Source organism: Hyla sarda, chromosome 9, assembly GCF_029499605.1.
Source record: "Hyla sarda isolate aHylSar1 chromosome 9, aHylSar1.hap1, whole genome shotgun sequence".
NCBI classification, from domain to species: Eukaryota; Metazoa; Chordata; class Amphibia; order Anura; family Hylidae; genus Hyla; species Hyla sarda.
The window spans coordinates 88,155,501-88,227,589 of NC_079197.1; the positions used below are offsets into that span (position 1 = coordinate 88,155,501).

Consider the following 72,089-nt stretch of genomic DNA (forward strand, 5'->3'; position numbering starts at 1 on the left):
CGCACGCCGTCCCGTCGTCCAATAGGAATGGCGTACGCAGCGGCATAATGACGTAGCTACGTAGGCCCAGTAAGGCCTTGCGGAAGACAGTGGAGGACCGGAGAAGACAGCGGAGGACCGGAAAAGACCAGGAGAGCCCAGCAGAGGACCGGAGAAGACCAGGAGAGCCCAGAGGAGGCCCGGGGACACCGCGGTCCGGAGCGGCGGGGACAGGTGAGTACAGCTTCCTATATTTTACATTGCATGAATCCCTCAACATACGATGGATTCGACAAACGATGGCTCGTTTGGAACGAATTACCATCGTATGTTGAGGGACCACGGTATAATAGAAGGGGGTGTGGCCAATCGGAGATGCAGGGTGTGACATCACCACAACTGCTTCCCACACTGCTGACCGGTCCCCCCTCTTCTATATCCTATTATAAGCCTCATGCACAGCGGACATTAATAGACTACAGTGAGGGGAGCGACTGGGAAGTAGTTACTGAGGAGTCACAACCCCCACCCCTCCTTTTCTGACTGAGAACAGAGGAACTGGTTAAAATTGGTTAATAAATGGATTAATCTCAGTGAATCACTCCAAATGAACCTTCCTGACTCTCCATCACTAGTTCTCAGCCCCCTTAGCACCTTCCACCACACACAAGCAGACCTCTCTTCACCCTACTGTGAGCTTTTGGATAACTAAGCCCCGCCCCTTTCGCTCGGATCACGTGATCCCCACCAAAGCACTCGACTCTAGCTTCTACCATGGGACTGTGCCTGAGGAGGCGGCGGTGAGGCTCGGTGTGCCCTCCAGCCCCTATGGATGCTATGCGCCCATCCAATTCCCAGTGCAGTTCTGCATTCTCCCGGAGCTCCTTAGTGCTGCCCGGTAGCGGGACAGTGAGCCCTGCAGCATGCTGACTCAGCAGGCGTCCCAGCGCACTGACATCTCCGCTGCAGATTCCACGGGTGAGTGCAGCCTGGCACCTGCCTGCGGCGCCCCCTACGCCTTGCATGCATATTGTTGTGGTGGTGTTTGCACCCTGGAAGGTGACGTCAGCAGCACCCTTTACGTGCCGGGATGGGTGTACAGCAGTGTTTCCCAACCAGGGTGCCTCCAGCTGTGCCTAAACTGCAAGTCCCAGCCTTCGGCTGTCCGGGCATGCTGGGAGTTGTAGTTTTGCAACAGCTGGAGGCACACTGTTTGGGAAACACTGCTGTACGGTATGGACTGGGTCTTAGAATTTCTCCTTGAGGAGCCTGACTCTGCCTATCCTTTGTGCCATCTCTCATGCCTGGCATGTAAAGTCAGTGTTGATCTGGTATTGTAATGACGTCATAGCAGGGATATTACTGTATTTATATACTGCATGTGCAGAAGTCCTCTAGCTTCACAGGCTGGAAGTGCAGCTGACATTGGTGTTTACTGCTTCTTCTGATCACTATTTCCGTTTATAAAAACATGAATGGAACAATATGGTGTTGGGGATATATATATATATATATATATATTTGTCTCATAGTGTTGGCAGGGCAGATGGTTGGTTTAGCAGCATTTGTTATGGTATGTCCTAGTTGTACTGTCATCTCTGCACCACTTCTTGCACCTTATGTATCATAGGTGTTTGTCATCTTTGGAGGTGACATATGCAGCACATTAGAAGGTGTAGCTCAATCTTTTCCAAACAATGTGCCTCCAGCTGTTGCATAACTACATAACGATGTTGAGAGTCATAGTTTTGCAACAGCTGGAGACGCATTGTTTGGAAAACACTGCTGTAGCCAAACTGTAACATAGTATACCCAACACAGAGACATTTGCACAGACAACCACCAATTCCTTTTTTTATAAAAGCGGTTTAAAAGGTCAAAAGCTAAGCTATATTATCCATGTATGAGCAGCAGCTGACAAAACATGATCTTGCAGTGGTCTTTATTTATTATAGACAATCTGATTAAACCCTTAAAGGGGTACTCCAGCGCTTAGACATCTTATCCCCTATCCAAAGGATAGGGGATAAGATGCCTGATCGCAGGAGTCCCGCCGCTGGGGACCCCCGTGATCTTGCACGCAGCACCCCAGATAAAATCAGTCCCCGGAGCATGTTCGCTCCGGGTATGATTACCGGCGACCACGGGGCAGGCGGCGTGTGACGTCACGCCTCCGCCCCTTAATGCAAGCTTGTTTTTTGCGGGGCCAAGTATACTTTATAATGACACCTTATATTTTTCCATAGCTTATGCTCTGAAACGAAAAAAAATATTTGTGAGGGGAAATTGAAAAAAAACGAACGCTGCCTCTCCTTAAATTTTTTTCTGGGATATGATGTTATAAACATAAAAACGCAATTCTGTGATTTGGAATTTTTTTTTTTTATGTTAACACCATTTACCGTACAGGATATAAAATTTTATTTTTTAATAGTTCGGACAATTACACACGTGCCAATACCAAATTATGTTTATTTTTATTATGTTTACATATTTTTATATGGAAAAGGGGGTGATATGAACTTTGAAGGGGTTAATGGGTGTTTTTAAACTTTTATTAAACTTTTTTTTTTTTTTTTAAATACACTTTTTTTTAAGGAGGAATCATTTAGATTGCTCATACAGATCAATGCAGTTCTATTGGTTTCCATTGATCGGTGTTCATTTGGTTGAGCCTGGCTCAATCAAATGCAGATCCATGGGGGCATCCATGAATGCAGAGTTAAGCCCTCTGGCAACCTCCACAGGGGATTGACCCCCCCCCCCCCCCGCGCGATCGCGCTGCTACACTAGACCACCAGGGATGGTTAAAAGATCCCTTTAGACACCGCTGTCACCACCATCTAAAGAGTTAACAGCCGGCCGTGGCAATATTTAAACATGCCGGGCTATTAGCGGCGGCCCCCAGCTACTGAAATCAGTCGAGAGCTGCCAAGTATGGAGCGGGTTTGAGTCAGGAGCCCGCTCTGTACACCCTGAGTGCCGGTGTGAGGTGCAGACTTGCATCCCATGCAAGTCTGCGTCCACTCCTGCACCTCACACTGGTATTATTAAAAAATATATATATAAAAAAAAAAAAGGGGGAAGTCGGTCAGGCCCTGCTTCCCGATACAGGGCTAAAGCTATGAAAAATTCACCTGCCCGGCGGCCGGAACTACATGTCTCGGGCGTCCGGCAATAGGATTTCCACATCCCTGTATGTAGGTTTTATTTTATTTTACTACTTAAAAAAATTATAACTACATGCACCAAAATTTGTATGTTTAAAATTGTCAAATTCTGACCCCTATAATATTTTTATTTTTCCGCATACAGGGCTATTTTTGATCGCTTTTTATTAGTTCTTTTATGGTATATAAAGTGACCAAAAGTGCACAATTTTGGATTTTTACCTATACGCCATCGACATGTGGTTTAGCTAACCTTATATTTTAATAGTTCGGACATTTACCCACGCGGCAGTACCACATATGATTTTAATTTTTTTATTACATCATTTTATTTAAATAATGGTAAAAGGGGGTTATTTAAGCTTTTAAAAGGGAAGGGGTTAATTAACTTTTGTTATGCTTTTTTTTTATTTCTTTAGCTCCCATAGGGGGCTACAACATGCAATCTTCTAATTGCATATACTGATCAATGTTATGCCATAGCATAACATTGATCAGTGTTATTGGCACTCTGCTGCTCTAGCCTGCAGAGTGCCAATAACACGACGAGGATGATGAGGAGGCAGGTGAGGACCCTACCGTCGTTCACTCAGCTGATCGGGACCCCGATGATGCTGTGGATGACCCGATCAGCTCCACTGAGCTACTGGCACCGTTATATAATATATATATTTTAGATTACGCGTTTAACTTTGATCACGGCGTCTAAAGGGTTAATGCCGGGCATCGGCCTGATTGGCGGTGCCTGGCATTAGCTGTGGTTCCTGGCTGCCCGTAGCTCGTGAGAACAGTTTAAACCCTGTTAACAGGACCAGGGCGTACAGATATGCCCTTGGTTCTTAAGTTCCAGGATGCGAGGGCGTACCTGTATGTGGTACCTGGTGCGGTTAAAGGAAAACTGCCAGCTTAGAGTCTTAGTGGTTAGCACTGTTGCCTTGCAGCGCTGGGGCCCTAGGTTCAAATCCCACCAAGGACAACATCTGCAAATAGTTTGTATGTTCTTCCTTTGTTTGCATAGGTTTCCTCCAAAAACGTACTGATCGGTAAATTTAGATTGTAGCTGTTGTAGCCAAGAAGGGGCACATGTGCAGTAGGACATAAAACAAAGCAAAGAGGCAGAGGGAGGATATACATATTTATGAGCTGAGCAGTGAAGTCAATGTGCCCGTGGAAGCCTTTGGAACCCTGCCTATGTTACCTGTACTAAATGCCTGTACCAACAAGTTAGTGGAGGTGACACTGATGACAGATTTCTTTTAGACCTTCTTTACATATGTCCAATGTCTGGCATCTTTTCCTTCCAGCTCTGTAGAAAATGCGTTGGAGGAAAACTAATGCTAGAACCGATCCACATCATTCATTTGATGTCTCCTTTTGGACCGCAGATGGTTGGACTAGCCATCATATTGCTGCATTCCCCTGTCTGCCATTCAGAAACAATAATGCCCGATGCTACACAACTGAAGACAACTAATGTCAAAGTTTAGGCTGAGTTCAGACTGAGTTCACGTATGCTGGACACCAGACATATGTAATCCTAGCCTTAGGCTAGGTTCACATGTCGGAATTTCCGCTGCAGCAGAGTCCTGTTGAATATAATGGGATTCTGCTGCACTGTGCACATGGCGTGACATCATGGCGGGGGGTGATGTCACATGGGGGCAGAGTCGTGACATCACGATACTCCGGCCCCATAGTCATGACCCGGCAGACTCCGAGGCTGCAGTGTTGCGTGCAGCTCCCAGAGGTGGGTGCTGCATGTGAGATAGCAGGGTTCCCAGCAGCAGGACCCCTGTGATCAGACATCTTATCCCCTATCCTTTGGGCTGGAGTACCCCTTTAAAGAAAATCTCTTAGCAGCTTGTTCAAAGTACAACTGCTGGCAGCATGATGTAGGTGACTTAATACCCATTCTACCCATGCCATGTGTGCCTTTTTAATGTGTTTGAGATACTAAAGTTTGTTTGCTAAGTTACTGAAGGTAAATAATGTATCTTTGAGTCATGGGGGGTGTCTACCTCTTTTAAGTGAAGCCCCTTCCACTTTTTCAAAAGTAAGGGTGGAATAACCCTGCCGAAAAGTCACAGTTTTTGCGACTCTTAAGTCTGTTAATTAGTTTCCCCCATAATCCCCGACAGGCTGATGTACCTACTGTATGGACAGCAACAAGTCAATATGCTGATCGGTACCTGACAGACCCCACTGGCTTTTATGGGGTCCATGAGCATTCCAATATGGTGTCTGACACTTTACGGTTTGCTTTAGCATAATTGAAAGCTTTTTGTTTCTCCTCTGGCTAGTCTTAAAATAGATCATTTTATGGTTTTGATAAATCATATTCCTATACCACAAATGTATATAGAAAAGAACGTCCATCCAGGGGTCTGATGTTGTATTGCCATACTGATCGTTATTTAACCATTCAATATCACCCACATGGTTATTACTACTTCACTTGTGGTAAATATTCACTTGTGTATTAAAAAATTGTATTACCTGCTATTCCCTTATGTGTTCCTATTAGATAAATTGTCTCTTTACAAGCAGGAACGATTTGGTTAATATGGGAGACATGCATATACAGTATAAATTAAATTCCTCTGTTGTTCTCCCTGGCACTGTCATTGTACCTGTTTTCTGTCTGCACAGATAAAGACAGGGTTGTGTTGGCTACCACGAAAGCACTTTTGTCTCCACTGGAAGATAGGATGACATGTATTGTAGAGAGTTACTGTACAATGTATTAGTAAAGGTTAATTAAAGGGGAATGTACTCAGTTATCCACACACACTGACATATGTCAATGAGGCTGATAGATTCATACTGCTGTCCTATTAAAGCATTGGGCAGATTTTCTTGCCTGGTTCTGTTATTCCCCTCAAGGTTAGCAGTATTAAAGGACTTTCCTAACAGGCCTGTGTACCCTAACTTAATTTGCTTCTTACTGGTGGTATCATTAAAGGATATATCCAGCAGGATTTTTTTTTTATCAATTGTGCCCCGGGCTGCAAAAAAATAAAACAACAAACTGTAACTCACCTTCTGTCGCTCCCTGAGGTGCTGATATTGGTCTTCTAGCCCCGGTCTTCTTCTGCATCTTGGAGCCCAGCGCGTCACACTGCAATCAGCTTATAACCGGCAACAGCGATGTCCCTCCTTGGCCGGTCATACGCTGAGCGCAGTGTCATGTAAGGAGTCTGGGCCGGCCTTCTCCCTACTGCCTGGGCCAGTAACATGACACTGCGCTCAACGTATCACCAGCCGAGGTGGGACATCGCTGCGGCTGGCGATAAGCCGATCGCAGTGTGGAGCATCAGGCTTAAAGGGGTACTCCTGTGAAAACCTTTTTTCTTTTAAATCAACTGGTGGCAGAAAGTTGAACATATTTGTAAATTACTTCTATTAAAAAAATCTTAATCCTTCCTGTACTTATTAGCTGCTGAATACTACAGAGGAAATTATTTTCTTTTTGGAATGCTCTCTGATGACATCACGAGCACAGTTCTCTCTGCTGATTTTATTATAATAATAACGCTTTATTTATTGTTGTCCGTAGTGGGATTTGAACCCAAGTTCCCAGCACTGCAAGGCAGATGTGCTAACCAATGAGCCACCATGCTGCCCTTAGCATGCATCTGCTACGCATGGTTGCTAAAATGGATAGAGATGTCAGCAGAGAGCACTGTGCTCGTGATGTCATCAGTGTTCCAAAAAGAAAGGAATTTCCTCTGTAGCATTCAGCAGCTAATAAGTACTGGATTAAGAATTTTTAATAGAAGTAATTTACAAATATGTTTAACTTTCTGCCACCAATTGATTTAAAAGAAAAAAGGTTTTCACCGGAGTACCCCTTTAAGGAATCAGAAGAAGACTAGGGCCAGAAGACCGTTATCGGGAACGGTGGAAGGTGAGTTAAAATGTATTTAGTTTTATTGCAGCCTGGGCACAATGGATACAAATAAATATATAAATTCCACCGTGTATCTAATTTAATTTCAAAATAGACCAACAAATATTTTATTGCCACTGTGAAATTATCCCCTAAAGGACCAAGCCCATTTTCACCTTAAGGACCAGAGCGTCATTTTAAGCAATAATAACTCTGGAATGCTTTTACTTTTCATTCTGATTCCGAGAGAGTTTTTTCGTGACATATTCTACTTCATGTTAGTGGTAAATTTTCATCGATACTTGCAACATTTCTTGGTGAAAAATTCCAAAGTTTGATGAAAACATTGTAAATTTAGAATTTTTCTAACTTTGAAGCTCTCTGCTTGTAAGGAAAATAGACATTTCAAATAAATTATATATTGATTCACATATACAATATGTCTACTTTATGTTTGCATCATAAAGTTGACTTGTCTTTACTCTTGGAAGACATCAGAGGGCTTCAAAGTTCAGCAGCAATTTTCCAATTTTTCACAAAATTTTCTAAATTGGAGTTTTTCAGGAACCAGTTCAGTTTTGAAGTGGATTTGAAGGGCCTTTGTATTATAAATACACCATAAATGACCCCATTAAAGAAACTACACCCCTCAAAGTATTCACAATGACATTTATAAAGTTTGTTAACCCTTTAGGTTTTTACAGGAATAGCAGCAAAGTGAAGGAAAAAATTAAAAATCTTAATTTTTTACACTCGCATGTTCTTGTAGACCCAGTTTTTGAATTTTTACAAGGGATAATAGGAGAAAAAGCCCCCCAAAATGTGTAACCCAATTTCTCTCGAGTAAAGGAATACCTTATATGTGGATTTGAAGTGTTCGGCCGGCGCAGTAGAGAGCTCTGAAGGGAAGGAGCAACAATGGGAATTTGGAGAGTGAATTTTCCTGAAATGGTATTTGGGGGGCATGTCGCATTTAGGAAGCCCCTATGGTGCTAGAACAGCAAAAATTAACCCCACATGGCCTACTATTTTGGAAACGACACCCCTCACGGAACGTAACAAGGGGTCCAGTGAGCCTTAACACCCCACAGGTGTTTGACGAATTTCCGTTAAAGTTGGATGGTAAAATGAAAAAAACACAAAATTTTTTTTCACTAAAATGGTGGTGTTACCCTAAATTTTTCACTTTCACAAGGGAAAATTGGAAAAAATACCCTTAAAATTTGTAACTCCATTTCTTACGAGTAAGAACATACCCCAAATGTGGATGTAAAGAGCTCAACGGGCACACTACAATGCTCAGAAGAGAAGGAGCGCCATTGGGCTTCTGGAGAGAATTGAGGGCCATGTGTGTTTACAAAGCCCCCATAGTGCCAGAACAATTGACACCCCCCCCCCACCCACAAGTGACCCCATTTTGGAAACTACACCCCTCACGTAATGTAATAAGGGGTGCAGTAATAAGGGGTGTAGTTTCCAAAATGGGGTCACATGTGGGTATTTTTTTGTGTTTGTCAGAACTGCTGTAAAATCAGCCACCCCTGTGCAAATCACCAATTTAGGCCTCAAATGTACATAGTGCACTCTCACTTATGAGCTTTGTTGTGCGTCCGCAGAGCATTTTATGTCCACATACGGGGAGTGATTGTGTTACAAATTTTGTGGGTCTTTTTCTCCTTTTACCTCTTGTGAAAATGAAAAGTATGGGGCAACACCAGCATGTTAGTGTAAAAAATTATATTTTTTTTCACTAACAGGCTGGTGTAGACCCCTTTTCGTAAGGGGTAAAATGAGAAAAAGTCCCCCAAAATTTGTAATGCCATTGCTCCCGAGTACGGAAATAATCCATATGTTGCCCTAAACTGTTTCCTTGAAATATGACAGGGTTCCGACGTGAGAGAGCGCCGTGTGCATTTGAGGCCTAAATTTGGGATTTGCATAGGGGTGGACTCGGATGCAAGCGTTACAATTGCCTCCGCTACCAAAAATATTCTACGCCAGTGATTCCCAAACAGGATGCCTCCAGCTGTTGCTAAACTCCCATTATGCCTGGACAGTCTGCGGCTGTCCGGAAATGCTTGGCGTTGTTTTTTTTGCAACAGCTGGAGGCTACGTTTTGGAAATACTGCCGCACGAGGGGGGAGGGACAGTGTACGTGTGTGTATATGAAGTGTTTGTGTTAGTGCAGTGTAGTGTTTTTAGGGTACACTCACATTCACACGGGCGGGGGTTTACGGTGAGTTTCCTGCTAGGAGTTTGAGCTTCGGCGGAAAATTTGCCACAGGTCAAATTTGAAGCAGGAAACTTACTGTAAACCCAACCGTGGGATTATACCCTGTACATTCACATGGGGTGGGGGAGGGGCTGGGGGCATACCTCCAGCTGTTGCAAAGCTACAACTCCCAGCATGCACTAACAGACCGTGCATGCTGGGAGTTGTACTTTTGCAACAGCTGGAGGCACACTGGTTGGAAAACGGTGAGTTAGGTTCTGTTACCTAACTCAGTATTTTACAACCAGTGATCCTCCAGCTGTTGCACAACTACAACTCCCAGCATGTACTGATCGCCGAAGGGCATGTTGGGATCTGTAGTTATGCAACAGCTGGAGGTACCCAACTACAACTCCCAGCATGCGGAGACAGCTGTTTGCTATTCGTGCATGCTGGAAGTTGTAGTTTTGCAAGATTTAGAGGGCCACAGTTTAGAAACAACCGCACAGTGATCTCCAAACTGTGGCCCTCCAGATGTTGCAAAACAAATCCCAGCATGCCCAGACAGCAAACTGCCGTGTGGGCATGCTGGGAGTTGTAGTTTTGCAACATCTGGAGGGCTACAGTTTAGAAACCACTGTATAGTGGTCTCCAAACTGTAGCCCTCCAGATGTTGCTAGGCAACAACTCACCGGCTTCCGTTGTCAGCAGGATCGCCGCACCAGGGAGAGGATCGCCGCCGGTAAGTAACCAACGTCGCCGGTCCCAGCACAGTTCCCCGCTCTGCCCAAACTACCGTGGGTGGGCAGAGGAGGGGAACCGAACTTTAACCCCCCCCCCCCCCCCTCGCCTCCGAGCTGCTATTGGTCGGTCACTTCTGACCGACTAATAGCAGGGAGAGGAGGGGTGGCACCTCTGCCACCTCACTCCTATCCTTTCAGGGGGGTCGGTGGGGTCTTGGACAGCCCCAATCCCCCTTATTTTCCAGGTCAGCGGAGACCCGTATGACTCGGAATCGCCGTAGATGGACGGTCTGAATTGACCGGCGATTTGCGGCGATCAATGGCTGTCACAGGATGCCTGCTGAATGATTTTAGCAGGCATCCCGATCCGGTTCCTGCCCGGCAAGCTGCGGGGACTGGAATTCCCACGGGTGTACAGGTATGCCCTTGGTCCTTAAAGGGGTTCTCCGGTGCTTAGACATCTTATCCCCTATCCAAAGGATAGGGGATAAGATGCCTGATCGCGGGAGTCCCGCCACTGGGGACCCCCGGGATCTTGCACGCGTCACCCCGTTTGTAATCAGTCCCCGGAGCTCCGCCCCTCAATGCAAGCCTATGGGAGGGGGCGTGACAGCTATCACGCCACCTCCCATAGGCTTGCATTGAGGGGTGGAGCGTGACGTCACCCGGGGGCTGAAGTGTGACGTCACACGCCGCCCGTCCTGTGATCGCCCGTAATCAGACCCGGAGCGAACACACTCCGGGGACTGATTACAAGCGGGGTGCCGCGTGCAAGATCACGGGGGTCCCCATCGGTGGGACTCCCGTGGTCAGGCATCTTATCCCCTATCCTTTGGATAAGGGATAAGATGCCTAAGCACCGGAGTACCCCTTTAAGTCCTAGGGAGCCAGGGCGTACCTGTACGCCCTGTGTCCCAGACGGGTTAACATGCATGGTTAACATGCTAAACAATTCTTGTTTGTCGGCTGCACACCTATCTATGCTGTAGGGATGTGTGACCGGTAAATAATATAAGGAAAGGGCTGCACAAAACCATTCAGCAATAGCTTGGGTGGCCCTGCCTGCATGATGGTTGAATGTGAATGCAGGAGATCAATGCTTGTTCTCATGATCTGCTCAGCAGGTCTACTATAGCCTTTAGCTTTATTATCAGGTGGCAGATACCAAATAAGGGTTATTGCAGTGTCATTGTTGTCATAAATGTTTTTATTATTCAGCTGCAAAAACAGTCAGTCATCTTATCCTCATAAATAAAGTTTGTTATTAAGTGCAGAAGCCTTTGCCAATCAAGTACATTATCTGGTTGCTTCCAGGCAGCCTGATAATGATATACAATGCATCTCAAGTTATAGATCTTGACAGGACCTGTCACACAGTGTTTATTAACTATTGAACTATATTCTTTTACTCCTATCATTCATTAGTTGCCTCTCTGTATTTGTTCTATTTTAAGACGTACACACATACATATGGAACATCACGTTAGACCATGAAGCCTGTTAGATTGCTTAGTGAAGATACACAAAATCTCCGTTTCATACGTTTGTCTGCCCTACACCATTCTTATTCATGTGTATTTTAGGACAGTATGGCTAGGTTTAAGTCTGCAAATTCTGAATTCTAAAATGTCAGACAAATTTACACAGAACTATCTTGTCTGGTAAAATGCCAGGCACCATGACTGAAACTAGATGATTCCCAGTAAAGTTAATGGAGTCTGATGGAGTGGAAAAAGGTAAAAGCTTAGCTGGGGTGTGGACCTAGCCTAAAGTGCATTAAATGGAATGTAAATTTGGTGCTGTATAATACTTAATTTTCCCTGTAAAACAAGGACTCACCAGGCTTCTGTTACTAGGACCCCAACCATCCAGCCATATACAGGCGATAGGTGTTAACCAATAGCTATCTACCCATTTTTTGTAAACCTTTATAGTCTTTAACTGGGAGATGGGGGATAACCAGTTGAGAGTGGCTGAACTCCCAGTGGAACAACATATTGGGCATGGTAAAATGCAATATGCTAATCCTTGTTTTCCTTGATGAAAATGTTTTCTCCCGAACACATTACATGGCTGATGGATCTTACCTGAAATTTAAAGGGGTTATCCATCCTAGATATTGCATTGGTCTCCCATTCAAGCGAACAGGACAATGCTGTGGTATCTTGCACCATTATTACCATTAAGAGTACATTACCATAAGTAAAATCCAGCCTGAAGCCTCCTCAAACATCTAGTCAGTGGGTGTGCCAGGATTTAAACTCCTGCCATTCTTATATTGATGGTCTATCCTGTGGATAGGCCATACATTTTTAAATGCCAGATAATCCCAACTCTGGGTTTTTTGGCCATATCATGCACACTTACTATCACTAGTCCTACAGAGCAATTGGTTTTATTTCAGTGCAGCTGCATCTATAATAACTTATATGTGATCATTAGTGTGACTTTCCAAACCTTTCAGTGCTTAAAGGGGTACTTCGGGCCCTAAGACATCTTATCCCCTATCCATAGAATAGAAGATAAGATGTCTGATTGCGGGGGTCCCGCTACTGGGGACCCCCACAATCTCTCATGCAGCACCCACCTTTCTCAGCTGCACGAAGTTATGATCGATCCGTGTCTGAAGACTCACAACCATGGGACAGGAGTATTGCGACATCACAACTCCGCCCCCTTGTGACATCACAGCCACCCCTCAATGTAAGCCTATGGGAGGGTGCGTGACTAGCTGGTCTAGTTTTAGAGACTTTTCAGTGGCTTTGCACCTTTTTTTGTGCTTTTTCACAAAAAGGCGCAGTTCATAAAACCCTTCCATATCGTGAATTTTCTAAATCGGTGGATTACAACTCAAAATCAGCAGAAATGTGTAAACCAAAAGGCGGAAATAAACCCTGCTTGTGCCTTTTCTAGACCCCAAAAAACTGTCTAAAGACAATGATAAATGTCGGCCTTTGTGCTCAGTTTGGACATTTCTACTTAGGTGTGTACTCACTTTTGTGGCCAAGGTTTACACTACTGTACATTGTAGCAGAGTGGTCTCAATAAGTATTGCATATTAATAAAATGTGTGTGACAAATCCGTAATCCTTTGGCAACATTTTCTAATTTTTCCTACTAAATTTTCTAGATTAAATATATACAAAAAATCCTGTCATTTATCAATATAAATGATAAACCTTTGACAGTCTGATCCTTTAGTGCATGTCTTTATGCTGAGTCTATTTCTGTAGAGGCTTTCGTCAGTACTGATGATACTGCTGTCAGTCTTTGAATTGTAGAGATGATAATAAATGCATCAGGCATGAAATTGTAGATGAAATGCCCTGGCTCATTCAAGGGGGGCTTTAACTGCTCCATATTTATGTAATTATTACAATACAAAAAGATAAAACATTTTTACAAGACTTATATAAAGTAGAAATAGATAGTGGCAGTGGCACCTAACGGTATACTGAAAAAATGCAGCAAAGTCAATAATAGAGGTCTCACAGATATCAAACTATAGTGGTAGTCCATGTACATTCAAAATGTCCTGCGTAACAGTGGTGCCAGGACAGAAACAATGCAAACAAAATACTGCTGGTAACAAAGAAATGGGGGTCCGGCAACTCATAGTTAGACGCTAGCTGCTAATCGGCTTGAGATCCGTCCATGGGGCAAGGATAAGTACGGGAAGCTCAGGAGGCGACTAACCGGTTGATTTCATGCAAAAGCACTTCGTCCGGCCTCATGAGGCCGGACGAAGTGCTTTTGCACGAAATCAACCGGTTAATCGCCTCCTGAGCTTCCCGCACTTATCCCTGCCCCATGGACGGATCTCAAGCCGATTAGCAGCTAGCGTCTAACTATGAGTTGCCGGACCCCCATTTCTTTGTTATCAGCAGTATTTTTACAAGACTTCTTACTTAGTTGAGAGGTCATTCAGATAAAAAGCTCGCCTACCAGAAATGGCTCAAGTTAAATTGAAAAATTTATGTTATATATAAATATTTATCGTGTTTTACCTCACATACCAATAGCTTGAATATTCTTTTTAATCTAAATAGATACTTAGTGGTTGTATCACCTCATTGTGTTAGTTATGGAAGATATGGCAAGTATTCATACAGGATTTCCTCAGTTCATGTTAAAACTTATTTATGAAGCATCTTATACCTGTTTTAAACACATCTTGGTGGCATACTAATATAAAAAAGTAGTTATTGCTGTCGATCCTACATACGACTACCAGCTTTGTGCCTGTCTGTCTTGGTTTCCACCACTGGCTAGCTAAATCACTTTGTATAACATCACCCTCTGCATGTTCCAATAGTTTTTTTACATTTTATTACCAGTACCAATTGGATTGTTATACCAATTTGTTGGCTTCTATCTCTGAATGGAACGCAACAAGAATGTCCCTTATTATACAACACATGGATGTACAGTAGATGCATTTACAGTAGAGTATATTTGTGTGTGTGTGTTCTCCATTCACCTCTGAAGGGACTAAGAAAAAGACTTAAGTGTTTTTAGCTTTGGAGAATGCTTTAAAGCTGGAAGTGTCAAACAACATTGCTTGTAGGTTTCAAAATATGTAACTGACAGAATATTTCCCCAGTGCAAAGTAAAAATAAATAAAATAAAAACACTTTTTAATCATTTTGTATCGTCGGACAACCCCTTTAGTGGTATCCCAATGCCAATTGATCACCCTTAACTCTTTCAGGTCTATTTCCGGATGGGTTCAAAATATATTTTCTAGGTCCTAAAATGTGTTAATAGTGGCTGCTATGCTTTAGGTCAGTGGTTCTCAACCTGGGGTACAAGTACCCCCAGGGGTACTTAGCAGTTCTCCAGGGGTAATTGAAAACAATCAGTAATGGCAGCCAGAGCCACTGGTTACTGGTCTGGAACACTTGGAAAGGAATGGTAGGCTGACGTCCCTTCACTGAGGAGCAGAGCAGGACGACAGCAAAGGGAAGCACGGGCACTGGACTGCTGTGGGCAGGAGGTACCATCAGCTTTCTCGCTCTTTTGCCCCTGCAGACCAGGGACTTACTGCTATGAGCCATATCAATAGGTCCCCAGACCAGAGGAGCAGTAGAGCAGCAAAGTGGCACAGTATGGTGGCCTACAACTATATTGGGGGGCAGTTTGGGGGCCTACAGCTATATTTGGGGGCACAGGGGCCCTAACAATGGGTACTATTACTGTGTGTGACAATAAACATAGGGAGTTTGTTAATAGGTGCATAAAGGAGCCCAAAATGTTTGTTTGGCTTGTATGGGAGAAATCTTAATGGCGGTCCAGGCCAGATAGTGAAGAAAAGAAAAATAAACAACTCCGGTTAGACAAGACGTCACCTAGGGAGATAGGGAGAGGAACAGGGGGCCTGTTATAGAGGAAAGTAAAGAATATGAATTATACTATAATCATTACAAAATTATGGGGGTACAATTTTTTGAGAATGGGCTGTCAAGGAGTACTCAGGCAAAAAAGGTTGAGAACCACTATTTTAGGTGGATGTAGAGATTACTCCTATGGTTGAAACCCTTATTCCTTATATTTAAAGATTATATGACAGGGATTGTTCCACAGAACTGGAGCTTAGCAAATGTTGTGCCAATGTGGGCTAAAAAAAAGAGATCCTGGAAACTAGACTTATAAGGCCTGGTTCATAGTACAGATGTTTTTTTTGAAAAATATAATATTACAAGTTACTGATGTTAGATTTATGGCAATAGAATTTTGATCCAGGGATTTATTCTGAGTGCCATATTGGAGTTGGGAATGAACTTTTCCTCTGTTATGGGGCAATTGGCAGAGTTTTTTTTATTATTGCCTATTTCTGGATCAACACAGTAGGAGTTGCTAAAATCATAATAGTATTGCTAGCCATACTTATTTTGCTAACTTGCGTGTTCAGAGATTTGGTAATGCAGTGATGTTGGGGCCTTTTAGCACCTTGGTAGGAGCAAGAGATGCCTGATACCTAGTTACATAAATAGTTTATAAGGATGAAAAAAGACAGGAGTTCATCAAGTTCAACCACAAACCCTACTGTGTTGATCCAGAGGAAAATCCCCCTATTAGGCAGATGCCAATTGCCCCATAACAGAGGCCTCACTGAACTTGTTTATAGAGTCAGACATCACATCATGTGGCAGAGAGTTCCATAGTCTCACTGCTCTAACAGTAAAGAATCCCTGTGTACGATGATGGTGAAACCTTCTTTCCTCTAGATGTAAAGGATGTCACCTTGTCATGGTTACCAGCCTAGGTATAAAAAGACCACTAGAAAGATCTCTGTACTGTCCATTCATATATTTGTACATTGTAAACAAATTGTCCCTAAGACGTCTTTTCTCCAAACTAAATAACCCTAATCTTGATAACCTGTCTTGGTCCTGTAATCCCTCCTCTACCATTAATTACATCACCTTCCAAATTGTAAGACATGAATATTTCTGTCCTCTTAGACTACACTACGCATTTTACTTATTAGAGCAGTAATGTTTGCTCCAGAATTTTTCTTCATGCTGTAACTGGGTACAAGAAGTTACAGTCAAAGAAGTTAACGTGTGTTGCCCAGCACCGTCCGTGTCACAGGGGAAACTATACATGGGTTAGCTGATTACCTCTATCTGCATATTAAAAAATTTGCACCACAAGGGTAGGGTCACACCTGCCGTATTTTCCTGCATATTTGCTGCTGCATATTTCCCTACCTATTGACTTTAATGGATAGCAAAATCAGCTGCAGAAATTACACAGCAAAATATGACTCGTATGACTCTACCCTAAATACGTTTTTTGAGGGGATGTTTCTCCCGGTTACCGCAAATTTTAATATGTGCTGGAGCCTCCTGCTCGTCTTCTTGGAAACCATGCCTAGTGCGAGACCCATTGCCGTAGAATGTAATGGCTCTGGGTACAGTTACCTTGGAAATCAGTGGAAGGCTCTTGCTCACAGTGCGTATTAATGTTTGTTGGGATCAATAGAATCAGTCCCTCAGAAAAGGTATTTAGGTATTTATGGCACAAATACAATGACGTTTTCACAGATGATTATCATGTTATGGGCTGCAAGATGGGAAAATAAAAAAAAACTATTGGAGTAACACTTTAAATATTTTAGTCACTGTCAACCACCAATATATAGATATGCAAGTACCACCCTGGCCTTTCTTCTTCCTTACTCTCTCCTTTTCCATGTCAGTTTGTTTAATACAGTAGTATTGCCCTTGTGCCTTCTGTACCTAGTTTGATTAGTACACTCTGAAACCCTCTTTGGTCATTGGCTGGCTAAATAGGCAGTTCCAGTGGGTGACGACATGCCACATAATCCAGGAAGCATCGGTGAGCGTCAGGGACCAGAATCTGCTGGAGAGTGGGACAGGTGAGTATTGTTTCTTTTCTATTTGTATATCACCCTGAGTGAACTAGCATTTGTTTTTCTGGGGCTGGAAGACACGTTTAAGCATATTAACATATATATAGGTTGTTTTCCTGTGTTGTAGCAAACTGCAAAGACTGAAGCTACAACCACCTGCTGCAACCTAATACATGATCCAGTCGGCAGAGTCAGGAAGCTTCCAGACAGCTGAAAATACCAGAATGACATGATTGTGCACTTATCCCAGGCAACAACAAGTCAATGATATTTTCACATTCAAGTGAAGCATCAATTGATCTCCCACTTATGTGATTATATTTACAGGAGCAGACAGTTTTCTGTTTGTGGGCATTACTGAAAAATGCTAAAGTGTTAAGACATACGTGACATATTTATTTAAAAGCTGTATACACTGTGACCCTTTCACATGGCAGCGTTTGGGTCAGTATTTTGTATCAGTATTTGTGATCCATAATGAGCTGGGTTGTTATATGTAACAGTGTCTACTACAAGCAGCACATGCATTAAAAATATTCACATTATATAGATAAAGCAGACTGTTGACTTATCAAGATGAAGGGATGAACATGGTCGGCCACAATAACTACATGAGCCCTATCTATTGTCCAAACATATATCCCTTTTATGGCTGCTGTTTACCCAATGTCGAACAATGCCACAAGAGGTGTATTGTTTTGGATTGGTTCTAGGAACATGAGAGAGTGTTCCTCTCTTCCATGGCCTTCACAATCTTAATATCTTAATTCTTCAGAAATCACTTGGCACCCCCCTCCCAGGTCAGTGGCAAGAAGCTGCATGCCTGGAAGAAGCTTGGGGCGGGCCGAATGTGACCCGCAGACCGTAGTTTGGAGACCCCTGCTTTAGAACGTCTTTGGGTTAGAGTAGGCTGCTAAGAGTATATCAGTAGCTCAATCTAATGTGTGGCAACTGGGATAAGCTATCCTGTCGGCATGGGCGAATAATCCTGCAGAACAACTTCAAACCCTAGTTGAATTTATGTCACAACAATATATAATACATGTTTTTTGTTATTTTTTGGAAGCAACTTTTCCAGCAATGAGTTTATTGTAAGTCATGATCGACTGCAACTGATTTGTCAATTGTCAAATTTTTTTCAATGTCTCAAATCCTAAATAGTAGATGACTCTACAAACAAATCATATCCTAAAACTGTTGTGTGTGACAGATTGCACATATGTTTTGCTTTGTGACTGCTGCCTTAGCTGTTGGGTATAATGTTACATCATAGTTTTTTTTTGTTTGTTTTGCTGAACTCTGACGTCTTGTACTTTATACTCATGGTAGATTGATATTAATCACACTTCTAAATGCTTTGCAGAAATATTTCCAAGATCCAGTAGTTAGGTAAATGCAGATTATTCTATGTGCCAGTTTTTATGTTCTTAATAATTCTTGAAGATAAAGTGCATCGCTTTTGTTACATTTGCAGTTTTTTCTGAGTGATTAAATATTTTAAGGTGGATGTTTAGTTTATTAAAGTAAACCACTGTAAAACATAGTCATATGCAAAGTGTTCCCTATAGTAAATAATTAACTGCACTGAACAGAACTTTCCAAACTTTTCATGTCAACATTCTTTTTAGACATACATAGATTGGTGACAGACCCTTTGCCATACCACCAACGACACTTACCACATTGCGCCCTGCAATGCTCAACGTCATACCAGTATTAGTGTTACAAATGTGGCAGCTACCCCCCTGTGTCATTTCATCACCCTTTTTGCAATTTCATCATCCCCTTCATTACCCCCTGTGTCAATTCATCACCCCCCCCCCACTTATCACCCCCTATGCCACTTATCACCCCCTATGCCACTTATTTAACCCCCTTCATCACCCCTGTACCATTTCATTAACCCCTTAATCACTCCATCATCACGCACCTGGCCTGTGCCAGTTCAAGATCAGGCAGCATGGACTGTGGCCACTTAAGAACAGTGACCAGTGGCAGCTTTGGGACTGGACGGTCCTGCGGCACCCTTGGAGACCGCCGCTGACACACTGGCATAGAACTTCCATGCTGTAAGGCAGTGTCCCTAACCAGTGTGCCTCCAGCTGGGAATTGTAGTTTTGCACCAGTTGGGGGCATACTGCTTGGGACATCCTGCTGTAAGGTTTTCAAGGTTTATTTTTTATTGTACTGCTGTATTGGAATGTGGAGTTGCAGAAGTTATAGGCACAGTGGAGTTCTTGTTCTACTTAATGTGCAGATTTTCAAATAAAAAGTAAAGTTGCAAGATGTTTATGCAATTGTTTATACCATGCTATATCAGCCATTGTATTGTCTTATAGTACTAATGGTCTTTTTTGTTCCCACATTTTATTTATTGGCATAGGAGTGTTTTTTTCTGTGCTTTATGGATAACTTTATTTCTGTACTATAAGGTGCATTGCAGAAGCTTACTCTCTTTAGCTGATATTTCTCTTTCAACTTGCTCAGGGTAAGAGACCTCTCTTCCCCACTGTTTAGTAAATCTCTTGCTTATTTCCATCCATGACTATTGGTAATAACCAACTTTCAATCAGGCTGCAGAGGTCAGTGCACTTAATAGATTCTTATATCAAAACCATAGGTGTATAATTCACAAAATTCCTCAAAAACAGACTTGCTACTTGCAGTTGTTGTAGCTTAGTTCTTCCACCCCTCCTTCTCACACGTCCCTCCAGAAACACAAGTGACTCACAGATCTGGTTCCAGAAAGTTAAACAAATTTGTAAATTCCTTCTATATAAACATCCTTCCAGTACTTATCAGCTGCTCTATACTACAGAGTAAGTTGAGTACATTTTTTCCAGTCTGACAACAGTGCTCTCTGCTGTCACCTTTGTCTGTGTCAGGAACTGTCCAAAGTAAAAGCAAATCCCCATAGCAAACCTCTCCTGCTCTGGACAATTCCTGACACAGACAGAGGGGTCAGTAGAGAGCACTGTGGTCAGACTTAAAAAGAACTACACAACTTTCTCTGCAGCATACAACAGCTGATAACTACTAGAAGGCTTTAAATAGAATTTATTTACAAATCTGTATAACTTTCTGGCACCAGTTGATATGAGTACCGGAGTACCCCTTTAAGTCTGGGTTTTCACTTATTTTTTATTTTTTTTAAACTGTCACAGCAGCTTTTTGAGTCAAATGATTCTTGCTTGGCTGGGAGCTACTAGGATCTTCTCAAATGACTTTTTTAAAGTCCTTTCCTTTAGAAAGAAACTTTCATTTGTCAACTTGTCAATCCTGCAAGAATGCTGTATGTTTTCCGTTACATTAGTCCTTTTATTGTATTGTAGGCTCTTTTAATAAAAGAAGAAGAAATTCTGTATTTGTTACTGTGACACTTTTCCTGGTATCCATATTAATTTTAACTGTGGGTCTGGCTGCAACAACTAGAACTGAAAATGTCACTGTGGGAGGCTACTATCCTGGTGTAATAGTAAGTCAAATGTTTTATAGTTATTATTTTCTATAATTGTAATAGGTTGTAATAAACTTTGCATCACAATTTAGTTGAATTTCTGATTCCTTATGTACTGGCATCTCTAGTTACTTAATCCTCTTTATTATATCCTCATTCATTATGGGTAATCGCTTGTCTAGTATTGTAGGCAATTATTGGCAAATGTGGGATTAATTCTCCTTTTCTTGGAGGGGTAATATTGAAATGTCTGCCTTGTGTTCTATACATAATATTGATGCATGGACTGCTATACTGTACATTTTAGCTTGGGTAACAGTATAGCTTAAACATAAAGATTGGACTGGACAGAAATGTTTTGCTCTATGTAGTTTTATCCTGAATTCTTAAGAATTAGCAATTTGTACATATAAAACTGCTGTCGTCTTTTTCTTCAGCTTGGATTTGGATCCATACTCGGAATAATTGGATCTAATTTAATAGAGAATAAAAGACAGATGGTAAGTGCAAAAAGACTGTAAAATATAAAGTAACTATATTCTTAAAATAAATGTAATTTCACGTTTTTATTTCTTTCCCGAGACAAAATGATCAAATATAGAACATCCTTGTTATACTGGGCCCTCTTCTTTTACTCCCTGTATCATACTGTTATTCACGTCTCATGTTAGATATATATTCACATGTTGCAGTATTATCACTGGTTTTGCTACCATGCTGATAAGTGTGGCAGTGGGTTTTGCATTGATGTAGCATAAAGAATAGCAAAAATTGTGTAACTATACAGTACTCTTGGGTTTCAGGACTAAACTGATAATGCAGGTATAGATCAATGCTATTGTATAAGAGGACTGTTATTTAAGTCAGAATAGGAAAAACATTACTTTTGGTTCTGGAAATTTACTTACAGGATACAAATCTCTCAGGCCTCCTTCATGTATCTTCGGCAATCTGGCAGCTTTTCCTTCTGGTGCTTTAGAAAAACGTAGGAGGGAAACTGATGATAGAACTGATCCCATTCATTTGAATGAGACGCTTCACAGTTATCCAACGTTCTAGTTTGGACTCCGCATCACTAGACATCCTGCACCGCACCTACAGGTGGAACGCATCTTACTTTGTTCTCAGTTTCGGAGTTCAGATATAACGGGCGCCGGATCCTAAAACACTGATGCAATTTATGCGTATATTTTTTAATTCCGTATAGATAATGACAAATGCTTAAATAAAATTGTAAAAGAAGATTTTAAAGAAAATGTCCAGCGAAAAAACATCAGATAGGGGATGTATCTGATCATGGCTAGGTCCAACTGCTGGGACCCCCTGCGATCTCCCATAAGAGAAAAAAAATACTTTTTAGATAATCCATAAAAAGATCCCATCTGCTAACAGTTTATACAGAACTAAAAGTTCACAGCAATATATTTAAAAACATTTTAATCATGCACCCTAGTTAGCATAATACCTTTCAATTTCATGAGACATAATGCATTTTTTTTTTTTTTTTTTTTGCAATATGAACTATTAGATTTAGTCAGCTCAACCATTGTGCAATTCTTGGGTGAAATGGAAAAGGGCACAATGCCTTCTTATCATTAGAGATCTGCCTATACCTATGATAACATTATTTTGTTACTTGTTTAGAGGAATAAACCAAGAATACACAAGGCAAAGTCAAATACCAAATTTATTTATGGAACCTCTTTTAGACCTCAGACTATTCCTAATTAGGTAGATCATGGTTCTTGGATGAACTGTATATATGGACACAAAAAAAAGTGGTCTTGGCCCTTAAATTAGAGAGTCAGATGTGTAAAATATTGCAAAATCAAGTTAAACAATGTATAAGAAGCTGTTGGAGAACAATTAAGATTCCTTATTGTTATCCGGTTATTAAAAACCTATCCCGTATCAACAGGATAGGGGATAAGTGATTGCTGGGGTTTAGACCACTGGGACCCCTGCAATATCTCCAAAATGGGGTCTGTCTTTTACAGCTGAGCTCTCTGGACCCCACCTTCTGAGGCGTACTAGTCTCTGTATAGGCGGCCCACATTACTACGGCTAGTGATTGGCTCAGCAGGCTATCATTGCCTAAATTAGTATGTCTTGGACAACGGGAGTCAGAGCACTCAGTGGTCTGACCCCCTTGCAATCAGACACAGGATAGGGTATACGTTTTTAATAACCGGATGACCTCTTCATCCATTCTTAATCTGGAAAAGAGCCACACCCTTCTCCTATTTATTTATTTTTGTTTTTCTTTAATGCAAAAAGGTTTTCAGTTTTGCCAGACTAAATAAGATACCAAAATAGGCAGAATTCTTCCCTAAAGGGGTTGTCCTACCATGAAACCCATGAAACTGTTTAAAAACTGAATATCTAGATCAGGTTATTTTACTACACTTCTGTGGTCTTTCACGCTTTCCTTCTGCTTTTGTTACAAATTGGTTGCTCTGTTTTCTTCAGCCCGACTTCCTGTCTGGTATACATCATCTAACGGACTTCCTATTCCTTAGTATAGGATACTCTAGCCAACTCTATCTGCCTTCTACTATGAGGGTGGGAATATAGTAAAGTTTAGTGGGAGGGAGGTAGAGTTGGCTGAATTCCTGGCTAGAGCGTCCTATACATAGGAACAGGAAGCCTGTTACAGGTGCACACCAGACACGATGTTAAGCTGAAAACAGAGCAGACAGTTTTTATCAAGAGCAGGGGAAAGTATGAAAGAGCATGGAAAGGTAGTAAAAAAATATTTTTTTTGTGTACTAATAAATGCTTATTCATTAGACGGTTGAAAATAGGTTTCATTGTAAGACAACCGCTTTAAGTTAGTCAGATTTACCTACTTTCAGGAATTTGACTGTTGCTCTATATTATATATAGTATGGTTGATATATATCGGTCAAGTTCAATCAATTGGTACTATATACTATACATGTAATATTCGGTACACAAGCCTTTATCACTAGCAGCCATTACTAAGGGCCTGTGAGCCTGAAACGCCTGGGCGATCAGGGGTTCTTGGTTTGTCTTTTTCTTATCCTGGATGTAGCCTGAATTACGTTTTCAGCATCTTTCTGGAAGTAGTATGTCCATTTGTGCAAAGGGATCTGCGAGAGCCCGGATAGGGAAGTTCATTTTGGCTGAAGTTCTCCTTTAATTTTGAACATTTTATAATAGATGATCATAATAGAGGATCATTGTGATAAAATCATGAGAGGAGATTTATCAAGCTTTCTCATAGTAAGATTATCTTTGTTGCCTAAAGTCTTCAGGCTCTTATGAAAAAGGTTAATCTGTTATTTGACAGGATGTTAAACATAATATTGGAGAACTAACAGTACAGCCTTAAAATATTTTTAAATACCCCTTTCTCGGTTTAATGTAGTGCTTACATTGGATAACACTAGTTGAAATTAGAAAGTGGTGTAGTATTTTATAATCTCTTCTTGGGTTGTTTGTTTCTATCCAGGTGTGTATTACAGATCCCCTCTGAATATGAAACTGTATATTCACAGTGACCATTTATAGCATCCACTGCTGGCACAGGACATATTGTACATATTGTAACTGATGTATTTATATAATCTGTGCTTCCTGCTGTCAGAACATATTGATTACACAGCGAAAACAAAAGGATTCCAGAACCAGAAGGTCCCAATGAATATCTTTCTTTATTCCAAGCATTAAAAATCCAAACGCATCCATGGAAACACAAACAACAATAGTCTGACGGGTTTTCTGACTTTCATGGATGTGTTTGGATTTTAAACGCTTGAAATAAAGAAAGATTTTAATTGGGACCTTCTGGTTCTTAAATCTTTTTGTTCCTGCTGTATAATATGACCCTGATTTATTATTTTAATCAGGGCCATGTGTCAGGAAGCACAGATTACATAAATACATCAATAAAGACTCTTCAGTTACGAGTTATAACAAGGAGAATTACCTTGACAGCCGTTGTCTTTGCTATATTTTTCAAAATTTCCAGTAGAAACCTAAGCCCATATCAAAGTACCTGAGACTTAGAGGAATGAGTATTTGGACATCCCTCCTGGTATCCATCATATGGAGTGTATGCCCCACCAGCCTAGCTATGCTCCTGGCCTAGTTTTTTATGTTCATATAGTTTCTTTTTATAGCTTGCGTTATTGTGCTCTTTCATATTAGAGATGCATTTCCACTTGTCATCTTCTCAATAATTTAATGCAGCATAACATTTTAGCACTAAGAATTATAGTTTACTAATAATTTTCTCCATTAATCATGGCTAGTTTTATAAATAATACATCATAATGTGTTTTTTTCCAAGAATGCAAAATAATTCTTGAATTTTACTTGTTATTTAAAAATGCATGACAGTCCCACTAAAAGAAGGAATGCATTTTTTGCACTTTTGTTTTTTCCTCATCTTTAAAAAAAATCATAACCCTTTCCATTTTGCATCTAAAAAGCCATGTGATGGCTTATTTTTGGCGCCACCAATTCGACTTTGTAATGACATCAGCCATTTTACCCAAAAATCTACGGCGAAAAGGAAAAAAAAATCATTGAGACAAAATTTAAGAAAAAACGCAATTTTGTAATATTTGGGAGCTTCCGTTTCTACACAGTAAATTTTTCGGTAAAAATGGCACCTTCTCTTTATTCTGTAGGTCCATACGATTAAAATGACACAATACTTACTTACGGTGGTTTGATTTTGTCGTACTTCTCAAAAAAAATTATAACTACATGCAGGAAAATGTATACGTTTAAAATTGTCATCTTCCGGACCCTATTTTGGATTTTTTCTGCGCGTACACCATTGACCGTGTGGTTTAATTAAACGATATATTTTTATAATTCGGACATTTCCGCACGCAGCGATACAAGATATGTTTATTTTTATTTACACTGTTTTTTTTTATGGGAAAAGGGGAGTGATTCAAACTTTTATAAGGGAAGGGGTTAAATTATCTTTATTAACTTTTGTTTTTCATTTTTTATTTTTTTTTGCAATGATATAGCTCCCATAGGGGGCTATAACACTGCACACACTGATCTTTTACATTGATCAATGGTTTCTCATAGGAAACCATTGATCAATGATTCTGCCGCTTGACTGCTCATGCCTGGATCTAAGGCACGGAGCAGTCATTCGGCGATCAGACAACAGGAGGCAGGTAAGATACCCTCCTGCTGTCCTAGAGCGGTTCGGGATGCCGCAATTTCGCCGCAGCGATCCCGAACAGCCCCCTGAGCTAACCGGCATGCTTTTACTTTCACTTTAGACGCGGCATTCAACTTTGAACGCGGCATCTAAAGGGTTAATAGCGCACACTATTAACCACGGGTCCCGGCTGTTGTTAGAGGCCAGGCACGACCCACTATGATGCGGGGCCATGCTGTGGTACATACAGGTACACCCTGAGTCCTTAAGGAGTTAATATATCTGTTGCAATATGGAACACTGCAAGGAATTTGTAAGTTCATCCTGATAGGGCTACAGGACCTACAATACAAAAACATTACAAGTCCTACATCAAAATATTAGTAAGGTATCATGTAATATGCAACCTAAAATCACGCAATTTAAAATTTTGCACATGGCTTATTATTCGCCACTACAGCTTTACAAAATGGGGGTAAAAAGCTCAGCACATTGTTTGAAATGCGGTTTGGTTAACTCGGACTATTTGCACAATTTTTGGACATGTATAAAGGTGTCTAATTTTTGGGAACAGGCAATAATGGAAACAGAAAAGAAAATAAGAAGGGAGATCCTGCGTAGTATAATTTATCCTATTGTGTGCAGTAGAAGGAATGGAAAAATATGAAGATATGGGGGAGATTTATCAAGAACTGTCCAGAGGAAAAGTTGCCCAGTTGCCCATAGCAACCAATCAGATTGCTTCTTTCATTTTTAACAAGGCCTCTGCAAAATGAAAGTAGCGATCTGATTGGTTGCTATGGGCAACTGGGCAACTTATCCCCTGCACAGGTTTTGATAAATCTCCCCCATGGTGCATAGAGTCATATTTTACGTGAGGTTAGTGATATTGAGAAATTGGATAAACTCCAAGGGACCATACATAGAGGAGTGGAGGAAAGAGGTGAATGTGGTTAAAAACAAAGAACAAAGGTGGAGAAAAGGTGAAAGAACAAAAGAAATAGAATAAGACTTGGAGACACTGGTAGCACGTTATAATATACTCTAACTGGGGTGTTAGGGGTTTTTAGTATGGACTATGTTTGGGGAACATGTTGTATGTAATCATAATGTGAAGTATTGAATACTGCAAAACAATTTTGAGATATAACATGTCCATGTTGGAAATGTTCAACTTCTCCCTTATGTAAGCTGGAATTTACCAATAAAAAGATTTATTAAAAAAATTAAAATGCATGACAGTCCCACTAAAAGAAGGAATGCAGATATTGAAATATGTTTTAATGTATGGAACACTGCAAGGAATTTGTAAGTCCTACATCACAATAGTATGCTGACTTGAATAAATAGTTTAGAGAAATTGGCCCCTATGTATCATATAGCACTATGGAATATGCTGGCATTTTGTAATTTTTTGTACATTATTTTGGGGGCTGCCATTTTACCTGAGCTGCTTTTAACTGCATTTAGTGATGTGTGCTTTATGGCAGGATGCGTAGACATAGAAGAAAATGGACAGGAGCTGACAGGACAGGAGACCTTATTCTAGATGGAGAGTGAAGGTTATTTTTAAGCAAAAGCTATTGTGTGTATCTATCTTACTGGTGTCTCCTTTCACTGTACTCCTGTCTGTGTTGTGAAAAAGGGCATCACAGGAAAATGATCTGAAATGGTATGTTCACATTGAAAAGAAATTTACTTGAGTAATTCAGCTTGCTTATTATGCCCCACATCATACAATGAAAGTTCCATTGCCTTTAATGGACTTTCCGCTGCCCTGTTCACACTCAATTATGTTCCGCCTGAAGACAGAATATTTCGTTCTTCAGGCGGAATCCATGAGTAAAAGCCCTTTGAAGTCAATGGGATTTTTTCTACAGACAAAACTAGTTTTGCCAGAAATTCTGCACGAATTCTGCCCAAGGGAGAAAATTTCAAAAAACAAGATTTTCCTGACTGAAATTATTTCTCTTTAACCCCTTAAGGACTCAGCGTATGTAAATACACGTTCTGGTGCGTTAAGTACCACCTCACCAGGACGTACATTTACGACCTGCGTTGTTAAGGGGTTAAAGGGGTACTCCACTGGAAACCTTTTTTTTTTTTTTTTTAATCAACTGGTGCCAGAAAGTTAAACAGATTTGTAAATTACTTCTATTTAAAAATCTTATTCCTTTCAGTACTTATCAGCTGCTGTATGTTCCAGAGGAAGTTCTTTTCTGTTTGAATTTCCTTTGTATGACCACAGTGCTCTCTGCTGACACCTCTGTCCATTGTATGAACTGTCCGGACATGGACAGAGGTGTCAGCAGAGACGACTGTGGTGTTCGTTATGCGCTCCGGCTGCACACGCTGGCCATGAGCGTATGGTCCTGTTACCTGCTGCTGCCGGCGGGGCTGGGATTTGCATCACGGGACATGCCGGCATGCGAGCCCAAGTCCGTCACTCACCTGGTGCTTCTCCTTCCCCCGCCTCTGCATCTCTGCTCCGACATGCGTGTCCCTGTCTCCTAGGGCGTGCACGTGCCGGAGCTTTAAAATTTAAAGAGCCAGTGCACTCATTAGTGTAATTCACCTGTGGCTCATTGATAAATTCCTCCACCCTCCTCACTTCCCTGACGGATCTTTGTTGCCTTGTGCCTGAGAGAAAACATTCCTTAGTATTGTCTTGCCGTATATCTGATCCTTTGCTCTGTGACTTGACCTTGCTCCTCTGCCGCCTGCCTACTGACCTCCTGCTACATCCTGACTATGCTACTGTGCCACCTTCTGCTATCCTGACTACGAGCTGCCTTAACCTTCCTGTGCCTTGCATCTCCTCAGCCGCCTGTGTGGTCGAGCCGTGCCAGGGGAAGCGACCTTTGTGCCGCCTGCCGCAGCAAGTCCATCCCGATTTGCGGGGGGCTCTGGTGAAAACCAGCGGCACCTTAGACTCCGCTCCCCGGTACGGTCAGAGTCATCTGCCACACAGGTCCAGCGGATCCACATCCACTGGAGTTCCTGTCTCATGAAACGTGAGCATTACATGTGGTCAGAAAGAAAGGAAATTCAAAAAGAAAAGAACGGAAACATACAGCAGCTGATAAGTACTGGAAGGGTTACGATTTTTAAATAGACACAATTTACAAATCTGTTTAACTTTGTGGTACCAGTTGATTTAAAAAAAATGTTTTTCAGGGGAGTACCCCTTTAATTCTGCTCCAATTCCTCAGTGTAAACATACCCTAAAAAGCAGAAAGTTTCAGCTTAGTTTTAGTCCTAGTAGCTAAATGTAAACTGCAAGAATGTACACAACAAGATCATTAAAAATTATAAAAAAATATGGTTAACATAAAAACCTGATTTATATAACAGGTTATTTTCAGATGATGCATTCCCTTTAAAATAACCTGCATCGATATGTGTGCGATAACCGTACCTTTTTTTACTGGTAGCATTTTCTTTCAAGTTATCTTGCACACGGATGACCCTGAATCACATGCAGGATGCAGCCTATCAGCAGCCAGTCACCCCTGTGATGTCAGCCCTATATAATCAGAATCCATATTGCGGCCAGTCACTTCATTCATTACACTGCAGAGAGATAGAACAGACAGCCTGTGTGTGTGTGTCTTACACAGAAAAGCTTTTTCCAGCAGCGTTTCACCTCCTAGTCACATCAGCGTTCTGGTGGACAGAGAGCAGTGCTTTTTTTTCCACAATTTTTTTTTTTTACTGCAGCCATTAACCTCCCAGTCCATTTTCTACAGCATTGTATTACGGAGAGGGGGTTGCCTCATACATTTCAACAAGCTGCCTCAACTGCCAGGAGGCAGGAATCTTTGTTCCACAACAAATCATTTGCTGGTTATACTAGTCTGTAGACGGTGTAATACCCAGCAGTCCATTCCCAATAGTGTTTGACAGAGTAAATTTTGGGTTTAGTACACTGCTTTTGTGTGCTCCAGCTCTGTTATGTACTGCTGGTGTTGTCCAAAAACACGTTTTTTTAAGCGTACTGTAGCGCATTTTTGTTCCCTCATAAGTGCATACCATATATGAACATCTAAGTTGTGTACTATTTTGTAGCTGTTAATCTGTAAAGGGCCTAGATACTGTTAAAGTCCAGGCAAAAGTAATCACCGGCTGGTGTTTTACTCAGATACTTTTTTAAGTGTCATTAGAAAGAGGTGAGGTCGGCACTGCTTATTCTGACTTAGGACTGTAACGTGGTGGGATGCTTGGACTGCTGTATTGAACCTTGGTGGTGCTCTGACTTCGTACAGTAGTTCATGTATTGTTAAACAAGAAGGATAAGAAATAGTCGGCCACTCACCGTTGCTGGTTCAATTAGTCTTCTTTATTAAATATACTCACATACATGGGGAGAGAGACAACATGCAGGGGAATGAGCTGACTGGCAACGGCAACGGCACCGTTTCACATGGTATACATGCTTCTTCTGGCCACTGGTTGGAAAATACTGAGTTAGGTAACAGAATCTAACTGAAGGTTTTCCAACCAGTGGGCCTCCAGCTGTTGCAAAACTACAAATCCCAGCATGCACGGTCTGTCAGTACATGCTGGGAGTTGTAGTTTTGAAACAGCTGGAGGTTTGCCCCCATGTGAACGTACAGGGTACATTCACACGGGCAGGTTTACAGTAAGGTTCCTGCTTCAAGTATGAGCTGCGGCAATTTTTTTGCCGCAGCGCAAATTTATAGCGGGAAGCTCACTGTAAACCTGTGCCAGTGTGAATGTACCCTAAAAACACTACATTACACTACACTAACACATAATAAAGGGTAAAACACTACATATACACCCCCTTACACTGTCTCCCCCCCCCCCCCCCCCCAATAAAAATGAAGAACTTATTGTACGGCAGTGTTTCCAAAACGGAGACTCCAGCTGTTGCAATTAGGGGTATTCTAGGGGTATTATACGCCAGTGATTCCCAGTGTCCACCCCTATGCAATCCCTAATCTAGTCCTCAAATGCGCATGGCGCTCTCACTTCGGAGCCCTGTCGTATTTCAAGGAAACAGTTTAGGGCCACATATGGGGTATTTCTGTACTCGGGAGAAATTGCACTACAAATTTTGGGGGGCTTTTTCTCCTTTTACCCCTTATGAAATGGAAAAGTTGTGGGCTACACCAGCCTATTAGTGTAAAAAAAGAAAAAATTTACACTGACATGCTGGTGTTGCCCTTACTTTTTATTTTCACAAGTGTTAAAAGGAAAAAAAGACCCCCAAAATTTGTATCGCAATTTCTGGGGAAATTTGGGGTACTGAAATACCCCATATGTGCGCGTAAAATGCTCTGAGGGCGCACAACAAGGCTTAGGAGTGAGAGTGCACTATGTACATTTGAAGCCTTAATTGGTGATTTGCACAGGGGTGGCTGATTTTACAGCGGTTCTGCCATAAACGCAAAAAAAGAAATACCCACATGTGACCCCATTTCTGAAAATACACCCCTCACGGAATGTAATAAGGGGTATAGTGCGCGTTAACACCCCACAGGTGTTGGACGAATTTTCATTCGTCAAAGTTGGATGGGAAAATTTAAAAAAAAAATGTTTTCACTAAAATGCTGGTGTTACCCAAAATTTTTCATTTTCACAGGGAAAAATAGGAAAAAAAGCCCCCCAAAATTTGTGACCCCATTTCTCCTGAGTATGTAAATACCCCATATGTGGATGTAAAGTGGTGTGCTGGTGCACTACAATGCTCAGAAGAGAAGGAGCACCATTGGGATTTTGAAGAGAAAATTTGTCCTGAATTGAAGGTCACGTGTGTTTACAAAGCCCCCATAGAGCCAGAACAATGGACCCCCCACATGTGACCCCATTTTGGAAACTACACGCCTCATGTAATATAATAAGGGGTACAGTGAGCATTTACGCCCCACAGGTGTCTGACAGTTTTTTGAAACAGTGGTCCATGAAAATGAAAAATGTAATTTTTCATTTGCACAGCCCACTGTTCCAAAGATCTGTCAAACGCCAGTGGGGTGTAAATACTCACTGCACCCCTTATTAAATTCTGTGAGGGGTGTAGTTTCCAAAATGGGGTCACATGTAGGGGGGTTCCCCTGTTCTGGCACCACGGGGGTTTTGTAAACGCATATGGCCCCCGACTTTTATTCCAACCAAATTCTGTCTTCAAAAGCTCAATGGCGCTTCTCCTCTTTAAAAGTCATCAAACACCTGTGAGGTGTTAAGGCTCCCTGTACCCCTTCTTGCGTTCCTTAAGGGGTGTAGTTTCCAAAATAGTATGCCATGTGGGTTTTTTTTTTTTTTTTGCTGTTCTGGCAGCATAGGGGCTTCCTAAATGAGACATGCCCTCCAAAAACCATTTCAGCAAAATTTGCTTTTCAAAAGCCAAATGTGACTCGTTCTCTTTTGAGCATTGTAATGCACCAGCAGAGCACTTGGCGTCCACACATGGGGTATTTCCATACTCTGAAGAGATGGGGTTACAAATTTTGGGGGGCATTTTGTCCTATTATTCCTTGTAAAAATATAAAATTTGGGGGAAAACTAGCATTTTACAGAAAAAAAATTATTAATAATTTACTCATCCAACTTTAACAAAAAGTCTTGAAATACCTATGGGGTGTTAAGGCTCACTGGACCCCTTGTTACGTGCCTTGAGGGGTGTAGTTTCCAAAATAGTATGCCATGTGTTTTTTATTTTATTTATTTATTATTTATTTATTTTTGCTGTTCTGGCACCATAGGGGCTTCCGAAATGCGACATGCCCCACAAAAACCATTTCAGAAAAACTCACTCTCCAAAATCCCATTGTCGCTCCTTCCCTTCTGAGCCCTCTACTGCGCCCGCTGAACATTTGACATACACATATGAGGTATTTCCTTACTCGAGACAAATTGGGTTACACGTTTTAGAAAGATTTCTCTCTTTTTACCTCTTTAAAAATTCAAAAACTGGGTCTATAAGAACATGCCAGTGAAGATTTTGAATTTTCTCCTTCAATTTGCTGCTATTCCTGTGAGACACCTAAAGGGTTAACAAACCTTTTGAATACTTTGAGGGGTGCAGTTTTTATAATGGGGTCATTTGTAGGGTATTTCTAATAAGAAGACCATCCAAATCCACTTCAAAACAGAACTGGTCCCTGAAAAATTTCGATTTTGAAAATTTTGTGAAAAATTGGAAAATTGCTGCTATACTTTGAATCCCTCTGATGTCTTCCAAAAGTAAAAACATGTCAACTTCATGATGCAATCATAAAGTAGACATGTTGTATATGTGAATCAATATATAATTTATTTGGAATATTCATTTTCCTTATAAGTAGAGAGCTTCAAAGTAAAAAAAAAATGCAAAATTTTCAATTTTTTCATCAAATTTTGGAATTTTTCACCAAGAAACGATGCAAGTATCGACAAAATTTTACCACTAACATAAAGTAGAATATGTCACGAAAAAACTATCTTGGAATCAGAATGAAAGGTAAAAGCATCCCAGAGTTATTAATGCTTAAAGTGAAAGTGGTCAGATGTTGAAAAAATGGCCGGGTCCTACAGTGAAAATTGGCTGGGTCCTTAAGGGGTTGAATAAAATAAAAATTACATAAAAAATCTCTTGATTCTCTTCAATTTTGACACCATATGGTCTCCCTGCTGCCACATCAACGCTCTGCAGCAGTGATTCTAATAGCAATGCCTGTAATCTGCATGTCATACTAAATAACAGTATTATTTCACTAACACAGCACACTCCCTATGCATGTTAGGACAAGGCAAAGTGCTCTACACCCCTATTGAGGCTCTCTGTAGGTCAGAAATAGCTGTTTTTAATAGAGATTTGCCGCAAATAAATTTGGTCCGAATTTTTCTGAAAATTCGGTGAATCGGCCAAAGAGATGAAGTAATTTCTTTCTCGGAAAGTGAACTTGCCACTATTCTTTCCATAGCAACTAATTCTGGATTATCATTTCCAGTGATTGAAGATCAAAGTAAAATTTACTATGCTAAAAAAACTGATTAGAAAGGAGACAAGTCTGTCATTCCATGTGCCTACATTGACCAAATATTTGAAAACTCAACTAATACTGAGGGGATTACGATGTAAATTTATACCAAACTTGTTAGTAGATGATCCTGTAGAACACCAAAAATGGTATGCGATGAATACTCACCAGTCTTTGGTTCTCATGTTGTTAACAGTAGTACACACACAGAAAGAAATTAAAGCAATAGAAGAACAACTTTAGATCGCTAACAACCTATGAATATGAACAGATTTACAGTAAATTGACCTGGAATATGAATGGACTATGTTGCAAAACAAACGACAAATAATTTAAAGAGATATGCGCGACTATTAGCCCAATCCAGTATACATCTGGGCTGGGAAACATAGGCAAATTAGCCATGCTAGCCAAAAAGGTGGCATAGACCATGCCGCAATGTCTGAAACATCCAGTATGTTAGGTGAAAAAGAAGCAGGATGGATGACCTTGAGATCAGATAGACAAGGAAAAAAAAAATGCAATATGGCTTTGATACAAGTCAACAATACCACATTCTGAAAAATATACAGTTTAAATGAAAAAGGAAAAAAAATTGATTGGACTCTGTCTCAATCTTTCCCCTGCTGCTATGCACTTGTTATATTATGCACTAGGTTTAAAAGATGTCTAGTTATAACAATGTATATGTTGTATCTTAATTGGTTTGTAGGCTATCTTCTAATTGTTATTAGAATTAACCTACAAACCAATTATCTTCTAATTGTTCACAACAGGTGTTCCTGGGTGATGAATTTCCCTTTCCTATATACAGGATCTGTTAACTAGTATTTTGTAGTATGACTAAGGTTGACATAGTCGACTGAAACGCTCCACTCTCTTGTCTTTACTTGTGTCGATATGTCTTGGCAGGGATGTTGAATTCCTATTGTCCGACGCCCAGGACATGCAGTTCCGGGCGCCGGGCATGTGAATTTTTCAGGCCCTTAGCCCCGCTTCGGGCAAGCAGGGCCGGACCTGAAAGCCCCCGACATGCACGGCAGCGCTCAGAGGAGTGTATGGAGCAGGCTCCTGACTCCTGCTCGTTCCATACTCTGCAGCCCCCAGCTGATTTCAGTAGCTGGGGGCCGCCGCTAATAGCCAAAATGTGGCAATCGCCGAGGCTGGCTATTAACCCTTTTCTTATATAAAAACATGTAAACATAATAAAATAATTTTTATTTGGTATCGCTGCGTGCGCCATTCTACGAAATATTAAAATATAACATTATGTATCCCGTATGGAAAATGAAGTAAAATGAAAAAAATTATTGATTTATATTAGAGCTATGTTGTAGTTCATAAGTACTACAACATATCAAAACTCAAAAAAAAAGTTTGGTGACAGTGCCCATTTAAAAGTGTTCTTTTCTTTTGTCTGTTTATATATTGTTTATTTGTCTACTGTCTACCTTATCTTGTAATATACATTTTCTTGTATTTACAGCTTGTTGCATCAATAGTTTTTATCAGTTTTGGAGTGATTGCTGCTTTTTGTTGTGCAATTGTGGATGGTGTGTTTGCCGCAAGACATCTAGTAAGTACACTTTGTATTTTTCCTTCATTAAATCTGTGTAGCGCAGCTTTATGTATCTAGTTGGTGCAAATAATTAAATGTATAGTTATTATTAATAACCTATTAGTTGTTCCCTAGTAAGATGTTTGAACTGTGGCTGAAGACATTGCCATCTTAGTTTTAAATTCAGCACTGTTTAAATTCTTAATGTCTGTTTTATAGCAGTCAAAGCTGTCTTTTTCTGATGAAAAGCTCAAATCTCCTCTATAGATGTTGGCTTAAAGGAAAACTGTCACCCTTATCAATACACTGGGTTGTAGTGTGTTTGTAGTGTGGGTGACCAGGAATCCAAAGAGGGGTCACTTACTATTATCGGTGCTGTGGTTCCCGAAACATTGGCTGGCGAAATTCCCCATCTGAATTCAGGGAGTCGCGCGCAGGCGGCGGGGCCCCGCCGGCTGGCCGCCCCTGCTTCTTAGTGTCTTCTCAATCAGCCGTCCCCTTAGTTTGCAAATTGATATTCTGCAACTCCATGTCCTAGTGACGTAAGTCGCATGTCACGTGTGAGCGCTGTGCTCTGTCGGTAGAGTGCATGCGCCTACAGCTCTTACATGACTACAGCTCTCGCATGACTGTTTTCAGCAGTCAGAGCTCAGGACATGAAAGCTGTATGTAAACTGCCAGCGCATGGGATCTTCCGACAGAGCGCAGCACTCACATGACATGCGACTCACATCACTAGGATGTGAAGCCGAAGAATATGAACATGGTAACTAAGGGGACAGCTGACTGAGGAGATGGAGAGAAGCAGGGACGGGCAGCCGGGGGGCCCCGCCTCCTGCGCGCAACTTTATGAGTTAAGAAGGAGAACTTCGCAAGCCAATATTTCGTGAACCACAGCACCTCATTGGATTCCTGGTCACCCATACTATAACCCAGAGTACTGGGTACTTAGTGTGGGTGATCAGGGTGACAGGGTGATCAGGGTTTTCCTTTAACAGACAACTTGTTAGCTAGAGGAGCATTACTACTACCAAGTAGTATACCTGTGATATTATTGAGATTATTATGTATGTATGTATATATATATATATATATATATCAATAATTTGTGAAAATGTTATTCTATTTCCATTTAAAAAAATGGTGGTGTACAAGGCTGGAAATTCACTTTAAGACCATATGTATGTGGGCAGATTCATAACCTATATCATTTAAAGATGCGTCACTCAGGGCTTATAGGGAAGAGACCTGCCCCAATGACTAGTTACCCAGGGCCTGTCGGCCTTATTTAAGCTATGATTTCTCTGAAATGCCTGGACCAGTGAGGAAAACGGGTCCCTTCAAGGGAGGAAACGATAGTTCGGCATCATGTCAGAATGGGATGACGATATATCTTTGCACGGACAGTTGTGGGCCCCACATACTTCAGTCCGCTAGTGACTAAGTTTGGGTAATTTTTTTAACTTATATGTGTTTTTACTTGTAACATAAAGGTTGGTTTGCTGCAGGGTCTGAGCAAAATCATATACGTATTAATCACCACTGCTGTTGTACACTCTCTGTTTCACCTTTTGACGTTCCTTCTCTTAGCAGCTAAACAAACCATTATCCACTCCTGGAAGAAAAGATCTGCCCCCCTCGAGGAAGTCAAGTCTAGAATGGATGGCTTTTTTTTTCTTTATAAATGAACAATTCTCTAAGTGAACAATTCATCTTGCTTGATAAAATGTGGCGGCCCTGAATACAGTATGCATATTCCCACTTACAACCCACTCCCATTCTCCTGGTTTAATTCATTTCTGGTCCGGTTTACTGTTGGTAAGCCCCGCTCCCCTTGTGTCTTGTCCTGGTATTTGTTTGTCTGTTTCTTTTATCTACAGTGCAGTCAAAAAGTCTTCAGACTGTTGCATTGACATAAGTATTCAGACCCATTAGTGCTTGGTTAAAGCACCTTTAGCATCAATTATAGCCTTCCAGTCCTATCGAGTATGATGCTACAAGGTTTGCATAAATTTGGGTATTTTCTGCCATTCCTCTTAGCAAATTCTGTAACTGTCAGCTTGGATGGGGACCATTGGTGAAAGACATTTTTCAAGGGTGTTGTAAACCATTTTTTTCCAAAGCTGTTTGAATGGGTTTAACTGGCCACTATCACAAAAATGTGTTGTTAAATACAACAGAGCACTATAAAATATGATTATTTGTAAATACATTCAAGAATTTTTTTTCATTGGTTTAACTTAAAATTCGCATGTATAAAAGTGGCCACTAGGGGTCCTCATAAGAGGCCCACGCAGATCACTGGCCGTTGCTATATGAAAACCGACTGTGGCAACAGCTCTGGCCCGTCGGAATACAGGAAGTGAGGGTGGGCTTTAGAAGTCTTTTCTCCCGGCCTGTCACTCACCACAAGGAGAAACAGAGGCATGTATTCCTGTGCAGCGCACCATGCTGCACCTGCTCATTCATCCATCACAGGTACTGCCTGGTGCTATAGCTCTATACCAATTAGAGTACACGACTGTCTTGGATTTCTAGTCCCATTATGCAATATGTAAGAGGAGCAGAGGATTATATATATTATCTTCTGCTCCTCTTTCATATTGCATAAGATATTGTGTGTAGGGGACTACAAATCCCAGCCAGTCATGTAATATGTAAGAGGATCAGAAGATTATATATATATATATATATATATATATGTATGTATATATATATATATATATATATATATATATATATATAATCATCCTCTGCTCCTCCTACATATTGCACAACTGGCTGGGATTTGTAGTCCCCTACACACAATATCTTATGCAATATGAAAGAGGAGCAGAGGATAACATACTGTACCCCAAAAGTGGGAAGGAAATGTCTGTGCGTTTTATAGAGCGAATGTGTGCGTGCCGTAGTGCAGGGAAGGCTGCAGAGGGGAGGCTGCTGAAGAGGTAAGCTTACCTGCCATGCCGCTGTCCCGTTTTGCCATGCCGCTGTCCTGTTTTGCCATGCTGCATTCCCGTTCTCCTGTCCGCATAATGGAGTCTTATGGAGGAGCATGTGACACAGACGTCACTCCCCTGACGGCAGAACAGGGCAGCGGTACCGGTAAGTAACTACAAGGGGGGGTCCTGCTGTTTACAAGGGGGGGGGGTTCTGCTGGCTGCATGTTGCATAAGATATTGGTGTAAGAAACTACAAATCTCAGCCAGTTGTGCATTGCAATATATATATTTTGCAATACACAACTGGCTGAAAGAGGAGCAGAGGATTATATATATCCTCTGCTCCTCTTTCATATTGCATAAAATAATGTGTGTTGGGGACTACAAATCCCAGCCAGTCGTGCAGTGACTCTGATATTGTGTGTAGGAGACTATAAATCCCTGACTGGCTGGGATTTGTAGTCCCCTACACACAATATCTTATGCAATATGAAAGGGGAGCAGAGGATAATATATATAATCCTCTGCTCCTCTTACATATTGCATAATGAGACTACAAATTCCAGCCAGTCGTGTACTCTGACTGGGATAGTGATTATAGATTATATATATATATATATATATATATATATATATATATATATATATATATATATAATCTATGAGCAGAAAATTGAAGCAGCTCAACCCAAAAAGAGAAGAAAGTGCCAGGTGCCAGCAGGTCGTTGTCCCAGGTAAGGGGTCAATTGTAGATACCAAACGAGAAAAGTCTGCAGCACTCCAGAATGCGGTGAAAAAATGGTGGATTTATTTAGCCTAATGGCATAGCAACATTTCGGCTGCCCACTTGCAGCCTTTCTCAAGGTGTAGAAACACCTCAAAAATTATCAAAAGAAATGGGAGGCCTGGAAAGCTTAATTTCTAACGTCATAGCAAAGGGTCTGAATACTTATGTCCATGCTAAATTTTATTTTTTTATTTTTAATAAATTTGCAAAAAATGAAACATTTCTGTTTTCACATTTTTTATTATGGGATATTGAGTGCAGATTAATGGAGTAAAACTTGCATTTGTTTTTTTATTTTGGCACACACTCTAAACATAACAAAATGTAAAAAAAAAAAAAATGAAAGGGTCTGAAAAGGTTCTGATATTATATCACTTTAATTATACTACCAGCATAATTGTCTCCTTTAGGCTAGGAAGATCTATTCTGTTTGCTTGTTCACTTTCAATCTCATTGTTTAACTCCTATTCTAATACTATAAATTATTGTACGCTTTTATACCTACCTTGTTTTTTTGTTTTTTCTATTTTTTGTAATCTTTTTCATTTCAAGATAAACATTTTTGCTGACTGCACTACGACCATTACAGTTAGTGGGGCCCATCTGTCTGTGCATGGATAAGTCTGCATCCTGTTTTGACAGAATGCCAACAAGTCTGTGCTTAGGGAAGCACAATCGTAATGTTAATGTACCCTCCATTGTGGTCCCCTCTGAGTAGACACAGCCTAGCCAATAATCACAGAAATGTCCACCCTGCCTGTAACAATGTTCCCCTCTTTGTTGTAGCATATTTCTCCCAATAGTTGTAAATGCAGTATTTTGCTCCATAGGCAGAATTAGGGTACATTATGATGGAGGTGGCCAGGATCTAAAATCTAGTGTACATGAGGAGAGATTGTACCATATGTTACAGAAGGAGGCATAGCACTGCAGTGAAGCGACTCCTAAAAATTAGACATACCCGCTGCTACCAAGAGTCAAGGCAGCATCTGATTAATGAACAGCGGAAAATAAGAAATCATAAATGAGTGACACAGATGTGATCAGAAATACTGTTCCTGCAGCCATGGCCAGACTACAAAGGATAGTGCAGATCATGCATCCTGATGCTGAGTCTAATGATACAGTATTCTGGCGCTATGTAACAAAAATGTTTGAGGAGTGCTGACTTGTAGGTTTGTGCAATGTCCACAATACTTAAAAACAGCTGGAGGCACAAAACGGTCCGATTTACCGGCGGATACGCAGCGTAAAATACTCTGTTGATCCGTTACGTGTGACCCTACCCTAAAAGTGAGAATATTTAATCGTGTGGGCGTGGTGTGATGTCATGTCTCAGTACTGGAAACTAAGAGGTTTCCGAGACTAGAGCAGCAGCCCGGCACAGGATGCCAGGTTCTGCACGGTGATCACCATATCCTTTTGGATAGGGGATAAGATGTTTATGGGTGGAATACCCCTTTAAAAGGGTAAAACATTGTGTATGTTGCTGGGGCTGCTGTATAAATGAAAAAAAGGATACTTGCCTACCTTGGTCCCTGGCTGCTTGTCTCCTGACCTGCCCGCTCAGATCACTGGTCAGGACTGGACACTAGATGAGATTTGACAAATCTCCTCCTCATGCTATAGACATTTTTGGTTACAGATTTTCGCTATGGATTTTGCCCCTTTCTGTGTAGCAGGGGTGAGATCTGTAGTGAATCTACAGAAAAATGATTTATTGCTGAAGAAGCAGTTTCACTTACTTTGCATGATAAGTGTAAGGGTAGCCAACTGCTGAAAAGGTATAAGGGTTAATGGGTCAGTAATAGGCCAAACAATACATTAGTGTTCATTTCCAAGGCACACATGAAGGGGGAAAGCCCAAGCTTTAGGTCTATGAACAGTGACCTCTGAGACTTTTACAACATTTTTCTCTTTGTTATATAATTGTACAGTTGATACAGACCTTATAATAAGTATGAGATAAGAATTTGCATAACCTTTATATAACTCTTAATGGCACCAAATATTAAAACATATAGTAGGAATCTGATCAAGAAATGACATAAATAAACTACTATTATACTTTTAAAGGATCTCCGACCAGTCTATGCAGGCAAATGTCGATACTTTACCTCTACAGAAGATGATTCTGACACTACAGAGGTAAGATCACATTATATATTATGCTATATCTAAAGTAACTACTGGCAAAGAAGCTTTGTTATTTGTATATGTCTTGTCCAGGTTACTTGCCACATGCCAGCACGGGGCTCATGTTCTTTGAAGATAAAGAGCAACACATGCTATTGTTGTGAGCTGTATAACTGTGGAAGGTGAGTGACAACCCCAATAATGTAATATTATATCACTAAATTAAATAAAAAATGCGGTGAAAAAAATCAGCTTTTGGGAAATTGGGCAGGTTTTTCATTGTTAGGCCATGTTGGTAAAAATTTCCTATATAACTCTATTATAAGTAACAATAAAACAATCCTGTATTGTTTGGGGGGTTTTGCCCCTCAGCAGTAAAGAGAGGGGTTACTGACCAGCCATGTGGTCTTTTTCTGTCAACTATCTATGTTTTTTTTTTATTGTACTGCAGTAAAATCATTATATCTGAAAAGAATTCAATAATCTAATAATTAAAAACCGTAATTCAGTTTCTTTGTATTTGCAGGGCTGGAATTTCAGGTCTGTACTATGAATATATTGATGTTAAAAGCTGCCAAGATGTTATACATCTGTACCACTTACTTTGGTCTGTTACTATTCTGAACATTGTGGGTCTGTTCCTGGGGATTATAACAGCTGCAATACTTGGTGGATTCAAAGATATGGTAAGAAGAAGTCATTCAAATGTTTAATGTATTCATAACTTCACAGTTGGTTGAGGCTTCTTTTACACTGCAACGTTATGCAATGTCTGTAGACGTACACTTCAGGGGTAATCCCCAGTGTGTAGACTAATACAAGGAAGTCAGCTCTAACCTCCGCCACCTGGATCTAGGAGCACAGAAGAGACCACAGCGTCTTGGGCTCACTTGCACAATCCAAAGTAAAGATAGAGTGGGAAGCAGTGGTTTCTGATATCGGTTCCTCTATGGAGCTACTTGTATATTACTTTGGCATAAAGGTATTCTATGTTTATAGAAACAAAAGATAGGTAACTTCAAACAAGAATAATAGAGACCGTTTTAGATTATGCCAGGCGAGTACTGGTGTAAGAGAAAGTTGTGTATACCATACAACCTAACAACATATATATAAAAAATACTGGGGGTACATTCTCCTCAAGCCTGGGCTTGAATAGAACGGTGGTATAGTGATCTAACTATATTAGGTATAGGATATAAAATGACAGATAAAAAGATGTCCAACAATACCAACAATAAAACAATTTATTAAACAATAGATATCACTCACTATGGTGTCTTCTGCAGGGCCCTTGCATCAGACAAACCACAATTATATAAAATAGAAAAAATCACGTAGAATACTATGCAAATGCTCATAAAAAATCATATAAATGTCCATAAATGAATGCTCTAAGTTCATGTGATAACAGTTCCCCAATTGGCAAGTCAGTTAGTAATAATGCACTAGTAGCGCTATATGTGTACAGAACAGGGCTTCACCGCACTGTACTAGCGTCATATAGTGTCTAAAAGTTCAAGATAACATAGGAGTTGTTAGGTAGTCTCTTGCAGAGATACTTTGAACGGCGCCGTGCCGAACTTAGGAGCACTGAGCAGGGCTGATGTACGCCAGGCTAATGTGCTCTACAGCGCTGTGGACCCATTATTAGTTGCCCACTCTACCCTGACAGCGCAGGGTTGGTAAGTTGTAAGTGGGATGGGGATTGCAGTTAAGTCTCTCTTGCCTGTATTGCTCAGGGTATTTTCGGCTGGTGACCTCTGCAGCACTGGAGACCCCCTATTGGCTGCCCATTTTACCCTGATGGCACAGAGATAGTAGGTGTAAAGTCTCAAGTGGGTTGGGGGGTTGGCACACAGTGCCTCTTACCAGTACTGTCTAGAGAGAGGGAGGAAGGCGCCTCATGTGCGGGATCAGTAGATCTTGTAGGTGGGGGTAGGGGACGGTAATTCCCAAGCCGCTTACCAAAGTTGGTTGTGCGCCCACACACAACAAGGTAAAGAGCAGAAGAGATGTAGAAGAAGGTCCAATGCAGCCCTCCTGGGTAAGAGTAAAATCAAAACCGAATGACCAGGGAGTCAGGAGTTAGTCTGGCGCAGAGAGGAACCATCAGGCAGCCAAGTAAGATCAATGGATTTATTAGATGCAACGCGTTTCGCTGCGCATGCGCAGCTTCATCAGGTCCCGATTATACGCTGTCTGGTGGTAACCAGAATCAACTAGAGCAGTGGTCTTCAACCTACGGACCTCCAGATTGATTTTACTTGGCTGCCTGATGGTTCCTCTCTGCGCCAGACTAACTCCTGACTCCCTGGTCATTCGGTTTTGATTTTACTCTTACCAGTACTGACTAAGAGGTATATGCGATCTCGGGAATGTGCGCTCTTTTAATTCTTGCGGTCCGGTTTGTATTTATGGGGATCTACAGGCTTGCCAGTATTAGGGTATGAGCGGATATATGGTTAGTGGCTAGACTCGTTTCGAGATATTCCTCTATCTCTTTTTCAATAGCAAATATCGCTATTGAAAAAGAGAGAGAGGAATATTGTATGTCCAAATTTTTTTAAATCTAGGGGGATACCCCAAAAAGCTAATAGTGAAAAATTGGAAAATTCAGACCTAGGCGCAGTTAGTAATACGTGCATGTGTATCTGAGAATAATAAGAGAGATGTGGCTGGTAACAAAATATATTGTGCTTAATTCAATATTTGCAATATAAGAGGTTTAAAATGAAATCAAGTCTCTCAGCAGGGCCCTTGCTACAGAGACAATGTATGTTAAAAAGCAGTATATCATATTATGGCATAAATAATGATTTTAAAATACTGGTAACCAGTCTTTAACAAGGATAATGGTAGATTCAGTTGCAAAAATTGAATAATAAAAATAATAAAATATGGATAAAAATAGTTGTAAAAATGGTTGCAGCGCTGGAAATATAGTGGGTGGGGGTGACACAGTAGTAGTCTATTTTAATAGGAAAGTAGCGGTGTGCAGGTTGGCACAGGTGCTGGTGCTCACAGCTCACCCGGCCTAATGTAAAATACCTGCAGTCTTCTTGAGAGTTGGTCCCGTCTGTGTTGGAGATGTCTTGGCACTTAGGTCTGAAAGACAGATGGCTCGGAGCTGCGTCCGGCCCTGGATAGGTGAGTTGCCAGCAGCGAGGATGTGGGATCGCGGGAGCGGGGATATGCAGAGCATTAACTGCGGCCTCGTGCTGTGGCAGTTACCCAGTGGATGGTGGTCTGCTAGGTGGGGGATTCCAGCGCTTGAGAATGGAGAAAAGGTCCTTGTCAAAGATTGGAAATGACAATATGAATTGCTGGATGATATTCAGACGCGTTTCAGGGGGGGGAAAACTTTTTCAATGGTGTTTCTCAATTTTGCCATTGAAAAAAGGGGGTTCTCCCCAAAACGCGTTTTTGACTATAATTCAGCAATTCATATATATACTGCTTTTTAACATACATTGTCTCTGTAGCAAGGACCCTGCTGAGAGACTTGATTTCATTTTAAACCTCTTTTATATTGCAAATATTGAATAAAGCACAATATATTTTATTACCAGCCACATCTCTAATCTTTATTCTCCGATACACATATTACTGACTGCGCATAGAGGTCTGAATTTTCCAATTTTTCACTATTAGCATTTTTGGCACTACGGGTAAAGTGCATCTCAGTACCTCGGCCCGGTTAATTATACATTTAGTGTGCAGCTTCCCATCCATTTTTTAATTGATACAAAAAAAAAACTTGTGGACAACAGTAAACGAAGAGTAGTGAGACTTGACCGATGTACCTTGTTTGAACCTAAATCTATTACTCATACCACACCATGTATGCCTTGTTACCACTTATTCTGAAACATCACAACAAACTGCCAACATTGTGAGAGAACACTGGCACGTCTTAGAAGAAGGCCATGATAACATTCCTGAGTTTGCAACCCCTCCTCTGATGTCTTTTAGACGTCAGACTAATTTACGTGATAAATTGGTAAAAACTGACATCTCTATTTCTAAACCTTCCCAAACATTTATCTCAACAAGTAATACATTGTCTTTTCTATGCAGGAGTTGCATAAACTGTAAATACATGTCTAAGGGCAACATCTTTACACACCCCAGTACAAACAAAAAATATCAGATCAGACACTATTTAACATGCAATTCAGACCACATTGTTTATGCATTATGGTGTCCATGTAGACTCCTGTAGATTGGGGAAACCGCTTGGAATGCTAAAACTAGAACTAACCAGCATAGGTATACAGTACAAACAACGCACTGACCTCCCAGTACCAAAACACTTTTTGGAAGCCAACCACGCTGAAAATTATTTGAGTTTCATGTTACTTGATCGTGTGCCAAAATTGAAGCCGGGAGCACTACCCGATGTGGCCACTGTGAGGCACCTCTGGGGCCCCGATTATACGCTGTCTGGTGGTAACCAGAATCAACTAGAGCAGTGGTCTTCAACCTGCGGACCTCCACATGTTGCAAAACTACAACTCCCAGCATGCCCGGACAGCCGTTGGCTGTCCGGGCATGCTGGGAGTTGTAGTTTTGCAACATCTGGAGGTCCGCAGGTTGAAGACCACTGAACTAGAGTTTGCTGTGTGGAGTGTGACACTGTTCCCGTGGCATTTCTGGGCTGCAATGTGCTGCGATCACATGCCCGAATCATCTATGTGCACCTATATACTGGATGACTGGTTTAAAGGGGTGTTCCAGGAATTTTTTTGATTTGACTATGCTACAGGGGCTTTAAAGTTAGTGTAGTTCATAATATAGTGTCTGTACCTTTGTGTGACGGTTTTCTCACAATTCTTCTGTGATTTTCACTCCAATATTTATTTTTAACAGCATACAAAATGACTGTTGTCTCAGATTTTTCCCAGCTTGAAATGCGGCCGAGACCTGACTCACTAGTCAGCGGATGACAGGAGCCTGTCTGCTTCAATGGGTGGAGCGATCGCTTGGTGGGAGAGAGATCAATCTGCAACTAATGCAACAGCTGTGGGCACCTTGATTGAAAACCACAGGTCTTTGAATAAATGCAGCTAATTTATGTTTCAATGCGTGGGGTGGCTGATGTGTGGGAGGGAGGAAAATGGAATTGTGGGATTTGTAGTGAAAAAAAAAAAGCCAAACAGGAAATACCAGTTCACACAAAGCTAACCACAGTGTTATAGTAATCTCATGACATAGCCATTTAGCCCCAAGACAAGCGCAGATCCTTCCTAAGCATGTCCTTACTGTCTGACAGGTATGTACTAAAATCACCTTATGGTGGAGAACCCCTTTAAGCCTGCCTGAGCTGACTGCTTTCACTTCTTTGACATACACACTAGTTACTTATATTGGCTGCCCATTTCCAAGATGGAGCAGTGAGCATATAATTCACACTGAGCATGCTCGACTTACTGCTGCGATGAGCACTGACATCACTTCCTGTTTGTATCAGCTGATGCCTTCAGCATGTTACAACATTGATTCATGAATGTATATTTACTGCTATCAGGTGAGTGCCTCTGTCCCTGCCCCTTCTAATCACTGCGCTATTATATGCACATGTTCACTTTATGTAATATATCTGATTGTATACCCTGATATACTTATGATAAATATGCTGAGAAGCTATAACACGGTTTGCACTTTATGTACACTGGATATCTGCACTTTAATATGTACTGTATTTTTTGCCGTATAAGACGCACTTTTTCTTCCCCAAAACTGGGGGGGAAAAGTTGGTGCTTTTTATACGGCGAATACACATTAAAACCCTGTCCTATGGCGGTGGTCCCTGCGGCCGTCAACGGCCGGGACCCGCGGCTAATACAGGACATCAGTGATTCGCCCTGTATTTACCCTTCAGATGTGGCGATCAAAGCTGAACACCGTGTCTGAAGGGAAAGTGACACTAACCCGGCTGCACCGGGAGGGACCTTACCTGCCTCCTCAGTGTCTGCTCCGTGCCGGGATCCCCTGCATGGCTAGCACTCACCCTCATCGTCATCACGTCGTCGCGCACGCCGTCCCGTTATCCAATAGGAGCGACGTGATGGCGGCGACGGACAGCGAGGATACCGGGCAGAAGAGATGTTCCGGAGCGACTGGGACACCCCAGGAACGCGGCGACAGCAATGGAGGGCGACATCCAGGGCAGCGGTGACTAGCGGAGACGGGTCCGGAGCGGCAGGGACACGTGAGTATTACCTCCTATACCAGTGGTCTTCAACCTGCGGACCTCCAGATGTTGCAAAACTACAACTCCCGGCATGCCCGGACAGCCAACAGCTGTCTGGGCATGCTGGTAGATGTAGTTTTGCAACATCTGGAGGTCCGCTGGTTGAAGATCACTGTCCTATACTTTACATTGTATTCTAGATTTTCCTCCTTTAAAATTTGGTGCGTCTTATATGCCGGAGCGTCCTATATGGCGAAAAATACGGTACTTGATCATGTTTTTAGAACTATATGTGTGTAATTGATTCATTATCTTGTTAGTCCTGCGTGGCTGTAAATACTCTGCACTTTGTATCATTCACTTATTGAGAATAGCTGGGTGAGCCACCTGAAACGTCGCCAGCACATTTGTGACTAAAGACCAGGTTTTTTTTCACTACCTTGGAGTGTTGCTGTCCTATGTATGCTGTGTAAAGTTTGGGATCCCTCACCTAGATCCTTATAGAGGCTGCTCCCCGACATCTTATTTGGTGTGCTGCTTTTTTTTTCCCCGAGATTTCTCTATATCTAATACTCCAATATTTTTTACATATTCTATGTTTGTCTACAGAATCCTACTATTCCTGCCATTAGTTGTATCGTAGAGACCCCTCGTCCTACTGTGCGTTACAACACAAGACCACCAGTGCCGTCATATAATACCTACTATCACAGCACTCCACACCTGCCACCTTACACTGCCTATGACTTACAGGTATGAAATGATCATATGGACCCGATGATATTGAGAGTTTTATTTATTTGCAGGAAGATTGAAGCTGATATTTTGAGAATCACACAAGTGGATTTCTAATGTCCATTTATTTCTTGTGTTCTGTTGTCCTTAATGATCCTTGTTGTGCTAGAAGTGGAGCAGGTATACAGCAAAGATACAGCGCATTTTGAAAGTTTTCAGACCCTATCACATTTTTGTTTGTGCTTAAAAAAAAAAAAATCTAGTATTCTACATCATTCTGTACTCAAAACCCCATAATGACAAAGTAAAAGCAGAATGTTAAAAAAAAACTTTGTTAACTTATTGAAAAGGAAAAACTGAAAATCCTGCAGTTACATAAGTATTCAGACCCTTTACTCCGTACTTAGCTGAAGAACTGTTGGCAGTGATAAAAAGCTATCACCATCCTCTGCACCCTCTCCGATTGCTATTTTTACCCCACCCGTGTAGCGCTGCAGCGCCGAAGTCGTCACCCACGGGAAGGTTTAGGAGACCCGTGCCGGGATTCCTACCTCCCACATCTGCTACAGTTTTACTTGGTAAAGGCTTCTTTCTGGACACTCTGCTATAAGGCCCAGGAAGAGTGCTGCAGTGATGGTTGACCTTCTGGGAGTTTCTCCCATCTGCACAAGGGATCTTTGGAGCTCAGCCGAAGTGACCATTGAGTTCTTGGTCAACCCTTTTAGCAAGGCACCTTTCTCCCTGATTACTCAATTTGGTGGGATGGCAAGGAAGAGTCCTGGTTGTTCCCTACCTCTTCCATTTAAGAATTATGAAAGGCCACTGAGAACTTACAGTGAAGCAGAAATTATTTCCATACCTCCCTCCAGGTCAGTGCCTCCACACAGTCCTGTCTCTGAGCTCTAAGGGTAGTTTTTTATTCTTTATCGCTTGGTTTTTCCTCTGATATGCATTGTCAGCTGTGAGTCCTTATATAGACAGAGCTGTGTCTTTCCAAATCATATCCAATCAGCTGAATTTATGACAGGTGACTCCAATCCAGACGATCAAGAGAAATGGGCAGCCTTCAGTTATTTGTCCTAACAAAGGGTCTGAATGTCAATGAATTTCAATAAATTAGCAAAGATTTCTCACACTCTTTTTACTTTGTCATTATGGGCATTGAGTGCAGAATGAAGGGGGAAAACATGACATAACAAAATGTGAAAAAAGTAAAAGGATCTAAAAGCTTTCTGAATGCGTTGAATGTTTAAAAAAAAAACACTGATGTGAAAAAGCAAGCTTTCTTTAGCATACTAGAACAAAGAGAAAGATCGAACACTCATGGGTAAAATTAAAAAGGGTATTACAGTAAAAATGTATATTATTCTGGAGCTTAGCTTAGGTTAGCTTAGCTTAGGTAAAAACAAAGGAAAAGTAATATTTACCTACCCCAGTCTCCCTCAGCTCCCATTGCAACTTTTTCCAGTCACCCACTGCTTGTCTTTTCTCCGTGCTTCCGAGATGAAAGGTGGGATCAGGACCTACCCATTCTGTTAATCACTGGTCGCAATTTATTAGATGACCGGGCAGGTCCTGCCCCAACCTCTTATCTAAAAGTATCACTTTTTTTTTATTTTTACTCATGTTCTAGCAGTATATATATAATATATTTATTTACTTATAGGAAAAATTTGCAATACTTGCATGTATATGAGCCTGCAGGGGCCCAAAATTCCCGGTATAAATATATCAAAAATCTACTCGAAATACCTAATTCTCGATGCTGAGAGGGGGAAAAAACCTTATAAAACATAACTTTTAATATAGTACTCTAAAATGCACCACACCTTGTGAAAAAGAATAAGTGCCCAAATTACAAAGCAACACAGAAAGCAGTTACCACATGTTATGTGGATTTACAATCAAAGAGAAGAATAACTATTGCCAAATGTCACCCAACGCGTTTCTGCCACTATGTGGCTTCCTCAGGGGAAATGTATACAATATGCAATAGATAGTAATACTGCTATATAACAAAATATCAATAGAGTATAAAACAAACGGTGTAGTTTGATTCATAGGGAAACACCCGATACACAGTGTATATCCCTTAATTACTTTAGCTCAACCAATAGGGAAACACCCGATACATAGTGTATATCCCTATTGCCATGGTGTGGCTATCATAACAGGAGGTAAAATCATCCTTCAGGGCAACCTGTAAGTAAAACATAAACATAGAAAAAGGTTTCAATGTGCCATCCGAATTCCATAGTTACTGGCCATTTATAGTATCAATATAAATACCTAGAGAAAAGACACATATTCACAGTTTCCAAGTGTTTGCCCGGATACCTATAATAAAGATACAGGGTCCCAATCAATATGGGAGATGCTAGTACCTGCAATACAAACAGTGCGCATCGCACCAGCTATCATACTCACACTCCTGTAGCCACACGTCCGGTTTATGGTTCTCAGATGAGCGCGCTAAACCCGCGTTGGCGGGGAGCCGTCTGTCTCTGACGGCTGCTTAGCGCTCACTGAGACCATGCCGGCGTCTGTCGTCATATCCTGTTTCCGGCCGGCGCCGCGTCATTACGCAACGCCCTCTCTGACGACTACAGAGGGCGTTGCTGAATCTGACAGCGGCGTCCGTAGTAACGGAAGCAGTGTGTATTTAAAGGGCAATTCGCTTGTTTATAAATGAAGATATAGTTAAAAGAGCCTTGCTAAGTGTTAATATGCACAACAGAGGATTAGAGCAATTAATTAGGTAATGATTATTATGCATATGATAAAAAGGTTTATGAGGAGAGGGGGGAAGAAATCCATAAAAACGGGGGTGCAGCATGAGATACCCTTTTCTTAGTGAGACAGGTACTGGGTCCCTCAAGGTAAGTTACGCTAAACCCACTCGTTCTCATTAAGGATATATACTTGCCCCACACTCTACATATATACAACCATATATATATAATATATATAGTGTGTAAAAGAAATGCTCAATTTGGAGGAGATCTAAAAAGAAATGCTAACAGAGGGTCAGGACCCAAGGAGGATGACCATTTTCACTATGTAACAATAAATCTGAAAGGACCAGGTTATATAAAGAAACTAGTGGTTTCCTTAAATAGAAAGCTCTCCCACCCCCTATTTTTTGTTGGGGGGGGGATGCCCTAGTAAATGGTGTTGGGGTAGTTGATGTGGCCCTGAGGAACCTGATCTGGCCCTGTTCTAACTGTAGCCCCTATCCCTAGGCAGAATTGACGCCCTTATAAGGACGGTCCCGCTCTCGTACCTCCTACTTGGCCTAGCCAATATCCCTAGATAATTCTATCTTGGTGATGCTAACTCAAGAGGCTCACTAAGGCCTCCTCTAACTACCTAGCCATAATCACCAATTGGGGGGGGGGAGCAGTATTTATAGGAAACATGCATAACTGAGTTGGTCGTTCAGGCCTTCTGGGGCCATAGTTCCCAGTTCATAAATCCATCTACACTCTTTACGTAGCAACATCTGATCAAAGTTTCCTCCTCTTAAAGGTGGTTTTACTTTTTCAAGTCCAAAAAATTGGATGTTATATTGACAATCCCTGTGGCATTGGTTCATGTGACGGGCCAGGGAAGTATCACGATCATGTCTAACATCCCCCATATGCTCAAGAATACGTTTCTTGAATTCTCGGAAGGTCTTGCCTATGTATTTTTTAGAACAGGGACACACTGCCATGTAAATGATGCCTTTAGTACTGCAATTTATGAAGTCTCTAATGATGTATTGTTTTCTTGTGACTTCACATCTGAAGTTTTTAGTTTTTAATATATAAGGGCAGGCTTTACAATGTCCACACGGATGATTTCCTGTAGGTTTGGGGATTCTATCAAGCCATGTCACATGACCCGATGCCACAGGAGTGAGATGGCTATGAGTCACCATATCTCCTATGTTTCGACCCCTTCTAAAGGTGATTTGGGGGAATTCTGGGATGACATCTCTCAAATCCGGGTCCATCTGGAGAATCCCCCAATATTTTTTCAAGATCTCGCGCATTTGTGATGCTCCATTATCAAATGTTGCTATTATTCACATAGTGGGTGTCATGGTGTCACGATTTTTTGGTGTAAAGAGTGAATCTCTGGGAGTTTGTAAAGCATATTGGTAAGCTGATCGTAAGGCATACTGTGGGTAACCTCTATTTGTAAATCGCCTCCTCAGGTCCTGTGCCTCCCGAACAAAGTCTCCCCTTTCTGAACAATTCCTCCTGAGGCGGAGATACTGCCCCCTCGGGATACCCCTTTTTAGGGGTCCCGGGTGGCAGCTCTCCCACCTCAGGAGTGAATTTGTAGCAGTCAATTTTCTGTATACAGTCGTCCGGAGACTCCCGTCACTGTTTTTTTGAATCAAAATGTCAAGAAACGGTAAGAACGATGAATTACACTCATATGTAAAGAGTAGGCCTATAGAGTTGATGTTGAGAGATTTTAAAAACTCCTCAAACTGTTCCACAGTACCCTGCCACAGTATGAATATATCATCAATGAAACGAGCCCATAAAAGGGCTCGCTCACTGAATTGTTCCCGAGACTCAACAAAAACTTGGGTGGCCTCCCACCAGCCCAGAGTGAGTTTCGCATAGCTGGGGGCACAAGGGCTCCCCATAGCGGTCCCTCTGAGCTGGTGGAAAAAATTGCCATTGAACAAAAAATAATTGTGTGTAAGTACAAAGTGCAACAGTTCGAGAATAAGGTCGTTATGTGCTCTAAACTGATTACCCCTGAATGCCAAAAAGTAGGCTACCGCTCTTAGTCCTATCTCATGCGGTATGGATGAGTACAATGCCTCAACGTCAATACTCGTTAATAGGGTGTCAGTTTCAACTGTTGCCCTGAAGGATGATTTTACCTCCTGTTATGATAGCCACACCATGGCAATAGGGATATACACTATGTATCGGGTGTTTCCCTATTGGTTGAGCTAAAGTAATTAAGGGATATACACTGTGTATTGGGTGTTTCCCTATGAATCAAACTACACCGTTTGTTTTATACTCTATTGATATTTTGTTATATAGCAGTATTACTATCTATTGCATATTGTATACATTTCCCCTGAGGAAGCCACGTAGTGGCAGAAACGCATTGGGTGACATTTGGCAATAGTTATTCTTCTCTTTGATTGTAAATCCACATAACATGTGGTAACTGCTTTCTGTGTTGCTTTGTAATTTGGGCACTTATTCTTTATCACAAGGTGTGGTGCATTTTAGAGTACTATATTAAAAGTTATGTTTTATAAGGTTTTTTCCCCCTCTCAGCATCGAGAATTAGGTATTTCGAGTTGATTTTTGATATATTTATTTACTTATATTTTTTACTTAAAAAAATATTTTTTCATTAGCTTTTTTGGGAATATCAATGTATATTTATTTTATTCAGTGGGTCAGTATTATTCTGGCAATACCCGATTTTTTTTTTTTTTTTATGATAGATGTGGGTCTCCAAAATGGAGGTCTGTTGCTTGGCTTTTTTTGGTAACTCCTATAGAAATGAAAGAGGACCTGTGGCCAACCCCCCAAAAATGATATTGCACAACCAACACCCTTGCCCCCAGTTTGTGTGTGGTATTGTTGCTCAGTTCCACTGAAGTGAAGGAGCAGAGCTGCAATACCACATAAAACCTGAGGACAGGTGTGGCCCTGTTTTTGGAAGAAAGCAGCTGTTTTTTTTTAATCCTCAATAACCCCTTTAACTATTAGGCTTGAATAAATAGTGACCAGGACTGCCCTATAGCTTGAATATACCTGTAATGTGACAAACAATGACAGCAACTTACATTTTTTATTGTGTCCTTAGTTCCAGGACGCTGTACTGTTAGTTAATTTAGCAGAAAACAGAGGTTTGCATTACAAACGGTTGTGCTTTTAAGGGAATAGCTTTACTGAAGTACTGTAAAGGTTTGTCTATGTTCCCTGTATTATCCACTATATGTATGCTTTAATAATGAAACAAAACCTCTAATTCCTAGTTCTTTTAATGCATGTATTTGTTCCACAGCATTCCACTGTCTTTCCAGCTTCTACACCCTCTGGCTTATCAGATGATCCAAACTCAACCTCACAGTCTGGTCCCAGTTTCATGTGGCCATCCACTGCACCACCTCGCTACTCTCCACCTTATTTTCCACCAGATGAAAAGCCTCCACCTTACACACCATGATCCTTGTTAGCACAGATCTCCCTCTCTTCCTACAAAAAAATAGGCCAAAAGCCTGCCAAATAATATGAAGTTTTATATATTTACGGAATACATTTAAGACATCTGTGTGGAATGGACAATTGTGTAAATTATAAATGTACATAAGAGTGCAAGATGCCCCAGTTGCAACACAGACTTTTTAACTTCTGCCAAATGGAAAATGGACATTTGTCTGCTTTACAAGGATGTGCTAAAATGGGGGGAAAAAAACAAAAAACTATCGGCGCATTGATTTAGTTGCCGCACTAGCCTTTGTGCTTCAGTTGTCATGCACGTGTATACTTTATGTTCTTATGTGTAGTGATTCACAGGTTTTCCATGCCCACTGTGTGAAAAAGTACTGCCTGGGCAACCTCACGGGCACATCTTGTGCTTGGCTAATGCTTCCTTCTTTTTAGTCAAAGCACCAGCAAAAGGAAAAGACACTGTGGAGATATCAATGCATATTTACAATGTATAGATGAGAAGGTGTGAGTGTTTATTTGTGAACTCCCAACTTATGTAATGAACATAGAGGAGATACTGTTTACATCAAAATCCTGGGATTCTGTCATTGCAACCGATTGAGAAGTAGCTGGGAGGATCTAATTTTATCATGCAACATTGGTGCCTCTTAATTGTATTATAAGTTTGTGACAATATCACTATGTAACATAAAATAAAGTCTGATGTGCAAAAGTACTGTGGTAAGCAGTGATATCCTTTTGTAGGTTTCACTACAGCTAAAATGAGTGTTGTACTTGTGTGCAGATCAGTGTAAAATCAACTGTACGTAGTCTCATTTATTTTAAAGGGATTTTCCAGGATCTGTTTTTTTCCAATTCCTTTGCACCACTGCAGATTAGCACAATGAACTGGCCGTTCTGCTTATGCAAGTGCTGCGGCCTCTTCACTTCCAGCTTCCTGTACCTTTAATAGTAGGTGAACCTGGTATTGCAGCTCTTCTCATTCACAATAACAGGTACAGCCACTATCCAGTGTATGGCAGTGTGTCTGGTTGGAAGTAAAGAGGAAGGCCATCAAAAAATTACAGAAAACCCCTTAAACTCAAGCACTCCACGTGGCTTTTTGGAAAAATAAAATTTCCCCAAAAATGCCATACTCTCTGTATGGTGTTTTTTTTGGGCCAACAATTCTGCAACCAGATGCTAGCTTGGAGTCGATAAGGAAGTATGAAATGCCTTTTTTTTTTCTTTTGACATCTTTTCACCCGTTTGTGGTATTTTTAGGTTAAAAGCTAGTTTTCCAAACTTAGGCGAAGACTGCTATTGGAGGGGAAAAAAACTGCAAAAAAAAAACAGAATGTGGATTACAAATTGGTGCTCTTTCTGACATTTTTTTTTTCCTCCCCTTGATTCTTCAATGGAAATCCATGAGTCAGATGAACGAATCACATGACATGAAAGAAACACAGGTTAAAATGCAAAAGAAAAGAAAAACTCCTTTTTTTTATGTCACAAAAACTTCATCTTCGGAGTGTAAAAGGAGGGGCAGTTTTTTTGTTGTGTCTTTTTCTAATTGTCAGACAAAAGTTGTGTGGAGTCCCACTCAAAAAATATTATTGTTGAATAATCAAACTAGTGATATATGTAAAACAAAGGTGTAAATGATTTTTTAGGCCTAGAGAAATAAAACCCAGCTTTTTTCTTTTTATATCCAAAAACAGTACCTATGTGTCTATAGGATATCTAGTATTGCAGCCCATCCCTATTCAGTTCTGGTTAAAAAGTTACTGTTTCTCTGACAGCCATTTCAAAAGTTTTGATTGGTCAAGGTCTTGATGCTGAAACCCCCACTGATCTATAGATGTTGCCAGAAGAATTTTCTTACTTTGTGCTTCACATGCTGTCTCGCTGATTGACTGGACTTATTGCAGGAGAAGAGCTGTATTTTATATGTGTGGAGCCCATCTTCTATAATAAGTTGGATTTAACATTGAGCCGGGGAGTGAAGTGCACAGCCGCTTGCTTCTGCCAACTATCTAGAGATTGATGGGATTCTTGGCAGTCTGGAGAAATGGAACGCAGATAACACTGATTAATGCTGTGCTATGGAACAGCATTGAACAGTGTATGCAATCTGAAAATTGCAGGTAACAGTCCTTTATGAGGGCAAAAAAATGGTAAAATTGTTTTTTATTAATATAAATAAACCCCTTTCCTAATAAACTTTTAAATCACCCCCCTTTTCCTATTTTTTAACCCCTTGAGGACTCAGGGTTTTTCCATTTTCGCACTTTATTATTTTCCTCCACACCTTCTAAAAATTATAACTCTAATAGTTTTCCACCTACAGACCTAGTTGAGGGCTTTTGTTTTGTGCTACCTATTGTACTTTGTAATTACATCAATCATTTTACCACAAAATCTACAGCGAAACCCCCCAACATTTTAAACTTTTGGCGGTAAAAATGACACCTTATCTTTATTCTGTAGGTCCATACGATTAAAATGATACCCATCTTATATAGGTAATAACTTTTTTGCACCTATGTTTGAAATTGACATCTTCTGACCCCTATAACTTTTTATTTTTATTTTTTCTGTATCCGGGAATGTGTGAGGGTTAATTTTTTTTTTGTGCCCTGATCTCTAGTTTTTATTGGTACCATTTTTGTTTTGACTGGACTTTTTAATCGTTTTTTATAAAAAATTTTAGGGTATACAAAGTGACTTTGGTATTTTTTTTACGTATGCGCCATTGACCTTGCGGTTTAATTAACATAATCATTTTTATAGTTCGTAAATTTATACATATGGCGATACCACATACGTTTGTTTGTTTTTGTTCACATTTTTGTTTTTTATGGGAAAAGGGGGTGATTCAAACTTTTATTAGGGAAGGGGTTAATTCACATTTATAATTTAACATTTTTTTACACTATTTTTTGTTTAGTCCCCATAGGAGACTATTACATGCAATCATTGGATTGCATATAGTATTCAATGCTATTGGTTGTCTGCTGCTCCAGCCTGCCATGACTGACTGGGGCATCAGATCATCGATCGGACGGTGAGGAGGCAGGTAAGTAAGGGCCCTCCCGCCATCCTCTCAGCTGATCGTGACACTGCGGCTTTACCGTGGTGGCCCGATCAGCTCGTTGAGCTGCCGGGACTGTTTTACTTTCATTTTAGATGCTGCAATCAACTTTGATTGTGGCGTCTAAGGGGTTAATGCCGGGCATCACCGTGATCGGTGATGTCCGGCATTAGACACACGTCCCAGTGGCTGATAGCCATCAGGACCACTCAGCTATGATGTGGGGTTAGCTCCTGAGCCCACGTCATAGAAGGGGCGCATGGCGTACAGGTACGCCCTGTGTCCTTAAGGAGTTAAATAGAGTTATGTCAACAAAACTAAACATATGTGTGTACATGTCCCAACTATTATATAATGTTGATTAACCCCTAAACAACAAGTGCTGTAAATGTACGGCGCTGCTAATTGTCACTTTGCGCACATACATTTACGGCGCTGCGTTCCTTGATCACCGGGTCTCCGGACACAGTGATTGGAATGGGATGACTGCTGTTAAAATGATTAATATACAATATAACTTATGCAAGGGTATACAAGATGGCTGACAAGAGTCAAAACCTAAAATGGATGCCATGACCTTTAGGAACAGTTAAGCTATAGCTAGATACTATAGATAGAATTGCTGAGGTATGCATAACACACTATACTATTCTAGGAAGGGTACTAATGTCCAATTAGTATGTAAGTTAAGCGTGACATAATGTATACACCCATTAGTTAAAGATATACTCAATCCAACCCACTAGGAGGAGATATATAGAGATAAGTATATTTATGGATATAAGGCATAGTATAACCACGCCCACATATGTAAAGAACACACCCATAAGTATGGTATTTAAGAAGACTGCGTCAATAGGGTGCAGGATCATTAAGGCATCATTATGGAAGCATCATTAAGGCATCATCATTAAGTAAGCCTCATCCATGGAGGACGAGGAGGACATCATGAAGCAAGACCATTGAAGTAAGCCAAGCCAAGCTAAGAGGAAGGAGGCGGAGCCAGACAAGTCTGATGAAGGAGGAAGCCATCTTAGATGAACTTTCCATGATGGATCCAGCCCACACAACCCTCACTTGGTGAGATTGTTCTCAGAACATGCCTATACTTCCTAATGTCATTATTGTAATACTTAAGCAAGAACTGTTATTAACATAAGATTTACTAGTTTGTTCTGTTTGCCATATTTGTCTATGAGCCTAAAATAAATGTATGATTGTTTACTTAATTTGACATAACCTGAGTAATTTATTCCTCTCCAATGGTGACTGTGTCAAATGAAATTTGACCATAAGAATGTAACAACTGCTGAAATCTATCTTGTTGGCGATCGCCATGATTCACCGGTCAATTCTGACCGGCGAATCACTGCTATTTGGGGCTGATCGGGTCTCTGGTGACCCGATAGCCCAAAAAATAGGGATGATCGGAGCTGTCCGAGACAGCCCCGATCATCCTAAAGGATAAGAGCAAGGTGGCAGGGGTGCCACCTCCTCCTATCCCCTGCGATTGGCCGATCAGGACTGAGCGGCCAATCGCAGGGCAGAGGGGGGCAAAGATGATGGCGGCGGATACCAGACCAGCGGCAGGGAGGACCGGTGGCAGCAGTATGCAACAGTGAAAATCTGGTAAGTGATCTTTATTGCTGCATTGTAGTTTCAATGCAGCAGCCAAAGGCTGTCTGGGCATGCTGGGAGTTTTAGGTTTGCAACATCTGGAAGGCTAAAGTTTGGAGACCACTGTATATTGGTCTCCAAACTGTGCACTTCAAGATGTTGCAAAACTACAACTCCCAGCATGCCAAGACTGTCCAGGCATGCTGAGCGTTGTAGTTCGGCAACATCTGAAGGACCAGATTTTGCAAAACTACAACTCCCAGCATGCCCTCCGGCTCTCCGGGGCATGCTGGGAGTTGTAGTTTTGCAACAACTGGAGGCACACTGGTTGGGAAACACGGTCTGTTTCCTAACTCAGTGTTTCCCAACCTGTGTGCCTCCAGCTGTTGCAAAACTACAACTCCCAGCATGCATTGACAGACCATGCATGCTGGGAGTTATAGTTTTGCAGCAGCTGGAGGTACACTGGTGTGGAAACACTGCGGTAGTCTGTCACCTAACTTAGTGCTTCCCAACCAGTGTTCCTCCAGCTGTTGCATAACTACAACTCCCAGCATGCACGGCCTGTCAGTGCATGCTGGGAGTTGTAGTTTTGCAACAGGGCACATTCACACGGGCAGGGGTTTCTCGCTTTCAGTTTGAGCTGCAACAAATTTTCCGCTGCAGCTCAAACTCTCTGCGGGAAACTCGCTGTGAACCCCCCGCCCGTGCCCGTAATAACTCACAGTATTGCTGGACAGCCATTGACTGTTCAAGCATGCTGGGAGTTTTGCAACAGCTGGAGGCTGTTATAAAATGGAATTTTTCATTTGCACAGGCCACTGTTCAAAAAAATCTGTCAAATGCCAGTGGGGTGTAAATGCTAACTGCACCCCTTATTAAATTCTGTGAGGGGTGTAGTTTCCAAAATGGTGTCACAATGCGGGGGGGTCCACTGTTCTGGTAGCACGGGGGCTTTGTAAATGCACAAAGCCCCCGACTAATGTTCCAACCAAATTCTCTTTCCAAAAGCCCAATGGCGCTCCTTCTCTTCAGAGCATTGTAGTTCACCCGCAGAGCACTTTATATCCACATTTGGGGTATTTCCATACTCAGAAGAAATTGTTACAAATTTTGGGGGGCTTTTTCTACTATTACCCCTTGTAAAAATGAAACATTTGGGATAACACCAGCATTTTAGTGAAAAAAATTAAAATTTTCATTCTCACGTCCAACTTAAGCGAAAATTCGTCAATAACCTGTGGGGTGTTAAGGTTTAGTGTACCCCTTGTTACGTTCCTTGAGGGGTGTAGTTTCCAAAATAGTATGCCATGTGTGTATTTTATTTTATTTTTTTGCTGTTCTGGCACCATAGGGGCTTCCTAAATTTTCCCCCCAAAAACAATTTCAGCAAAATTCGCTCACCAAAATCCCATTGACGCTCCTACTTTAGCCCTCTAGTGCACCCACAGAGCACTTTACATCCACATATGAGGTATTTCCTTCATCGAGAGAAATGCGGTTACAAATTTTGGGGGACATTTTTACCTATTACCCCTTATAAAAGGGTTAACAAACTTTCTGAAGGTTATTTTGAATACTTGAAGAGGCGCAGTTTTCATAATGGGGTCCATTAATAGGGTATTTCTAACATAAAGACCCTCAAATTCACTTCAAAACTGAACTGGACCCTGAAAAATTCCGATTTTAAAATTTTCATGAAAAATTGGAAAATTGCTGCTAAACTAAAAAGCCCTATAATGTCTTCAAAAAGTAAAAACATGTGACTTTATGACGCAAACACAAACTAGACATATTATTTATGTGAATCAACATATCAGTTATTTGGAATGTCCACTTTCCTTACAAGCAGAGAGCTTCAAAGTTCAAAAAATGCAACATTTTAAAATTTTTCATGAAATTTTGGATTTTTTCACCAAGAAATGATGCAAGTATCGGCAAAAATTTACCACTAGCATAAAGTAGAGTATGTCATGAAAAAACTATCTCAGAATCAAATTCATAAGATAAAGCATCCCAGAGTTATTAATGCTTCAAGTGACAGTGGTCAGATTAGCAAAAAATGGCTGCGTCCTTAAGGTCAAAATGGGCTGTGTCCTTAAGGGGTTAAACTGCACAACCAATGGTGTATACATAAAAAAAATACCAAAGTCCAGAATTGCATATTTTTGGTCACTTAAGGTATCATCCAAAAAAATATATATATACAAATGTCGATCAAAAATTACCATCAAAACAAAAACGGTTCCAATAAAAACTTAAGATCACGGTGGCTTATGGCGATAAAATGGTCAGAAATAATAGAAAACCAATATGGATTAATAAAAATGTTAAGGGGGCAATAAACGACAAAAATAAAGCATTTAAACTACTAAAATAGGACAGCAGTGAAGAAGCATTAAAAAGCTATAGAGAAAAAAGAAAAAAAAAAAAAAAAACTAAACTGATAAACACCACTAAAATAGAGAAATAGAGACAGAAAGACTCAAGAGAGCCAAAGAGAGTAAAACAAACCCCAAAATGTTCTTTAACCTGTTGGGGACGAAGGGCGTATCCATACGCCCGTTAGAATTTCGGTCCCCGGTGACTGCTGATATCAATCAGCAGGCACCCCGCGCAAATGCCCAGGGGGGTGTCATCAGACACCCCCCCCCCCCCCCCCCCATGTCGGCGATCGGCGCAAATCGCAAGTTAATTCACACTTGTGATTTGCGCCTATTCCGGGTCTATGGTGACCCGGAATATAAGGGGGATCGCGGTTGTCTAAGACACCTACGATCCCCCTGAAGGGATAGGAGTGAGGTGGCAGGGGTGCCACCCCTTCTATCCCTGCTATTGGTCGTCAGAAGCGAAGACCAATAGCAGATCGGGGGCGGGGGGGGGGGGGTTAACTTTTGTTTTCGCCGTTCTGCCCACCCACAATAGGCGGGGCAGAACGGGGAAACGAAGGGGACCGAACACCGAAGTCCACTTACCCGTCCAGAAGCAGCGGGCGACGGGGATCAGCTGGCGCCGATGTCGTGTGGCAGAAGAGGACGGCTCCCTGGATCCTACGGAAGCCGGTAAGTTTCCTAGCAACATCTGGAGGGCTACAGTCTGAGACCACAATACAGTGGTCTGTAGCCCTCCAGATCTTCCAAAACTACAACTCCCAGCATGCCCAGACAGCTGTTTGTGCATGCTGGAATAGTTGGTTTTTGCAACAGCTGGAGGGTTACAGTTCGAGACCACTATACAGTGGTCTCTAAACTGTATCCCTCCAGATCTTCCAAAACTACAACTCCTAGCATGCCCAAACAGCTGTTTGCTGTCTGGGCATGCTGGGATTTGTAGTTTTGCAACATCTAGAGGTCCACAGTTTGGAGATCACTGTGCAGTGGTCTATAAACTGTAGCCCTCCAGATGTTGCAAAACTGCAAATCCCAGCTTGCCCAAGCAGCAAACTGTCTCAGCATGCTGGGAGTTGTAGTTGCGTACCTCCAGCTGTTGCATAACTACATCTCCTTGCATTCCTTTCGTCAATCAGTACATGCTGGGAGTTGTAGTTTTGCAACAGCTGGAGGCACACTGGTTGGAAAATACTGAGTTATGTAACAGAACCTAACTGAAGGTTTTCCCACCAGTGTGCCTCCAGCTGTTGCAAAAGAACAACTCCCAGCATGCACGGTCTGTCAGTACATGCTGGGAGTTGTAGTTTTGAAACAGCTGGAGGTTTGCCCCCCATGTGAACCTACAGGGTACATTCACACAGGCAGGTTTACAGTAAGTTTCCTGCTTCAAGTTTGGTCCGCGGCAAATTTTTCGCCACAGCGCAAACTCCTAGCTGGAAACTCACTGTAACACGCCAGTGCGAATGTACCCTAAAAACACTACACTACACTACACTAACACATAATAAAGGGTAGAACACTACATATACACCCCCTTACACTGCCCCCCCCCCCCCCCCAATAAAAATGAAAAACATATTGTATGGCAGTGTTTCCAAAACTGAGCATCCAGCTGTTGCAAAACAACAACTCCCAGCATCTCTGGACAGCCACTGACTGTCCAGGCATGCTGGGAGTTTAGAAACAGCTGGAGGCACCCTGTTTGGGAATCACTGGCGTAGAATACCCCTATGTCCACCCCTATGCAATCCCTAATGTAGTTCTCAAATGCGCATGGCGCTCTCTCACTTCAGAGCCCTGTCGTATTTCAAGGAAACAGTTTAGGGCCACATCTGGGGTATTTCCGTAATCTGGAAAAATTGCACTACAAATTTTGGGGGCTTTTTCTCCTTTTACCCCTTATGAAAAGGAAAAGTTGGGGACTATACCAGCCTGTTAGTGTAAAAAAAGAAAAATGTTTACACTAACATGCTGGTGTTACCCCATACTTTTTATTTTCACAAGCAGTAAAAGGAAAAAAAGACCCCGAAAATTTGTAACGCAATTTCTCCTGAGTACGGAAACACCCCATATGTGGGCGTAAAATGCTCTGCGGGCGCACAACAAGGCTCAGGAGTAAGAGCGCACCATGTACATTTGAGGCCTAAATTGGTTATTTTTACAGGGGTGGCTGATTTTACAGCGGTTCTGACACAAACACAAAAACATGAATACCCACATGTGACCCCATTTTGGATACTACACCCCTCACGGAACGTGACAAGGGGTATAGTGAGCCTTAACACACCACAGGTGTTTGATGAATTTTCATTAAATTTGGATGGGAAAATGGAAAAAAAAATGTTTTCACTCAAATGCTGGTGTTAACCTAAATTTTTCATTTTCACAAGGGAAAATAGGATTAAGCCCCCCCAAAATGTGTAACCCAATTTCTTCTGAGTAAGAAAATACCCCATATGTGGATGTAAAGTGCTCTGCTGGTGCATTACAATGAGCACCATTGGGATTTTGAAGAGAAAATTTGTCCGGAATTGAAGGCCACGTGTGTTTACAAAGCCCCCATAGTGCCAGAACATTGGACCCCCCCACATGTGACCCCATTTTGGAAACTACACCCCTCATGTAATGTAATAAGAGGTACAGTGAGCATTTATGCCCCACAGGTGTCTGACAGATTTTTGGAACAGTGGTCCGTGAAAATGAAAAAAGTTATTTTTCATTTGCTCAGCCCACTGTTCCAAAGATCTGTCAAACGCCAGTGGGGTGTAACTACTCCCCTTATTAAATTCAGTGAGGGGTGTAGTTTCCAAAATGGGGTCACATGTGGGGGGTTCCACTGTTCTGGCACCAGGGGGGCCTTTGTAAACTCACATGGCCCCTAACTACCATTCCAAACGAATTCTTTCCAAAAGCTCAATGGCGCTCCTCTTCTGAGCATTGTAGTTCGCCTGCAGAGCATTTTACGTCCTAACATGGGTATTTCCATACTCAGAAGAGATGGGGTTACAAATTTTGGGGGGCATTTTCCCCCATTACCCTTTGTAAAAATGGTAAATTTGGGTAAAAAAAACTGCACTTTAGTGAAAACATTTTTTTTTAATTTACACATCCAATTTTAACGAAAAGTCGTCAAACACCTGCGGGGGTGTTAAGGCTCACTGGACCCCTTGTTACATTCCTTGAGGGGTGTCCAAAATAGTATACCATGTGGGGTTTTCTGCTGTTCTGGCACCATAGGGGCTTTCTAAATGTTATATGTCCCCCAAAAACCATTTCCGCAAAATTCACTCTACAAAATCCCATTGTCGCTCCTTCCCTTCTGAGCCCTCTACTGCGCCTGCCGAACACTTGGCATACACATATGAGGTATTTCCTTACTCTAGAGAAATTTTCTCCTATTACCACTTGTAAAAATTCAAAAACTGAGTCTACAAGAACATGCGAGTGTAAAAAATGAAGATTTTGAATTTTCTCCTTCACTTTGCTGCTATTCCTGTGAAACACCTAAAGGGTTAACACACTTACTGAATGTCATTTTGGATACTTTGAGGGGTGCAGTTTTTATAATTGGGTCATTTGTGGGGTATTTCTAATTTGAAGGCCCTTCAAATCCAAAACTGAACTGGTCCCTGAAAAATTCCGATTTAGAAAATTGTGAAAAATTTGAAAATTGCTGCTGAACTTTGAAGCCCTCTGATGTCTTCCAAAAGTAAAAACATGTCAACTTTATGATGCAAACATAAAGTAGACATATTGGGGGACATATACTAATCTAGTCTATTCTGGGTATGCTTATAGACCAGCATATGTGGTAGTCTCCTGTCTATTGTGCTCCTAATTTATCAAAGGTCTCACAGCCCTTGATAAATTCTGTGCTCAGACTTCAGGGTCTACAGCTTAAACTGCATTTAGACCTGCTCCAACATGGTCTGACATTTCAGCGTATTGTGGGCAGATGCGACCTGTCGCACAAAAGTCGCACTTGATAAATTCAGCACCAATGCATTGTCCAATGCATTTCCGTCTAAAATAGACTAGCATGGATCATGTTCTAAAAATCCTCTACAGCAAAAGTCGCAGAAAAGTCGCACATATTTAGACTGCGACTTTCTGTGCGACAAATTTAGACAGGAAAAACCAGTCTAAATCCTTTGATAAATCTCCCCCATTGTATATGTGAATCAATATATAATTTATTTGGAATGTCTATTTTCCTTACAAGCAGAGAGCTTCAAAGTTAGAAACATGCAAAATTTTCATAAAATTTTTCACCAAGAAATGATGCAAGTATAGACGAAAATTTACCACTACCATAATGTAGAATATCACGAAGAAACAATCTCTGAATCAAATTTATAAGTAAAAGCATCCCAGAGTTATTAATGCTTAAAGTGACAGTGGTCAGATTTGTAAAACATGCTTCCGTCCTTAGGGTCATAATGGGCTCCGTCCCCAAGGGGTTAAAGGGGTACTCCCGTGGAAAACTTTTTTTTTTTTTTTTTTTTAAATCAACCGGTGCCAGAAAGTTAAACAGATTTGTAAATCACTTCTATTAAAGAGAAATCAAAAAAAGAAATGCATTTCCTCTGATGTCATGACCACAGTGCTCTCTGCTGACCTCTGCTGTCCATTTTAGCAACTGTCCAGAGCATCATATGTTTGCTATGGGGATTTTTTTCTGCTCTGGACAGCTCCTAAAATGAACAGCAGAGGTCAGCAGAGAGCACTGTGAACATGACATCAGAGGAAATGCATTTCTTTTTTTGATTTCTCTTTAGTATACAGCCACTAAAAAGTACTGGAAGGATTAAGATTTTTTAATAGAAGTGATTTACAAATCTGTTTGACTTTCTGGCACCGGTTGTTTAAAAAAAAAAAAAAACGTTTTCCACGGGAGTACCCCTTTAACCTCTTAAGGACCCAGGACGTATGGGTACGTCCTGGGTCCCGGTCCTGCGATATAACGCGGGGTCACACAGTGACCCCGCATCATTTCACGGCGGGTCCGGCGTCATAGTGAAGCCGGGACCCGCCTCTAATAGCGCGCGGCACTGATCGCGGTGCCGCGCGCTATTAACCCTTTAGCCGCGCGCTCAAAGCTGAGCCATGCGGCTAAAAACGAAAGTGAAAGTTGCCGGTTAGCTCAGGGAGCTGTTCGGGATCGCCGCGGTATAATCGCGGCATCCCGAACAGCTGTAGCACAGGAGGAAGGTCTCTTACCTTCCTTCCTGCAGTCAGATCGCCGATTGAATGCTTCAAGCCTGAGATCCAGGCTTGAGCATTCAATCGCCGAAAACACTGATTGATGCATTCCTATGGAGATGCATCAATCAGTGTTAAAGATCAGTTAATGCAAGGAGCTATAATACTGCATAAGAAAAGTGTAAAAGAATCATTAACCCTTTCAATTATCCCTTCCCCTAATAAAAGTTTGAATCACCCGGCATTTCCAAGAATAAAAAAACACAGGGTAAATAAAAATAAACATATGTGGTATCGCCGCATGTGGAAATGTCCGAATTATAAAAATACACCACTTTTTAAACCTCACGTTCAATGGTGTACCTGCAAAAAAATTCTGAAGTCCAAAATAGCGCATTTTTGATCACTTTTTATACCACAAAAAAGTGAATAAAAAGTGATCAAAAAGTCTGATCAGAACAAAAATGGTACCACTAAAATCTTCAGATCACGGCTCAAAAAATTAGCCCTCATAGCACCCTGAACACAGAAAAAGAAAAAAGTTATAGGGGTCAGAATATGACCATTTTAAACGTATAAATTTTGCTGCATGTATTCATGATTTTTTTATGAAGTGATACAAAATCAAACCTATACAAGTAGGGTTTCATTTTAACCGTTAGGACCTACAGAATAAAGATAAGGTATAATTTTTGCCAAGAAATGTACTGCGTAAAAACGGAAGCCCCCAAAACTTACAAAATAGTGTTTTTTCATAAATTTTGTCGCACATTGATTTTTTTCCCGTTTCACCGTAGATTTTTGGGCAAAATTACTAATGTCATTACAAAGTAGAATTAGTGACGCTAAAAATAAGTCATCATATAGAATTTTAGGTGACAATTTTAAAGCGTTATGATTTTTTTAAATTAAGGAGGAAAAATTGAAAACGAAAAAACGGAAAAAGCCCGGGTCCTTAAGGGGTTAAGGACGGAGCCCATTTTCACCTCTAGGACGAAGCCCTTTTTTGCAAATCTGACCACTGTCACTTTAAACATTAATAACTCTGGAATGCTTTTACTTATCATTCTGATTCTGAGATTTTTTCGTGACCTATTCTACTTTAACATAGTGGTAAATTTTTGTGGTAACTTGCATCCTTTCTTGGTGAAAAATCCTCAAATTTGATGAAAAAATTTTAAATTTTGCATTTTTCTAACTTTGAAGCTCTCTGCTTGTAAGGAAAATGGATATTCCAAATAAATTTTTTTTTGGGATTCACATATACAATATGTCTACTTTATGATTGCATCATAAAATTTATGAGTTTTTACTTTTGGAAGACACCAGAGGGCTTCAAAGTTCAGCAGCGATTTTCCAATTTTTCACAAAATTTTCAAACTCACTATTTTTCAGGGACCAGTTCAGGTTTGAAGTGGATTTGAAGGGTCTTCATATTAGAAATACCCCATAAATGACCCCATTATAAAAACTGCACCCCCCAAAGTATTAAAAATGACATTCATTAAGTGTTTTAACCCTTTAGGTGTTTCACAGGAAAAGCAGCAAAGTGACGGAGAAAATTCAAAATCTTAATTTTTTACACTCGCATGTTCTTGTAGACCCAATTTTTGAAATTTTAATAGGGGTAAAAGGAGAAAATGTATACTTGTATGTGTAACCCAATTTCTCTCGAGTAAGCACATACCTCATATGTCTATGTAAAGTGTTCGGCGGGCGCAGTAGAGGGCTCAGAAGTGAAGGAGCGACAAGGAGATTTTGGAGAGTATGTTTTTCTGAAATGGTTTTTGGGGGGCATGTCGCATTTAGGAAGCCCCTATGGTGCCAGAGCAGCAAAAAAAAATAAATAAATAAATAAAAAAAAACACATGCCATACCATTTTGGAAACTAGACCCCTTGAGGAACTTAACAAGGAATAAAGTGAGCCTTAATACGCCGCCACAGGTGTTTCACGACTTTTGCATATGTTAAAAAAAAAAAAATGTCACTAAAATTTTACATTTTTTAAAGGGTTAACAGCAGAAAATAAAATTGTAATTGAGGTACCCTATAAGTGGACCTGAAGTGCACTGCGGACGAACTACAATGCTCAGAAGAGAAGGAGTCATATTTGGCTTTTTGAGAGCAAATTTTGCTCGGGGGGCATGTCGCATTTAGGAAGCCCCTATGGTGCCAGGACAGCAAAATAACCCCCACATGGCATACCATTTTGGAAACTAGACCCCTTGAGGAACGTAACAAGGGGTACAGTGAGCATTTACCCCCCACTGGTATCTGACAGATCTTTGGAACAGTGGGCTGTGCAAAATTCTTCATTTTCACGGACCACTGTTCCAAAGATCCGTCAGACACCCGTGGGGTGTAAATTCTCCCTGCACCCCTCATTACATTCCGTGAGGGGTGTAGTTTCCAAAATGGGGTCACATGTGGGTGTGTTTTTTTTTTTTGCGTTTGTCAGAACCGCTGTAACAATCAGCCACCCCTGTGCAAATCACCTCAAATGTACATGGTGCACTCTCCCTTCGGGCCTTGTTGTGGGCCCTCAGAGCACTTTGCGCCCACATAAGGGGTATCTCTGTACTCGGGAGAAATTGTGTTACAAATTAATTTTTTTTTTCTTCCCTTTTACCTCTTGTGAAAATGAAAAGTATAGGGCAACACCAGCATGTTAGTGCAAAAATGTTTATTTTTTTACACTAACGTGCTGGTGTAGACCCCAACTGTTCCTTTTCATAATGGGTAAAAGGAGAAAAAGCCCCCCAAAATTTGGCAATTTCTCCCAAGTACGGCGATACCCCATATGTGGCCCTATACTGTTGCCTTGAAATACAACAGGGCTCCAAAGTGAGAGCGCCATGCACATTTGAGGCCTGAATTAGGGACTTGCATAGGGGTGGACATAAGGGTATTCTATGCCAGTGATACCCAAACAGGGTGCCTCCAGCTGTTGTAAATTTCCCAGCATGCTTGGACAGTCAATTGCTGGGAGTTTTTGTTTTGCAACAGCTGGAGGCTCCATCTTAGAAACACTGCCGTACAATACGTTTTTCATTTTTATTGGGGAAGGGGGGTGGTAGGGGGGGCAGTGTACGTGTGTATATGTAGTGTTTTACTCTTTATTTTATGTTAGTGTAGTGTTTTTAGGTTACATTCACACAGGCGGCAGATTACACTGAGTCTCCCGCTAAGAGTTTGAGCTGCGGCGGAAAATTTGCCGCAGCTCAAACTTGAAGCGGGGAACTCACTGTAATCTGCCGCCAGTGTGAATGTAGCCTGTACATTCACATGGGAGGGGGGTCAAAACTACAACTCCGAGCATGCACTGACAGACCATGCATGCTGGGAGTTGTAGTTTTGCAAGATTTAGAGGGTTTCAGGTTGTAAATCACTGTCCAGTGGTCTAAAAACTGTGGCCCTCCAGATGTTGCAAAACTACAACTCGCAGCCTGCCCAGACAGCAAACTGCTGTCTGGGCATGCTGAGAGTTGTAGTTTTGCAACATCTGGAGGGCTACAGTTTGAGACCACTTAGTGATCTACAACCTGAACCCCTCTAAATATTGCAAAACTACAAGTCCCAGCATGCCCACACAGCAAACAGCTGTCTGGGCATGCTGGGGGTTGTAGTTTTGCAACATGTGGAGGGCCACGGTTTAGAGACCACTGTAAACTGTGGCCCTCCGGATGTTGCTAGGCAACAACTCACGTGGCAGGACCCGGATGAATTGCTGCCGCCGCCACCGCACGTGGGGGATCCCCACATGGAGGATCGTGCTCCGGGATCCAGGTAAGGGACCTTCGGTGCCGGTCCCTGGACAGTTCCCCCGTTTTGCCCGGACACCGATAGGTGGGCAAAGCGGGGGAACCAAACTTTAATCCCCCTCCCCCGGTCGGCCGACCAATAGCAGGGATAGGAGGGGTGGCACCCCGGCCACCAAACTCCTATCCCTTCAGGGGGATCGAGGGTGTCTCGGACACCCTCGATCCCTCTTATTTTCCGGGTCACCAGAAATCGTGCAGATCGCAGGTCTGAATTGACCTGCGATTTGCGCCCATCACGGTCATGGGGGGGGGGGGGGGGGTCTCAGGACCCCCCTCGGCCATGTGCTGGGATGTCTGCTGTTAGATAACCGATCGCGGCGATGTGCGGTATTAACCCTTTAGAAGCGGCGGTCAAAGCTGACCGCCGCTTCTAAAGCGAAAGTGGAAGTATCCCGGCTGCTCAGTCGGGCTGTTCGGGACCGCTGCGGTGAAATCGCGGCATCACGAACAGCTTGCAGGACACCGGGAGGGCCCTTACCTGCCTCCTCGGTGTCCGATCGGCGAATGACTGCTCCGTGCCTGAGATCCAGGCAGGAGCAGTCAAGCGCCGATAACACTGATCACAGGCGTGTTAATACACAGGCGTAAATGTCCGAACTATAAAAATATATCATTAATTAAACCGCACCGTCAATGGCGTACGCGCAAAAAAATTCCAAAGTCCAAAAAAGCGTATTTTGTTCACTTTTTATACCATTAAAAAATGAATAAAAAGTGATCAAAAAGTCCGATCAAAACAAAAATCGTACGCAATCGGCGCAAAAAAAAATTAGTCCTCATACCGCCCTGTACGTGGAAAAATAAAAAAGTTATAGGGGTCAGAAGAGGACATTTTTAAAAATATACATTTTCCTGCATGTAGTTATGATTTTTTCCAGAAGTACGACAAAATCAAACCTATATAAGTAGGGTATCATTTTAACCGTATGGACCTACAGAATAATGATAAGGTTTCATTTTTACCGAAACATGCACTGCGTAGAAACGAAAGCCCTCAAAAGTTACAAAATGGCGTTTTTTTCTTCGATTTTGTCGCACAATGATTTTTTTTCCGTTTCTTCGTGAATTTTTGGGTAAAATGACTGATGTCACTGCAAAGTAGAATTGGTGATGCAAAAAATAAGCCATAATATGGATTTTTAGGTGGAAAATTGAAAGGGTTATGATTTTTAAAAGGTAAGGAGGAAAAAACAAAAGTGCAAAAACGGAAAAACCCTGAGTCCTTAAGGGGTTAAAAATAGGTCAAAATGTGACCCCGGGAATTATAGGCCTGTTAGTTTAACCTCCGTTGTATGTAAATTGTTTGAGGATTTTCTAAGGGATGCTATTTATGAGTATCTTGATAAAAATAAATGACTGACCCCATATCAGCATCGATTTATGAGGGATTGGTCCTGTCAAACTAACCTGATCAGTTTTTATGAGGAGGTGAGCTCCAGACTGGACCAGGGGCAATCGCT

General features: G+C 41.4%; 1 protein-coding gene across 1 annotated transcript; it reads left to right on the forward strand.

The window, feature by feature from the left end:
- The first annotated feature begins 717 nt into the window (after positions 1 to 717).
- Positions 718 to 55,240, forward strand: TMEM255A (transmembrane protein 255A). The gene is made up of 9 exons (XM_056537951.1): positions 718 to 957; positions 20,704 to 20,846; positions 21,266 to 21,328; positions 35,452 to 35,541; positions 41,329 to 41,400; positions 41,482 to 41,570; positions 41,915 to 42,074; positions 48,194 to 48,337; positions 54,359 to 55,240. Exons 1-9 carry the CDS (start codon positions 903 to 905, stop codon positions 54,518 to 54,520), a joined length of 978 nt encoding a protein of 325 aa, XP_056393926.1. The 5' UTR covers positions 718 to 902; the 3' UTR covers positions 54,521 to 55,240.
- Positions 55,241 to 72,089: the final 16,849 nt, after the last annotated feature.

Bases quoted from the DNA above. Each gene is read 5' to 3' on its own strand.
- TMEM255A (XM_056537951.1), top strand. From the start codon at position 903: ATGCTGACTCAGCAGGCGTCCCAGCGCACTGACATCTCCGCTGCAGAT. The intron at 21,329-35,451 runs GTAAGTGCAAAA...TTGTATTTACAG, and splicing joins TAGAGAATAAAAGACAGATG to CTTGTTGCATCAATAGTTTT. The intron at 35,542-41,328 runs GTAAGTACACTT...ATACTTTTAAAG, and splicing joins TGTTTGCCGCAAGACATCTA to GATCTCCGACCAGTCTATGC.